General features: G+C 33.3%; 1 protein-coding gene and 1 non-coding gene across 3 annotated transcripts; one reads left to right on the top strand and one right to left on the bottom strand.

The window, feature by feature from the left end:
• Positions 1-36,664: 36,664 nt before the first annotated feature.
• On the bottom strand, positions 36,665-46,527 carry LOC108486201 (ADP-ribosylation factor GTPase-activating protein AGD3-like). Of its 2 annotated transcripts, none has more exons than XM_017790101.2 (20): positions 46,117-46,527; positions 45,418-45,832; positions 43,715-43,791; positions 42,990-43,090; positions 42,631-42,701; positions 42,226-42,288; positions 41,934-41,978; positions 41,728-41,793; positions 41,563-41,610; positions 41,367-41,462; positions 41,234-41,275; positions 40,725-40,940; positions 40,475-40,606; positions 40,136-40,360; positions 39,938-40,024; positions 39,521-39,859; positions 39,000-39,142; positions 38,798-38,891; positions 37,370-37,860; positions 36,665-37,275 (listed from the first exon to the last, which is right to left on the bottom strand). In XM_017790101.2, the coding sequence occupies exons 3-20, from the start codon at positions 43,780-43,782 to the stop codon at positions 37,161-37,163; spliced, it is 2,442 nt and encodes an 813-aa protein (XP_017645590.1). In that variant the 5' UTR covers positions 43,783-43,791; positions 45,418-45,832; positions 46,117-46,527; the 3' UTR covers positions 36,665-37,160. The 2 variants fall into 2 exon arrangements, with proteins under 2 accessions (XP_017645590.1, XP_017645588.1); XM_017790099.2 differs by having other exon boundaries at positions 44,722-45,832; positions 46,117-46,449.
• Positions 46,528-71,901: 25,374 nt separating this feature from the next.
• Positions 71,902-72,007, top strand: LOC128291094 (small nucleolar RNA R71). Its single transcript, XR_008280870.1, has one exon. It is a non-coding gene; the product is annotated as a small nucleolar RNA R71 (small nucleolar RNA).
• The last annotated feature ends 82 nt before the right edge of the window (positions 72,008-72,089 follow it).

Below are 72,089 nucleotides of genomic sequence, written 5' to 3'. Positions count from 1 at the left end.
AGTTTGTAAAGGTATGTGTTAAATGGCAGTATGCCTCTTAGGTAATCGAGGTGATTAGTGTCACTAACCAAGCTTGTGTAGTCCTTTAAAGTGATTGAAAATGCTATACACTTCACTTCATTAGAATCACTTAAAATATTCATGTGATAGCTATAGTAGAATTAGGAGATCATGCAAATCTCCACACCCATCATACAACATCTTAAGAAATTAGAACGTTTGGGGGACATGATGTTCAAATATTTCTAGGGTCAAAAGCTTATTGGTAAAATTTCTAAGTAGTCCAGACAATTCTACCCTCTTGAAATCTTTCATCTCTTTTCTCTATTATTGTATTTGTAACACCCTATACCTGACCCGATTTACCGGATCCGAATAAAAGCCATTACAATACTTACATACTTAATTTTAAAATTTCAATATGTGAAAAATCATATTGAATGTACCTCTTATTTATTTAAAATCCTTTCTAAGACAATAGGTTTGAAACAATATAGTTATCATTTTTCATAACTTTCAAAGGTAAAACAAGACCTTATGTAACACCCCTTACCCGTACCCAAGGTCAGAATAGGGTACGAGGCATTACTGGACTTAAACATACACATTTTCATAAAATTGGCCATAATCGACAATTTACGGAATAGAGATGACATGAAAACCAAGATAAAGAAGTCTAGGACAAAGAAATCCAAGATACAATATCAAAATGAAAGTCCCAGAGTAATGTTCATAAGAAAAAAAAAATGAAGGATCTCGATAATTCCTCAGAGAAAAAAAAAGTCCAGAAGAATACATCAATTCAACCCACTACAATTAAATGCGACAAGGGTAATATACCTTCCCATCTATGTATCAAATAGAACATCAATTAGAAGAAACATAATCATAACATCATGCGTATTACTTTATAAAGTCCCAATAATGAAATGTAATAGAATGCTAAAGGGAAATAGAGCAATACAGATTATATACCAGTCGGACTATCAATACTTTTGTCTATGCGCAATACAGATTATATACCAGTCGGACTATCAATACTTTTGTCTATGCATCATAATTAGAAAATATTCCCATAGAGCAAGGATTTTATCAGAAGAACAATAGCCATTGGAATAATCCCAAGAACAATTAAACATATAGAATACCTCAGAAGAAGCTGTCAAAATCTGTTCAGCCATAACTGTTACACTCAGATATCTTACCCTTCAAATATTATTCCCTCACTATTTCTGTCATCACAAATTCCGTATTATTCCTTTCACTGAAGAAAATAAGTTCAGAAGAAATTCTGATTACTACATTCTTTCAACATCGTGTCTAAATAAGTCGATTTACCAAAGTTAAGTTCTTCTCTCATTGTGATGTTCTGTAAACCGAATAATCTTTAAATCAATCTGATACCTTTCTAGTTTTGTCTTTACTTATCAACTCATTTACAAATTCTGACCATATTTATAATCATTCTACAGCTGAACTCTTTGGTTTCACACTTGTGAGCTTATCCCACAGATCTCATAAAATCCTTTATAAACACCACTCTGGTAAGAGGGTGGGGTTGTCAGGTCTCTAACTCGTCTCTTATACGCATATGCATCGAGCGCTATTTCATCATCATAGCAACAGTTTCACAAGCATAACATTCACTTCAGGCAAACTATTTTTCACATTTGTAAGACACGAGCTTCCCAATTATCTTATTTAAATAGTGCACTTATGCATGCATTCTATGGATTCTGAATAACATTACTTATCCCATTCATTCAATCAAATAAGTCATGCACATAGCATCATATGAGGGCTAAACAAGTATGGATAAGAATATCACAATCAAAACTTTCATCTCGCACTTCATCATATATGTGTCATTTCATTCATATGAACATTAAACTAGCATGGATACTCATCGCAACATGAATTCTTATTCGTACTTTTTTGAGTTTAGGCTCATCATAACTGTATTTTACCCGGATACCTTGGCATCACATTTAACATGGTCGCCGTAGCTTGGTTGGAAAATACCTCTGTCCAAACAAGATGGTTTTCATTCGCGTAGGGAGACATCACACTATCACAGATTTATGGCATGTATAGTTAGACTCTCATGCATGCTAGGTTAGTTTGAGAACTGACTAAACCATAACTCTGATACCACTAAATGTAACACTCCTTACTCATATCCGACGTCAAGATAAGGTTCGAGGCATTACTGGACTTAAACATACACATACATTTAAAACCGTGCCATAAAATTTCAACCAATTCAAAAACATTCAAACACATGCATATCGTCCCTTATACGGGCCTACGAGACCCAAAACATACATTAGGGGTGGTTCAGGATTAAACCGAAAACTTCTAAAAATGTTACAACACTTAGAGAAATTTTCCATGTTTAGAGAGCCACATAGGCATGTGACTCTCTAAACATGAAAATTTTCTCTAAGTGTTGTAAAATTTTTAGAAGTTTTTGGTTTAATCCCGAACCACCCCCGATGTATGTTTTGGGTCTCGTAGGCCCGTATAAGGGACGATATACATGTGTTTGAATGTTTTTGAGTTGGTTGAAATTTTATGGCACGATTTTGCATGTATATGTATGTTTAAGTCCGGTAATGCCTCGAACCCTGTCCCGGCGTCGGATACGGGTAAGGACTGTTACACCTTACATCAAATTTTCTGATAAAATATACATATTCGTAGTGTATATTACTATTTTTCATTTGTAAAACATGTTTCCATAAATGTTCCATTGTATGCATAATATTTCCCTCGGTTACCGCCATGGCTCATCCCTGACTTTGTCCCTCTCGGTGCTTTGGTTCAATTCACAGACCTGCATACTAAAAGACGTATGTAAGTTCAAAGGAACTTAGTGACCCTTACTCATTATTAAATTTAAACGGTGTAGTAGAATTCTTCGACTCAAGGATTTGGATTGCTTCTTAGACCTTAGTAGATACTTTTCTAGATTTTGGTTAAAGATAATCATACGCCAATCTCTACACTTATCCATCTTATACATATTTCACCTAATTGGCGGATCTCAGATTTTTCACCATGCTCCAAATCCCATTACACAATTTATTTGCAGTTGTGGTTAGATACACTTCTCAAAATAATATTCGGTTGATACTAATCTTGATGGATTCTTTTACAAGACCTAACGATTATCAGAACACCAGTTACAACATATCTTTAAATCAGTCCAAGTAGACATACTTGCTTAGAAGAATACAACATTTTAATTCAAGCAATCGAATCCTAAATAAATTTAATACAGGACCTAAGAAGTTGCAAGTTTTGTATGAACTTATACTACCCCATATTCCAACACATAAGGTTTCTGTCATAGCTGATTACTAAGGTGGATTCATCAGTTGGTTACTTTGTCAATAATCTTATTAAAAAATGCTTCATAGGTGTAATGATCCAAAATTCACAGGCACCGAAAAAAGTACATTATCGGGCCTCCGTCTTAGTAAATCGAGTTCGAAATAATTACTAGAAATATTTATGAGTCTAGCGATGTGTTTAATTAGGTTTAAATTAGGTGAATTTAGCTTAATTTAGAGTAATTAGTAAAAATGACTAAATTGAATAAAGGGTAAAGGTTCAATTATAGATCAATAGAAAATAAAAAGGACCAAACTAGCAATTTTACCAATTAGCATAGACGAGGCGGCATAAACTATAAAAAAAAAATCTAAGGCTTTTCTTAGATATTTGTTATTGATTGATTAAATTAAATTATAATATATTATTAGCAACTAAAACAAATAAAAGAAAGAAAATAAAGTAAAGAACAAAGAAAAGAAACAGAATAGGCAAACGAAAAGCAGGGGAAGGAAAGAAAGAAAGAGGAAAGAAAAGAAAAAGGGAGAATTAGGGTTTGAAGGTTTGAAAGTTTAATAGGTAAGTTAATTTAGCCCTTTTTATTTAATTTTAATGTTTTAAAAGCTTTAGAACAAAGTTTTGATGAAATTAAATTAATATTTTGAAAGTTATTAGAATTCTAAATATTGTTCATGTTGAATAAAAAAAAATGAAATAGGGGTTTAATTGAATGAAATTCAAGTTAAAATAGATATAAGGATTGAATTGCAAAGTAAGCTATAAGTTTTGTGTTTTAGGGACTAAATTGAGGAAAATTTCAGAATTAAGAAAATATGTTGAAAATTTAATAGTTAAATTTGAGTTTAAATGAAATTTGAATAGACATAAGGTGTGAATTGGTGTTATAAATTTGGTTATTAACATTTTACATCAAAACAGTTTTGGGAAGTAGCAATGGTCTGAATTTTAAAATTCACTAAAAATTGTATAAATTGAATTAGAGGATGATCAAAATATGTAATTAAAGCTTATTGAGTCTAGTTTCTTATAGTATAAATAGTGTAAGCAATGAATTGATGAATCAAGAGATATTTGAAATTTTGTAAGACTGGTTCGGGGTGATTTCGAGATGCCCTGTTTTAACTTTGGAAAATCATTATAAATTGTAAAAAAATTATTATGGAGTGTAATTTATATGTGTGAACTCCTTAATGAATCTAGTTTCAAAATAAGTAAACAAGAACCTTATTCGAGTTCTGTACAATGAGATAATTTATTTTTAGTAGAGAGAGGTCAGAACTGTCAAATGAAATAACAGGGGAGTATTTAATGAATAAACTGTACTAATTGGCTAGACCAAAAATTCTGAAAATCTTATGGTGAGAAGATATATGAGTCTAGTTTTAAGGAAAATTTATGGATATTAATTTGGAGTTTCGTAGCTCAAGATATAAATAATTTAGTAACAATGACTCAAGTAGACAGCTTTGAATGAACATATAAGTAAATAGTGGAATTATGTGTATAAAAATGGTTAAATTTGCATGTTTAGGCTCATGGATTAAATTGAATTGTGTTATATTGATGATTATAAATTATTATTATTTTCGTAGTTAACAAAGAACCCAAGACATCGGCGCACAAAGGAAAGGAGAAAGCTATCGAGGATTAAAACGAGAAATTCACGGTTTGTATTACTATAATTCAAATTACTTTTTATTAAATGCTATATATCAATTCTATATTTAATAAGTGAATTATAAGGTAAGTATTGATATTGGAGTTGAATGAGAATTGAATTGAATGGTGAATGTGTATGTATAATTGAATTGTAAATTGATTTGAATGTGAAAATTTTAATTGAAAAGTAATCTTGGAATGGAAATGAAAGTGAATTGAGAATTGAAATACCCTATTAACTAGTCGGGCTAAGTCGGATATAATTGGCATGCCATAGGATATGGAAGTGTACGGGATTTGCCGGCTTTATCGATCAAGCACTTTATGTGTCGTATCGGGCACCTCGTGTGTCGTATCGTGCACCTCGTGTGTCGCTTTTAGGCACTTTATGTGTCGATAATCGATCGTGTACTATGTACCGCTTTTAGGCACAATGTGCCGTCTTGGTGTGTTGGGTTGAATCTGTATCCGTCAAAGTCCGGATTTTGTTAATAGGGTAAATATCTAAAATGAGAAATTTAAAATAAATTGATTGATTATATTAGTGAAATATTGAAAGAAGCGAAAAAGTTGAAATTGTTCATGTAGTGATTGAAATTGTTACATGTAATATGTGATGGAAACCGAAGAATAGATAAAAATTGTATCGTTATTATTAATTAATGAAAGTTTAAGAATGAATTGATATTTGTGAAATTAGATAGTTACATGTTTGGTAATTAAAATTGTTTATTGCTATTATAATTTGAATTATGGTAATACCACTTGAGTACGGAATACTCGTGATGCGGTTGTTTCCGTAATGAGTTAATAGGAGTCTAGTACCCGACTCCAAAGAAATTTTGGGTGATGTTTTCTTTCTTAATTGAAAGTGGCATGTACTAGGTGTTGTATAAGTTATATAGATATGCTTGTAATGTTAGTTGTAAGAAAGGTATACCATATTTTGTTATTAGTTTGATAAAATGGTAAATATTATATTATATAATTTGGTATAAGTTGGAATGAAAAATGAATGAAGTTATTAGTTAATTTGGATTAATATTATGAATATTATAATAATTGTAAAATATCCATAAGTTGTCTGATATATCCAGTAATGCCTCGTAGCCCTGTTCCGGCGACGGTTTGGGGTTAGGGGGTGTTAGAATAGGTATACTCAGATCTCACGCAAGGCAGACTAACATCTCACCACTTGATCATTACAGAATTCACTTTACAGATTTCCCAAATAATACGCCATAAAGGATTTCCAGAGAATTCGCAACAAAGGCTTTCTAGAGAATACGCCGCAAAGGCTTTTCAGAGGATTTGCCACAAAGGCTTTCTAGAGTGGTGAAACATAGAATTCGCCATAAAGGCTTTCCATGAAATCCATGTTTGCTATCCCGACGGACCATCTTTGTGGATGCCATGAGGCTTCTCCCACATGGTTTTATACATTCATGCATTCTTAGCATATTATCATATGATGTCATGCCTATGGACTTTTCATAGATTTATTTCGTAATTTTCCAATCCGATTAGCATTATAGTTCCCCTATCTAGGCTACACAATAAATCTCTATTTTCATAATAATGGTTGTGAAACTAACTAAAAATTCGACTAAGGCAAGTGCACCTATCGAACAGTAGTAAAGTTATGGTGAGACTGAAAATATCGTATCCACGAGGACTAAAAGTACTAGTAATTACTATCTTTTTATTATCTAGCCTAAAAATTAAAAGATGTTTTTAAACTAAAACTAATTATCTAATTAACTAAGATTACGACAGAGATTAAAATTGGGAAATACTTTTTAGAAAACCGATGGAGAAGACAATACCCAAGGAAGAATCCACCTAGACTTCACTTATTACTTCTGAATTAGACGATTTATTCACTTGACTTAATCTGTAGAAATCCCTAGTTTATGCTAGGTTGATTAATTGAAATCTCTTTCTAATTAAAACCCCTATTTTCGTATTAACTCGATCTATGGTTTCCCTTATTAGATTTGACTCTAATCCGACAGATTTATGTCGTCCTATCTCTAGGATTGCATGCAACTCCGCTTAATTATGAACGATCTACTCTTAAACAGGGACTTTTGCTCTACTGAATAAGCACATCAAAAATCTGAATTAATATCCTGGAATATTAAAGCAAGAATTAGAACTCACAATTAAGAATAAGAACAAGTATTTATCATATAATTCAAATAGTAATAAGATTCGTCTTAGGTTTCATCTCCCTTAGGTATTTAGGGAGTTTAGTTCATAATAATGGAAAACATCTCAAAATTGGGAAAACAACAAAACATAAAGAAACCCAAAGAACTTCTAAGGAAATTGAATGGAGATATTCAGTCTTGAAGTAGATCCTGCTTCCAAGCTGATTCCGATGGCTGTCCTTGAGTATTTTCTGCCTTTCACTCTGCGTGTCTCCTTTTAATCCTTTTCTAGGGTGTTTATATAAACTTTGGAATGCTTCAAAACCCTCAAAATTAGCCTTTTCCGAGTAAAATTAGACTTGGACTCGACAAGGACACGGTTATGTGCTACGCCCGTGTGAAGGTCCTCAGGTCGTGTGAAATTCTGACTTGGTTTTTAGTGTGTGGCCTGCCCATGTGCTTCACACGGGCATGTGGGTTACTCGTATGGAAGTGCCTAAGCCGTGTGAAACACTGAATTAGGCCCATTTTGTCTATTTTTGGCGCATTTCTTGCTCTTTTTGTCTTCCTATGCTCACCTAAGTATAAAACATGAATTTGAAGGATTAGGAGTATCGAATTCAATGAAACCAAGGAAAAATCATCCATAAATATGCCAAGCATGGGGTAAAAATATGTATATATTATGGTTTATCACATAATGATCTGTCTGTCCAATTAGCAATATACCTGCCCTACCAAAGGCAACATAAATGGATCTCTTTATCACCTTTCTACATAACCCAGAATTGTTAAGTACTAAACCCATATAATAGGAAAGTATTAGGCAATGACTGCACACATGCCAACAACATCTTATATCATACAACATCATATCATACCGCACATTGTTCACCTCATTTACATATTTGTAGATATCTCTCAAAAACACAAATTCACATAATTACATGACATGCATAAGTCAAGTTTAGAAACTCACCACAGACCTACCTTAATCTTGGCCTGGAGCTTTCATTTCAACTGTTCGTCCCAACCAGTGGCAGCAATTGCTTAAAAGATCATAAGATTTCCATTAGAATCCCTATTACAGACATTTTACTAACATTTCAACTATATGCGACCCCCATACAAGGCCTTCCTGTAATACCTTTCCCTTCTATAATTGTAACATGCAAATTTGTAATGCCTACCAAAAGACAAAATTATCTACTCATTAGATGATATCTTATTCCAATCTTAACGAATAAGAAGAAGAGAACTTTGAGGTTAGAAAGAAGAACCTGAACATAAAGCAGAAAGGAAAACCATCTGAAATGGTCCCTTTTTATAAATATACTCTCAGACCCCTGATTTCCCTACCAAATTCGGGTAGGTAAAAGAAAATTTGGCAAAGGTTTAACTGATTGTTGACCAGTAATTGACTCTTGTTAAGAAATAGTCAGCCTTGATGCTTGTAATAATTTATTTAGTTTGTTAGTTATAGAGTACAAGTAATCTTTCATTCATTTTGCTACTCTGCTCTTTACTCTGATCTTTGTCTTCTATTGTTGTAGAATCCTAATAACTCCTAACTAATCCGATACGAGATCCAATTGAACAGTACTCATGAAATTGGGCCTACCATATCTTGGCAGAAACTCACATTTACGTTGTCTTAGAGACAGTTAAGTCCCCTACAACTTCCTCATACCATTGGCAAGCTCTTAGTGTTCAAACAAAACTCTGAGGCCCACTTTATAGGCTCGCACTTTATTGGGTGTAATCTTTCTTCTCCTAGAAACATCCTGTGATCGATTCTTTAGATACCGCCAACGGGCGGATGCTTTAACGTTGGTATGCGTCAATACTCTAACTCGCCATCAGGCCAATAAGGTGATGGATGATTTTACCACAGTACGTCCAACAGTCTACATACCTACCTTACTCATCTTTTTGAATTCGTCGATTTTGGGGTTATGACAACATTTCTCTTTAAAAATAGCTTTAGTTTACTATTGGCTTTAACTCCTACTATAGTCCATTGCATCACTTTGACTTTGATACCATGCTATTGTCTAAGGGTAGAATGGGCCATCTCATCTTCTTGCTCTTGGGGGGCTTGCCTCTAAGCATTTTTAGTTTCTCTCAACTCCTTAATTATCTCTATATTTATTACATTCTTCAAATCCATCCGCCTTTGTTTTTTTAACTGCTCTTGAAGAAATTTTTGTTGCTTTTTATACGTTCTTTGTCGGGAAGACAACTATTCTTCAAGTTCTTTAACCTTTTCCTGCATTTCTATAAATTTTTGAGACCTCGAATGGGGTTTCTAAAAGCTCTAATCAGGTGGAGGGGCATTAGCATGGCCTTGGATGTAATAGTTATAGTACTATTGTGGTGGGTAATACTGTTGATAAGGGTTGAACGGTGCATGTTGATGTTCTTGGATGGCTTGTATGGCACGACTAGTGTCTCTTGGGGACATTTAGTGGTTAACATGGGGGTTGCGCTTAGTGGTTGGCAGAACATTAGTATTTGGATTTGTTATTGCGATCCACATGTACCACACCAAATTGTTGACATGAAGAATCAACAAAAGGAAGTAGACTGGGACAATAATGGTAGTTCACCCAAGTTGGGCGGAAAGCCATCGTATTTGGTGGTTGAAAAGGGTGGAGAAAATAGTTGAGAGGAAGAGAGAAAAGGTACAAGGTGAAAAGAGTGATTTATTATGTTGCTATTATTTGTCTTCTTAGTGCGAAAGGAAGGCTTATATACATGAGATAGACATGTGTCACGTGTCAGTATCTTCTTTGCAAAAAAGTCACATCTTATCTTTTTACAAGATTAACCGTATGACTTAAAAATTGGTGACACGATGACTTAAAATGACTAAACAATTAATTGGCAGGAGATTTCATGCGTTATTAAGGAAGATAATCCATGATGGAAGCCCTTTGGGTTTACTATGTAGCAACACTATGCTAAAGATTCACTCAACAAAGAAGAATTTAAAGTTTTCAGAAATGATATAATAAATATAAAATTATAGAATTTAAATCTAAATTTAAAGACACCCAAAAAAAACTCAAATTATAATTAGTCTAAAATTGGTTGGTATTTGGCAAAAAGATGGAATTAATCTAAATAATTTATACCCATAAAAAATCTGAAAAAAATATGAATTTAACTGATTCGAAATTGAGCTAAGAATAGGTTTGGGAACTTTTTATCCAAAATAATTAAAAATAACTCTTGAAAGCGAAAACTGAAAAAACGGCAGCCACCAAATTAGCAGGTGTCCACACGTCTGCTTTTATTTCTTTAGTTTTAGGAATCATTAATTATGAAAGCCAAATATTTGAGAAATCTAGGTGGCCATTGGCAGCCACGTTACCAACACCATCTTATCCAAAATTTGTTAAATTTTATTTTCATCCACAGGATTCAGGTTTTTTTTTTTTTAATAAAAGTAACCCAATTTTTTATTAATTATGTAAATAACCTAATTTCAAAATGATGTATACAAATGACCCAATTTTTACAGTATTTTCTTGTATTGCTAGATACATCGGCGGCACTAAGTCCCATCATCAGCCAATGATTGCATTTAAAAAAAATTAATGGTACTGTCAGATAAATTGATGACACCAGATTGAAATATAATTATATAAAACGTTTAAGGACTTGATGAAGTAATTAAACTTTTTAGATTGGCTGAAAATGGGGCCAAATTAAATGCTTTTCATCTTTTGATCTATTAGCATGTTAGGTCTATTCCTTTTAAAATTAAATTTAAATAACACTTAAAAATATAAGAATAACAAAAGAAACCATTCTCACTTTTTTTTTAAAAAATTATATAAAATTCTTATATAAATTACCCAAATATATCCCTAAAAATTCAAAATTTTCAATTCATTCCCTAGCATGTTTAAATTTAGATGAACTTGAGGAAATTTTTGAAAGATATATTTGAATAATTTAAATAAGAATTTTATATACTTTTTAAGTTTATTGTTTTAAAAAAACTGAAGGGTTTATTTTTGTTATTATTATATTTTTAAGGGCTATATAAATTTAATTTTAAAAGGGGTCAGGTCTAACATGCAAATAGACTAAAAGTTGAAAAACATTTAATTTGGTATTGCAATCAAGCGACACCACTTTTTCGGTCAATCTAAAAAGAGTAATTGCTTCATCAAGTCCCTGAACGTTTTATATAATCACGCTTCAGCCAGTGCTGTCACTTTATCCACCGGTATGTCTGGCAGCATCGACAAGCACTTTAAAAATTAGGTCATTTACGTATATGATTTTTAAATTGAGTTATTTTCACAATTAATCAAAAAATTTGGGTTACTTTAAAAAAAAACTTTTATGAGTCTATAAATTCTTATTTTTAGAAAATAACTTTTTTATTGAGAAAAAGAGAAAAACAATTAAGGTGTGAAGAGGTTTAAATGGACTCTTTTTTTTCGAAACTGACCCTAATAATTTAATAATTACAAAAATAACTCAAGAGCAAAATAATATACGATAATGATCTGAAATTTACAATTCCCATTGGTGTCAACAGGCACACCAATGACACCACCCCTCATCATTAGCTAATCATCGACTTTAAAAAAAAAAAAATTTAGGTGTCGCCACTGTGCCTGGTGGCACCCGTATGTATTTTTCAAAAGGCTCATATTTCTCACGGGTATTCACGGTGGAAAAAAGTAAAAAATAAAAATAAAAAGCAACACCGAAATTTTTTAAAAAAAATTTTGGTCGCACTGTCGTATAAGGCGACACTGTTATCAGGTTCTAAAAAAATTGATTTTTTTTTGTACTGCCAGTGTATTAGGTAGCATCGATGACCGTTTTAAAATAAATTATTTTTATAGATAAAAAAAGTAAGCAAATCTTAAATAAAGTGAAATAGAATAAAAAGAAGACTATAAGACAAAAATAAACATATAGGAAATGAATGTAACACCCTATGCAATAAAAATAAAAAAACAAGTAAAAAAATTTAGGCCAAAAACAGAAGCTCTAATGACAGGATATAGTAAAAAGGAGTAAAAGAAACAAAATAGAAAAGAAATATATGCCTAGAAAAGTTATTTGCAAGAGTAGAGCAACAAAGTGAAAATTTTAGAATATTCATTGTTAAGAAAATATATTGAGAAAGAAAACTAGAAAACTCAAAAGTTTTTCGGCACTAGTTAACAGAACCGATAAAGTCAAGAATTAAGTAAATGGATTGATAAAAAAATGTGTTCAACGATTGCAAACATTTAATGTATTTTCAGGATTCAAAAAAGTAATAATTAATGTAATTTATTGATTTTTTTGAAAATCTAAAACTTAATTACTACAATTAAGCCTAGAAAATTTAGGAACGAAAAAGCATTAATTTCTTCAAATACACCACTTAACGTAATTAATGCAATTAATTACGTTAATTATTACTTTTTTGAATCCTGACAAGTTTTTGCCTGTCCTCCTCCCTCCTCCCTCCCCCTCTCCCTTTCTCATTTTTCACTTTCGTCTCAAAAAAGGATTTATTAGGAAAAGTTTTCAACAATCCTCTATTTCTCTCATTCAAACTTCTTTCCAGAAAACTTTTAATATTCTTATTAATCATTCATTAATAAAATTAGAAACTTTTAAAAGTTAAAAAAGCAAATATCTTCGTAACAGTTTGCTTGGCGAAGTCTCCATATTTGGTTATTGTTTGGCGTATAGATGATAAATTAAGGATAAATTTGAGTAAGTAAAGTATTGTTCTAGCTAAGTATAGTATTCTGTGTAATACTCCATTTGGTGAACTTCTAGTTTTGGCGAGTTCTAGGGTTTGACGGACTATTCTGCAACCTAGATGCTTTGGGTGAATTCATTAAATTTGTAATTGTTTAGATTTGTTTATTATTTTAGTATGGAGATTTTGTTAGTCAAGTTAAGGTCTAGTTAGAGTAGAACTAGATTACTGTAAATGATAAAACCTAAATTTTGTTAAATGCAGTTAATCACGTGAATCAAGAGAGTTAGAGGAATTATCTGATTTTTCGACTAATCCTTGTCTCCGTGCTTAAATATATAAGGACAGCGGTGGTCTTTCTGAACAACTTTACGTCTTTTTTTTTTCTTTCTTGATTTCCTTTGAAAGTCTCTAAAAAACTTAAGTTTAGAGAACTTCTTCAAAGTGAAGATTCGCAGTATCTGGCTAACATATACATTAGTACCAACTTACTCGTAATTATTGATGAACCTTAAGTTATAATTGAAGTTATTTACGTGTTTTTCGTACTACATAAATAGATGTTAAAATGGTGTGTGAGAAAGGATACATCCTAATTCCAAATTAAATGTTGTTGATTCTTGCATGCATGTTCAAATTTGACAGATTAGTGCTTTGATATGTATAAATATCTTTATTTTAGCTCAAGAAGCTAACGAGGGTCCAAGTGATAAAGGTAAAAGACCTACTTTGTAGATTGTGCTAGAATTTCTGGCGAGTTCTTTCTTACTTCCATGAGTTGTAAATTTCTTATTTATATAATAGATATAAGGTAAGTAAACCTCCTCTGTAATGGATGAAAGGTGTATATGTGGATAATGATTATCTAAAGTCGTCAATCTGAATTCAGTCTGTCTATGATATAAAGTAAGTTCCATTCTCCATGCTTAAACCACTACCATCTGCTTCTGAATGTATGATATGATCTAATATATGGTCATGGAGATAAGGAGATATGCTTGTGTAGCCTCCAGTAGGGAAGCTATATTCCAAACCGGATTGATAGATCAAAATAAAACATGTTATTCTAAATGAAAATGATATAAGGAGTTTAGGGGGAAAATGTATGTGAATGAGATTGTATGATATGCTTTTGATTCTAAATTCTAGGTACATAGTTAATATGAATATGAGTTGCCTGGGATGTGTTAAATTGGCGTACAGTATACGCCTAAGTGATAAGTAAGTTGGCATATTGAGTCTGATTCTATTCTATATACGCCACTAGGCATACTATGTTTATCATGTGTAAGTCCATCTGAAAGGTTCAGTTGTATTATAAGTATATATATATATATATATATATATATATATATATATATATAAAGTCTCTTTGGAACTCACTAAGTTTATATGAACTTACTCTGTTACCTTTTCCTTCTCAAGCTTGCTGATTGAAGGAAGACTTTGTTAGAAGAACTACGCCAGAGTGTTGCTACTATTGTGAGTTGACTATTTTGTTCTGTACCTTGCATGATTCTTGGGGATGGCATATAAATGTATTTTGGAAATGGACTATATAAAGGACTTCTATTTTGACAAAACGTTTTTTTACAAGTTTTCGATTAAGTATCAATGTCTGAATTTGAATTATTACATTCTATTTAATAAAGTTATTATATTTGAACTTATACGCCAAATGGGTTGAACATTATTTCAAACTGTTAATGATTTTATTCAAACTTCAGTAAAATCACAACTATTATATACTTATATGTATAACTTTGTTATAATTTTATAAAGCTTCCGCCAAATTGGTTTACTTAGTCCGATTTTTAGTAGTGACGCATCAAACTCGGATCCTATCATAGGGTCGAATTTGACGTGTTACAAGTTTGGTATTGGAGCCAAGGTTAAGCCGATTCTCGAAAAAACTAAAGGTTGTGTCACGCCACAACATGCACGATACGCCTCTGGCATAGTCTCTATGATTTAAACTAATCTGAATTTTCTTGTAGTGTGATAGCAATGTCTGAAGGATCTAAAGAAGTGACTAGTGAAGAAATTGAAAGTCATGCGCCCTCTATTCCAAAAGAAGCACCTGCAGCTGGTTTGGGAGCAACTAGAAATGCTTTCAAAAACATCTTATTTATGATTATGACACAAATGTTCGATCAATTTATGGGGAATACTCAAGCGCCCCAACCTCAACAACCTCAACAACCAAAACTAGAAGTGGTTCGCCCAGCACCACTTGCATCACCAGTACAAACTGTAACTCCCCCTAAAAGAGACCCTGTGAATGAAATTCATAAAAGAGGTGCTAAGGAATTTCTAGGTGACAAAGGTGATGATCCCACTATGGCTTAGCATGGTAAATGCCCAATAAACTCATTATAGCATCAGGTGGGTGGCACATTAGATATGGGAAACTCAGTGTGTGCCGCCTAATAAGATGAGTCCTAGTTGGATTCAAAGATTTTTATTAAAATATTATTTTTTCTCTCTTGTTATTTAAGTAGAATTCTTGTGATTTTTCTCTATATATAGTGAGTACGAGTGACTAGAAACACGCATCATATATATGGATACTCTGTCAAAATTTATGATTTTTTTTCAGTTACAAAATAAATTCTAAATTCATGAGTACTATAGTTAGTGTTTTTTGGTTTTGGTTTATATAGAGAAAGTAAACTTTTCCCACTAGAAAGATATAATTTTAAACAAATCTATTAGCAATCAAGGGTTTGAGGATAACGGAGAAAATTGTTTGGTTGAAAGCCAAGAAATACCAAGTCTTGCTAGTCTAGAAAAACAAGTACAAAGTTTAATAAAATTCATTGCCATAGATAACACAACAAATGTTCAGGTTTTATGAAAAAAAATTAAATTCTAGTAGGCAACAAAATTGTTTTTATAAACAAAATTTCCAATAAATGATTAGACTAATGTAAGTACTAACTTAAAAAATAGATTAAATACTACTTGTGACAAAAATAAAATAAAATACGAAAGTGAAAAATAATTATAATTTAAATACTAAGTTTTGAGTTAAACTTTAATAATATAATCAACAATAAAAATAACTTCCATTCATTCAAAAATTAGGATTTCTATTATATATATATATATATATATATATATAAAAGAACTATAAATTATAGAATTGTTGGATTTAAATATTTTCATTCATCCAACAATTCATCAATTCATCATTCAAAATTAGGATTTCTATAATATGCGTAGGTATATATATGACAACTATAAATTATAGACTTGTTGGATTTAAATATTTTCATTAATCCAACAATTGATGAAATTCACCATTGGCTTCGATTTAGTTTTATCTAATTTTGGTAATTTAAATTATGTTTTAATTTTTGTATTTTTTATAATTGAAATTTATCTTTTATTTCTATTTTTAAGAATTTAGTTACTCTATTTTTGGTTTAAAAGTTCAAGTTCAATTATTAGTACGGTTAAATTTCTTATGTTAAATTCAACTTAACTATAATATCATTTGTTTTAGGCTTTATTCATTGTTTGGCCCCTAAATTATACCCATTTTTTCATATTGGTTTCTTTTTTTTTTTGCCCCATTTTGGTACCTTAACTATTATGTTACACTTTTTAGCCCCTGTCGTTAATAATGTTAAAAAAAACAATCATAACACGCCATATGTCCCCATTAATCGTTGATGTGGACAATGATGTGTCCATTGATCATGTTGACTAGACCAAAAAATTATAATAAAATATTAAAAATATAACACCCTTAACCCGTATTTGTCGCCGAAATAAGGTTTCGGAGCATTACCAAGCAACCATAATCTGAATCATTCATTTCAAAACATTTCAAAAATCATAATATAATTCATTATTAACATGCATAACGTCCCTTTTTCAAGCCTTTGAGACTTAAAAAATCACTTTAGAAACGATTTGGGACTAGATCGGAAACATTTGAAAAATTTTGAAAAAAGTTAGAAAAATTTTAACTGCAGGGGTCACACGGCCGTGTGGGCATTCGAAGTAGGGACACACAGCCGTGTCCGTGCCCGTGCAACTCACTGACTTGGGTCACATGGCCAAGCCACACGCTCGTGTGCCAGGCCATGTAACCCTAAAAATGGTCTCGCACACCCATGTGCTAGCCGTGTGTCTCACACGGCCAAGTCACACGCCCGTGTGTCTGGCCGTGTGGACCTAAAATGTGCCTTAAACCACAAGTTTATCATTTCCTACTTGCTTGGGCATTAAGAAACTTAAAAACCATTCGTTTAATCTATTCAAAACACCATCAAATGCACTCAAAACATGCCAAAACAATCAACCTAGGTGCCTAACCAATGTACCCTTATTGGTACCACATTTATATCATCAAAACATATCATCAATGCATCATCCAAATCAAAATTTTAAACATGCCAAAATCTATCAATTTGGTCTAGCTCATATCTACTTAAAACATCAACTTATATGCACATACACATAACAAGCATTGGTTCAAAACAACATGTCAAGTTATGGCTTTAAACACAAACATACATTTATATACTCAAACCAACATTACACTTATAACTTCATTTATAATCCATCTACAAAATAACTATCAACTAGACATCCTAGGTACATGCCAACATAAAAAGATAAGTATCACCACATTTGAGATCGAGATCGTTGCTGGATGTTAAATTGACGATCAAAAGAGAAGTACCTAACCTGCGCATGGGAAAAACAAAACTATACGCTGAGTAAAACTCAGTGATATTTCAATAATCCAAACATTTAAAGACAAGAGAATACAAAATGCACAATTAAATTATAAACACATTAATGTCTAAGATCACAACTACCATATGCCAATTTTTTGAATTCATACATAATAGCATATCATTTCATACTATATTCAATTTACACTTGGTGCTATATTTCATTTGTTTAACCAATGTCCCAATTCACACACTTGCTATATACATAGCTTTTCACATATCAAGTCACATTTGTTTATACAATGGCATTATCCATTCAATATTCAATTCATGAGTACATAACTCATGTATCTCATTTATTCACAACATATCTCATTTTTTAGTTTTTCAAGTCACTATCTCATTTTCAATTCACATACAATATCATTCAATATCGATTACAAAACTTTATTATTTGATTACCCCTATTAACATAACCCAGACTCGGACGGATACATGGATCCAACCAACACACCAGTTTGGCACCTAGTGCCTCATCGAATAAATCTGAAGAAATAATTGTGCCCAGCACTATATAAATTGACACCTAGTGTCTCATCGGTTAAACCAAAGTAAATTGGCACCCAGTGCCTCATCGATTCGAAGTCAAAGAAATCCCTGAACTCTTCCTATCTTATGGCATGCCATTTATATCCAACTCAGCCCGATACAGTTAATAGGGTTCTAATTCACTTTCTAAATTCAACCAATATCCATTTATCATAATTGCACATTATCACATTTACACATATATTTATTTCAATTCAAATAATCAATACATTCATAATATATATACCAATTCAACCCATTTCAATCAACTATAATTTCAATTGAATATCAAAATGTCAAAATACTCACCTCAACCACTTATTATATGCGTTAAATCAAAATATAACAATTAGTAACTAGGTTCGGATTATAGAAATACAAACTGTGGATTCTGAGCTATTCGACATCGATTTTATCCTTCCCCTTTTTAGTCGAGGATTCTGATATGACGTTAGCTACAGAATTAAAATAATTAAAATACATCAATACAACACAATTTAATTTTACATTGAATATTTCAATTTTTACTCAACATTTGCTTAAATTCCAATTTAGTCCTTAAACTAAGACTAATTTTTATTCTTCTCATTTAATCCTATATTTTTATACTAATTTCACTCTAAGCTAAATTTAACTCTCTATTTTCAATTAAACCCCTAAATTCTAAATTCTTCACAATTTAGTCCCTATTACTCAAAATTTACAATTTGTTCTACAATTTAATCATTTTCATTTCTAACTTAAAAATCTATCAATTTAATCCCTAATACTAAAACTATTCCATAATAACAATATCTAAAATCTTAATCAATGCTAAAAATTACAACATGGGTCGGGTAATACTAAACACCGATTCCAAAAATATAAAAATTATAAGAAAATGAACTAAATTAACTAACCAATTGAATAGCCATGCATCCTTCTCCTTTCTCCTTTCTTCTTTCTTTCTTTCTTTTTCTTTTTAATTTGCATGTTCTCTTTCTTTTATTTCCCATTTTGTTTTAATATACTTTATTTTATTATAATTATAACATATATACTTGTATATTTCTTATTATAAAATATAACATATAATATATATATATATATATATAACATATATATTATTATCATTAATGCCGTCCACTTAATGGAACAAAGCATAATTACTTCTTTAGTCCCTTTAATTAATTTTTAATTTATAATTTAACTTTTATTCTATACACGATTTAGTCCTTATACTTTAGTAGCTCTTAATTCAAGCAAATTCGCTTAACTGGAACCTAATTAACTACACAACTAATAAATATTTACAAGTCCAATTTACGAGAACAAAGTCTCGAGAATGCGCTTTCTGACAACCCTGACTATAGGATCGTTACAAAAGATCATAAAAGAATATTTAAAATATATAAAAATTGAAAAAATATTAAAAATATTAAAAATGTAAAATATATTTAAAATTGTAAAAAAATAAATATTGTTAAAAATCTTTTAAAATTGTAAAAAGTTATTAAAATAAAAAAAATATTTAATTTTTAAAAAATTATTAAAATTGTAAATATTTAACAAATCAAATTCTTCTTCTTCTTCTTCTTCTTCTTTTTAATAATACAAGGAGATTTTCTATGTTGTCATCTACTTTCTTTTCTTAATTATTCATCATTACTATTTTTAGATTCGCGGTGTTGAAATAGTAATAACATATGATTTCATTAAAAAGTGTAAAAATATTTAAATTTGTGAAATGGTTGATTAAATGCCACCAATTCACAATTTTTAATCATTATTTACAATTTTTAATAATTATTTGCATTTTTAATATTTTCCCCAATTTTTATAATTTTACAAGTTTTAAATAAGGTTTTATAATTTTAATAATTTTTTACAATATTAAAATATTTTAAAAATATTTAATAATTATTACAATAATTAATTTTTTACAATTTTAAATTTTTTAATTTTTAACATTTTTTAATAATTTAAATATTTTTTACAATTTTAAATTTTTTTATAAATTTTATAATATTTTGGTTTGGTCAACGATAGTTGGCATGATCAACAACCATGCCATCGTCCACATTAATGGTCAATGGGGACACGTGGTGTGTTTTGATTGATTGCTTTTTTAACACTGTTAATGGCAGGGGCCAAATTATATTTTAAGTACCAAAATGAGACAAAAAGAATTTAGATACTAATATGAGAAATGGATATAGTTCAAGGGCCAAACAGTGAATAAAACCTTTGTTTTATAACATCGCAACTAAATTGAGTATTTTTTATATAAAAATTAAACTAATAAATTTAATAAAAAATTTTAAATGTGTTAACAATTAAATCTTAATTTTAAAATTTTAAATATATAAAAAATTTAAAAATTTGGACCATATTTTAAGTTTTTGGTAAGTCATGATTTATTATTTTAATCATCATCATTAGGTTATAGGAGCACATTGGCACTTTACAACTAACCATTATTAAACCAAAAATTAGGGCAGTAAAAAGATAATTGTTAAATAAGGATAAGATTAAGGAATAGTGTTAGGTAAACTAACACCATGGACTTAGTTAATAAAACATAGTTTACTGATAGAAAATAAATATTATCTTTCAGATGGATCACTTCAACTTGATTGATAGGCCAATTTCCATAAAGCTTCCTCCTCAAAGGAGCCAGCTCTCCTCCCACCATTTTCTATAATTGGTTGAGTCATACATTAAATTAAATTGATCTCTTAAGATATAAAGGATTTATTAGTATAATTTTGTTTAGAATTTTGTAAACAATTTTAATTCCTAATCTAATTATATCTTTAAAAATTAAAAATAAAATTCATCATAGTTAATTATAGCTGTAATTCACCCAATTCTCAATTCTTATTAAAGATTGGAGCAAATAGTGCTTGAATTATATTTAATCCCTTAGGTGTCACTAATTATAATAGACAGAGGTATAATTATAAGTAATTACACACATATTTAATTATTATTGTTTTATAAATACATCCTTAATCTTATCAAATTTAAAAGGTATAATAATTTATTTGTTCATCCGACTAAGAAAAAATCATTTAATCCCTTCATTTAAGTTTTCGTAAGTTTTAGTCCTTAAACTTATGTTGTTTGTCAAATCAACCCCAAAAGAATGGAAAAGTTAGCATTTGTTAACTTTACCTATATAACATATACGTGGATTGCCATATGGATGTCACGTCTACAATTAATTAATTTTTAAAATTAAAAAAATAAAAATTATTAAAGAAGTATAATTTTTAAAAAATTTAATCAATTGATAATGTGACATATGCATGGCAATCTACGTGTATGCCACGTCAATAAAGTTAATAAATATTTATTTTTCATCTATTTTAGATTTGATTTGACAAACAATGTAAGTTTAATGGTTAAAAAATAAAAAAATAAAATAAAAAGCTAAAATAATTTTTTATAAAATTGAAGGGTAAAAAATGATTATATCAATCTAAAAATAGTATTTATTTTAACATATTAAATGAGCCACTTTAATAAAAGTAAAATGGAAATAGCTGAAGTTTCAATGCAATATACATCAAATAAAAGCTTTGATAATATTAAAATATATAATCTTATCTCTAACAATGGAGAGATTTGTTTTCATCCCACCAAATCTAAAGTCACAACTTGCCAAGCAGCGAGTTAAAGAGGCTGAGGTAACAATCTCAAGTGCATGTAAGACCCAACTCATTCATTCTGAAAAAGGGGGAAAAAAAGATTTTAAGTAATAATTAAAGCATCCAATCATGGGCTTAAATTAAATTGATTGGGTAGTGACAAGTGAGCACTGAAGCAATGAAGAGGAGGGGAAGGTTCCCATCCATGGTGACAGATGACACGCTGGGATGGACCCTCAGCAACCAAAGCAAAGACAAGCCAACAATCATCATAAATCATGTAATTCAATTTGGACTCTTGAGATTCTTAAAACTTTTACACGTACTAGTAGCGAGACGTGTTGGCTGTTGAAGCATTGCCTTTTTCCATGATGCTGCTTTATTATTATGATGTACTTTTTGGTCCCACTCCAACCAAAAATGACTGCCATCATTCTTTGCAAAGTGCACCAATCAAATATAGATCCTTGGACTGTAGGTGTCACTATCACAACTGGGTCATCCCATGCACTTGCAGGTGAGGTGAGGTGACCATATAGCTTACCCTTCTTCCTTTCTAATTGCAGTTCAAGAAATATTGTGTGCTAATGCTATACAGTCTCCTGTTACACATCCACGCGTGAGGCTGCACCCAACCCCACCCCACGGCAATTGCCTGCTGCCTCTCTTTTTCCTGTTTTCTTAATTTCAGCCGCAATATTGAATCCACAGCTTGATGCCATTACAGATTTTGTGACTCAGGATGGAAAAAAAAAAAAAGCAAAAATGAAGATTGAAGGAAAAGGCCACAAGCTTGGATTGCTAATTATTCCTCTGAGAGAACACTATCTACAGAATATCTGATGCTGAAGCTGAACTTTCAGCCACAGTATCAGGATCATCTAAGACTCAGCTTGATTTGCATAGTCCAATGTACCACGTTATGGATATAAAGTAATCCCTTGCACTCTCTCCTTAAAGATATGAAACTAACCTCATTTTGTTTCGTATGCAAAAAGCTTTGGCACCCATGTTAACATCAGCAATAGCCTAATATGCTTGGAAACTGCTAGTATATATAAATGAATTAAAAACCATGTATTTGATACTTAATGAATTAAAAATTTTCAGTTTTTAAATCTTAACTCAATTAGTATCAATAATATTTTCAGTATAGGAAGATGTACATTCTAGCATGCTAAAGCACATTTATTCTCCTATTTAAGAGTTGAGAAGGGGTTATGGATAATTCAAGCATATTAATTTTACTTAAGTCACACTTCAAGAAAGTCCAATTCAATTTGTGATATGCTTTGGATTTTTTTAAAAGATTTACAACCGTCCAATAGAATTAATTCTTACAAACATTGAACTAAATAATTAACTCACTCCAATTAATTAACTAACCAGAATAAATATGAATAAAAATAAAAAATTATATAGGATGTGACTCAAACTATGATTTTAAAGTTTGTAAGACTTCTAACATTGCAATTGAACCAAAATCCCATTAAACCAAGGACCTCAACTTTACCAACAAAGGTAGATTGGAACTTAGAAACCAAGCTTTTCATGATAGGCCTCAATCTATTAACCAAAACTTTGGAAATAATTTTATAAATGGTATTAATAGAAATTCAGTCTTAAATTATGAGTAAATGGATGTCAATAACAATAAAAATAATCAAGTTTCAACTCAATTTGGTATTAATGATTATTTTTCAAATACTGGGTTGAATTGTCGATTTTTTAAAGTTGAGCTTAAAAATTGAATTTTAATTCAAATTATTGGCTCACATCTCAAGTTTAGTTGTTATATTTTGAGCCCAATTAACTTGGTCTAAATTACTAGAGGTAAATATTTTTTTTATACAATACTTAAATTTGTACATAATCTTATGTTTTCCTGCACTGACAACAATATCTCATTGATAGTTATTTCGAATCAAATAACCCGTTAAATTTGGAATTAAGTCTGATTAATTTCAGATCATTTGAACCTTATTAAAATTAGCCCAATTACATAGATGAATATTTGAATATCCATTTATTGGGTCTGGTCACATTTGCTAAGCCCATTTGATTCAAATTCATTAAAATGCTTAAAGCCCAATTTCTTCTTTGGAATTCAGATCAGGATTAAGGTTTTAAGGTCATTTATTATGAGTCATCTTGTATCTCATTAAATAAGTTACATTTTTATTTTTAATAAAAATTTTCATCTTTAAATCTTATTATTTAAAATTTGTTATGAATAATGTTGGAAGTAAAAATACCGACCACCAAATCTATGAAGAGACGGAAGCCGTGCTTAAGAGAGAGCCTTTGCTTCAAGGATCAAGAAGGTACCTTATACACCCATTGACGCAAATCTTAAGCCTATGATAGAAGCATGACACTTACGGTACGTTTGGTTCACTGTAATAGAATAGGGTTGTAATTGAATAGAGTTGTAATCAGTAATTCAATTGTTTGGTTGAATGGAATTGAATAGAGCTGTAATAGAATTCTTGTGTTTAGTTGAATGGAATAGATGTTGTAATAGTATAAGGAAAAAGACTTAAATGACCAAAGTACCCTTAGCGTAATTTTTGTAGATAGATGATTATTGTTATTAAATTTTAATAAGATTATTGTCCAATATATTTTAATAAAAATAAAATAAATAATTTAATCATATTTTAGCATAATTATTATTAAATACAATTTAATAAAATAATATATAATTTAATAATATTCTTAATATAATTATTAATAATATTTAATAATAGTTTTAATATAAAATTATTATTAAAAATATTTCAATGCCTAATATATTTGCTTTAATCTAGCTTCTCACCTGTTCTCTTAGGTCACAATCATCAATATAAAATGAGTTTAACATACGATATGATAATCCTCTAATGACATTTTATTTTAATAGTCAATTTTAATAGAAAGCATATTTTTATATTTTATTTTATCTTTTTAATAACATGATAACAACAATTAATTATAAGGTATACTCTTTAATAAATTAATTATTTATAGCAATCTTTTGGTGAAATAAAACCTTCAAATTTTACATAAAAATTACTAAATTTTAGTAACATTAGTTCTTTTCATATGTGAAATAACAAAATAAAAACTCATAGTCTTTTGTTATTCAAAAACCATAGTCCTTAATTTTATGTTATTCAAAAACTCATAGTTCTTTATGTTATTCAAAAACATGAAGAAAACTCGATATAAATACAGAAGGAGCTGAGATCCGCAATCCCTTTGTCTCAAAAGCCATTCCTCATTTTATGTTAATAAAAAACTCATAGTTCTTTATGTTATTCTCGTATAAGAAATAGCAAATTCTCTCCATAGCATTGGCTTTTCTTAGAAAGTCAAACTCATATTCGATCTTGACAACACAAAGGATAAATAATTAACGATAATCAGAAGAAAAAAGAAATCCAAATCCAAGTGGAACGATACTCTCAATTTACATAAATTTGAAAAATACATAAAAGAAGGATAAATGTGTTTTGCAAGGAACATCAGTGTGAATACAAATACCTTCTTTTCCATTTTCTTGGTAACGGAAAACAAATTAAATTTGACATTATTCTTCTGAATGTATAGTGCAAATGTTTGCAAGTTACGGATGTCGGTCATCATAAGATCCCGGATTCCCGGATGTTGCACCTGCCATAAACTTGAATGGTCAAAATCACATAGACATGTGAGGTTTTAAAATTATTTTCAAGGGGACTTACCTTAACAACAACATGGATCTTTTCACCTTTTAATCCTGCTTGATGAACCTAATTCACATACGAACATATGTTAAGGTATATCCACTCGATTCTTGTAAGCAGTATCCACATCTGTGCCTTAACTTCGTTCCCATTTATATCTAACTTCTGAGTTTGAATCTCTACTCCTATGGTTGACTTTGAATTTGGGTAGAACTTATTCCTAGCAAATCTTGCAAGTAAGTTCGATATCCCAACAGCTGAATCACTAACTAGTACAATCTTGAAAAGATAATCTTCAGTTTTTTCTTCCTTTGAAACAAAAGCCATTTTCCAACCTTCCTACGAGTGTTACTCTATATAACCATATCAACAGTGGAAAGCACTCGAAATTAAGTTTCTTCTCTGGTACTCGAAGTTATCACCTAAGAAACACCAACCTTGTATCATGTTCAAGAACAGAAACGGGTTTACCGAAGAAAAGAATAAAGGCACGCTGGAAAAGGAAGCTAAAATAGGAATAAAGAGTACAAATGTGTCATTCAGCAATTGCTTACATGAAAATACCTTTCTTGTGAAGCAAATATTAGGTCAATTGAATAAAAAAGGAATAAACTCTACTCTCTACTCCGCTTTCACCCTCCTGCAACATAGACAAATCTATCCTGAGTGCCCTACGCGTGTAGTACTAATCACCTTCCTAATGAATATGTACGTTACGATTCCTGCAGTAACAAGAGGAGGGCCCTCATATAAAACCAACCAAAGTACTAATCGTTACAGTACAGGTAAAACAATTGTCTGTCTCCGGCTAAAATATTCAAGATAAGTAAAATATTTATCAAAATTTGAAATGTAAACAATTAAGTGAAACAAGTAATATGCAATTCATTAAAGTCTTTTAATTACATAGTTCCTTAGAAAGCAAGGAACAGTACCTTGATCTCTCCATCTTACTAAAACCTTGCCTCGCACCTGAAATCCCACTTAAGCTCCTTCTACTGCTTAGATTTTAGAAGCTCAAAACAAGGACATATGATAAATGCCAGATCATCACAACTCACCCAACGACCGTGACAGATTAATAGCTCACCTAAGATTCCTAATCCTATGTTTAGTCCTTGCCCTTAACCAGTAAAACATCACATCATTTTTGTATAAACTTTAAAAGTTAACAGATATAAGTGTCATTAGATAACAAAAAACTAGAGGCCAGATTTGGAAGCAAAGAACTGATAATTGATAAGATCTTTTGAACAACAATTATATAGCTATGAAATCAATCATAAGCAACAAATCACCTAAAAGGGCAAAATAAGATGCTTGATTGTATAATAATATGCATCAACTATGCACTAGACCTTATAAGATAACATGTGATAGTTCAATCTTTTGAATATTACCACTGGACCATGGCACTGAAACAACATAGAACTTCATATATAAACAAGCCCCTGTGTTTTCACTTCTAAATGTAAAAATTCTTTTAAAAAGTTATTTTTTGTCTTATTCTTTGTTTTAACCATTAGAGATGCTAAAAAACTCAGTCTTTAAAAGGTTTCATATTTTTTCAATAAGAATCTTTTAAAGAGTTAAATTTAAGGATTGAAAACTTTTACTGCTATGTCAACAGCTGATAAAAATTCACTGAAACACAGAAACTCTGATTGTATGAGCTAGAGAACTTTTACCAGGAAATAAACTATAGATCCAAGTAAATCAATTTCAACATTCAAAGAGAAAAAAAAATGCTCTTGATCATAAAGTAGAGTATCTGCATCTTGCAAAGAGAGATCAAATTATAGCATACTAGACTCAGTTTTGCATCAAAGAGACATCAGTAGAAACTAAATCACCTAGCAAACTGCCCTTTTATTTTATATTTTGCAATTGACTAAAAGGCTAGAACCAAGTTCATATATGGAACAGCCAGTTAACTCTTTCCATAAAAGAAGAAAAAAAAAAAATTAACTAAGTCTAGAATATCCACATGAATTAGAGCAAGAAAAATCGATTTACACATTATGCCTTCACCTTAATTGCTGCTCTTACCTAAACAAGAAATTCAATAGGTCAAAAACACACTTGCATATGCATACTTGATTTACCAATAATTAAAGTTGGTTTCAATAGGGTACAATCCATGAGTGACCACTGCGGGCTTTCCAGCAACATTACACTGCAGCCTTTTGAAATAAGAACACCTGCAAGGAAAAATGAAGTTAATTAGCAGCAAAGCTTTAACAAATTTCCATGAACGCACAAACCCAAAACAAACAAAAAAAAAAGATAAAATGAAATTTAAACTTACCAAAACAAAAGAAACCCCAAATCAAGAGAAAAATCCAAAGGGAAATCACTGATGAATTGATAGAGCAATTAGCGATAGAAAAATATTGTAGTCTTTGTAGATACAATCCCATCTTGAAATTGAAATCCCTTGCTATCTACAAAAAGAAAAAAAAAATCATGATGTTCATCTACCAAAAATCAAGGAAGAGGAAAAGAAAGAAGAAATTACAGCGTATTGGTGAAATACATGTTAGTTTCAAGAGCCTTGAGAGAATCCTTGAACGATTTCCTCATCTCCCCTATCTCTGTTTTCTTTTTTTTTTTCTTGATGAAATTACAGATTAATAGCTCATCCTTGAACGAGGAGATAGGGATGGGCTGTGGTGGCTTTAGGTGTTTACTGAGGGAGAGTTGTGAAAGGCAAGAATGGGAGGTTATGTTTTTTTCTTTATTCTGTGCAGGCTCTGTATTGCTATTCTTTGGTTCTGGTGGGAAATGGCTATTACGGGAGAAGATGGAATGGGGGATGAATGGGAATTCATTGAATGAAGGATTCAGTGAACCAAACTAAGGAATACCTATTTATCACTGAATCAGTCAGGAACCGTTTAGTTATTCATGCGAACCAAACATACAGTTAATATCTCTTAAAGAGTAGACAAAAAAAAATCTGATGGAGAATAGACAAAAAACTTAGAGAACATGTCATCGCTTTAATGCCGACTCTCCAAGTACGAGACTTGAACCATATTGTTGCCATTGCAGCTTTCACTAATAGGCTGAGAGATCAAAACTTCACCAAGTCTCTCTCGAGAAGATCCCTAAAGTCTTCTCCGACATGTTAGCCTGAGTTAAAATATATGGCAATTCTAAAGAAATGATGGTTGCCAAATATCATATCATGGATTGCAAAAGAAGGAAAGAAACTAGGGATTATCTCAAGCAAAAGTTGCCCCCGTCAGACTGAAAAAGGAGGCGATTTCCCACCCACAAGTATGAACACTATACCTCTCTCAATAGGCCCAAAAAAAGATATCTTGATGACGACAAAAGGACTTTCTCAGACCTTCTCTGCAGATCTCCTCCTCACCACCGACAAGTCCAAAGATGAAAGGATACCTCTCAGTATTGCCTTTTCTACAAGGACCACGACCACGATGCTGAAGTGTGTGTCCACCTCAAAAATAAAATTGAGAAACTCGTCAAAAATGAGTACCGCAAAAAGTTTTTAGCTCAGCACCCTAAAGAAATAGGACAAAGAAAAAGCCAAAGGGAAGAGCAAGTTGAAAAAGGGCCACGAGAAGAACGCCAATCGAAAGAACCAAACCATGAGGACTCCCTAACAGACGAAAGACTCCTAAACATGGTAACCCATATGATAACAGGAGGGAGTTCCTTCGAATTACCAACGCTGCGAGAAGAAAAAGACATGCCAAGGTTCACTTTAGCATGATCTCTTAAAAAAACCTAGGTCATGGAAAGATGAACCCATCTCTTCTGGATCGGAAGATCTGGAATGATTGCAAAAGCCCTACGACGACGCCATCATCATTTTCGCTGCTGTCTATAACCATGAGATAAAAAGGATACTCTTTGACATCGGAAGTGCCAATGACATCCTCTACTGTGATGCTATATGGAAAAAGGGGATAACGAATGGCCAACTCGAGGCATTCCATGTCTAACTCATATGTTCCCCAATGAAGAAGTTCGAAGGTATTATCATTCTGTCTTTACACTTGGACATCTCACTATCAATTATCACTACAATGGTCTAATTCTGGTGCTCAAGGTTCCCTAAGCATACAACATTCTACTTGGTCGACCCAACCAAAATGCCCGAAGAGCTGTCAACTTCTCTTACATCTCAAAATCAAATTTCCAACTCCATTCGGGATAAGAGAAGTCAGGGGAGACCTAGAGCCCACACGACAATGCTTTAGCATCACTATGAAGATGAAAAACTAGTCTTATGCTACCCTGTAGAACTCTCAAAGTTCCACCTGCATAAAACTTCGGAGTATCAAAACCTTTCTTTCTACTTTTGAAACCTTGAAACATACAAGGGGAAACTTACTATGTTCCAAACTTTGCAAAAAAAAAAAAACTCCCTTAAGAAAAACCTGATTCTGCCTTATTGGAAGTCATCAAAACTCCCAATGAAAACAACCCGCTAAAGTCTGTAAGGTCTCGCTCAAGGGTAAATATACTCTGAAGACTATGGAGAAAACCAAAAGAAAATATAGATTCTATAGGTAATAGTATAAATATTTCAAAAGAAGAATAATTTTATATTGTTTACAAACTAAAGCTTCTAAATAAGTAAAAATAAATTAAGTTATAGTCATTTTACAAAAATTTTAAAAATGAATGAGAGTTTAGATGTAAAACAACACACCCTAATACTTATAAAAAACATAGGAAGAAAAATAGAAAATATAGATTAATTAAATGGAAACCAGGAAATAAAAGATATATTAGTAATAAGAAAAGAAAAATATGTTAGAAGAAAAACTTTTAAAAACCTAAAAACAAATATGTAAATGTTTTATATGTGATGAAAAAGGTCATATAGCATCAAATTGTCCTAATAAATGAAAAGTGCTAAAAATGATTAAAAGTCTTGAAGAACAAGATTTAGAAATCATATGAAGAGGAATAAATCTTGAAGAAATATTATATGAATTAATATAAGAAATAGATTATGATTCAGATAATGAAGAATATATATTTATGTTTAATGTAGGAAGTAGTTCTAAAAACAATTAGAAGAAATTCTTAAGTCCGAGCAATAAGATATAAAATTAGGAAATTTAATCGGAGAAAAAAAGGCTTTTCGATGAAATGATAGAAAAATAAATAAAATTATATTTCTAAAGAAGAAATATATAAAATATCTAAGTTTAAAATATGGAGTCAAAGACATATAGAGAAAATTAGTGGCAATACAATCACTAAAGATACTAGAGGTGGATTAACGAAATTTCATTATTTACTAAAGATAAAATTAAGAGGATTAAAAAAATACCCTCAAGTCGATAAAAACATTTAGGTATAATTATGATAACAATTAGAGCTTTATTTAGAAAAGGTCATGATATACCTATAATAGCGTTTTACTAGATAAAAGATTTGAAAATCCAATAAAAGCACTTATTGGAGGAATTTAGTCTAATTTACATACTGGTGTAATAGGTTTTAAAGTTAAACTAAACTATTTTATATCTATTACAGATCCTCTAATAGAAGAATGTTTATGTTTAAGAATTCGCACAAAAATTTCGAAATTAACGATTTAGTAGAAGATCTAGTAATAAATTAGACTTCTATATATGAATATACCAATCTGACGTAAGTAGAAATTAAGGAGATTAATAATAAAATAATTGAGTTATTTGAACCTAATAAATTTACTACGAAATTCAACCAAAATTATTATATTTAAAAGATTCAACCAAAATTATTATATTTAAAAATTTATCAATATCAAGAGATTGGTGATAGATAGAATAAGTGGTGCTAGTACTTCAAAACCTGTAAGTACTATAGAATATATGTCATTAGGAGATAGATTATATTTTAAAAATAATGCTATAACCAATCCAAATGATAATTTGGTATTACCTTCAAATACTCAAACAGAGAAAGATGAAGATAATATAAATACAAGTTCAACACCAATAGGAATGAAAACAGTTCAAATACCTATTTTTCCTACTGAACCTAGTAGAAATTCTAGAAATACTAGAATAGAAGATATACAATCTTCTACAATTATTCAACAAATGAAAATGGGAAAAATGATATTATTACATTCTCAAATTTTCAACCTAGGAAATATTATATATATATAGAAATAACATTTCCATTTAGAGAATATAAAACATATTCTTTACATGCTTTATTAGTTACTAGAGCTACCACCAGTAGCTGTAGAGAAAATGTCATTCCTATAGAAAAATGGGAATTAATGAAAAATTCAATTAGAGCCATAGGAATAGATGGTAAAGAAACCATAATTCAATTTAAGGCTAGAAATATACCAATTTACATAAATAATGTAAGATTTGTAATCCCTAAAATATTGTATTTTCCTGAAATGTATGGAGGCATATTATTAGGAAATAATTTTATATATCATCATTTACCATTTTCTATTGATAAAAACTTAGTAATATTGTCGAGAGAAAACTTCAGAGAAATACCTTTAATAGAAAATCATAAATTTGTGTGTGATAAAGGATTTACACCAATAAGAAAAGAACAAATTAAACAACTAGAAACAAGTAATTGGTTGTTTAAAATTTTAGAAGATAATTTTAGTAAAGAACCATTAAAATTATGGCAAAATAGTCCGAGATATTGTGAAATAAAATTAGAAAATCCTAATAAAATTATTAGAGTTAAACCTATGATCTGTACTAAACAAGATATAGATGAATTTGATACACAAATCAAAGAATTATTAAAAAAAGGATTAATAGAAAAAACTAATAGCCCACATTCTAGTCCAGCCTTTATGGTAAGAAATCATGCTGAAATAAAAAGGGAAAAAGCTAGGATGATAATTAATTATAAAAGACTAAGCCAAAATATTATTTTTGATGGATATTTTATCCTAAGAAAAGATGTTTTAATTAATCAGGCTAAATAAGCAAAATATTTTAGTAAATTTAATTGTAAATCAGAATTTTAGCAAGTAATGCTAACAAAAGAATCTAAGCCTTTAACAGCCTTTAGTGCACCTAATGGTTATTATCAATAGAGAGTAATGCCATTTGGGTTATGTAATGCACCTCAGATATTCCAAAGATGGATGGATTCTATATTTAATAAATATAAAAATTTTGTGTAGTTATATAGATGATATCTTAATATTTTCAGATACACTAGAAAAATAGAAAACATTTAAATGTTATTTCTCAAGAATTCATAAAATGAGGAATTATTTTGAGTCCTAAGAATATAGAATTAAAAAAACATAAATAGGATTTTTAGGATTAAATTTATCAGAGATGATCTTAAACTACAAGATTATATTATAATAATAATAAAAGAATTTCCTGAAAATATTGAAGATAAAAACAACTTAACAATTTTAGGAATAGTCAATTATGGAAGAAAAATTTTTCCTAACTTATCTCAAAAATTGGCAAACTATATGAAAAGTTAAAAAGGATAAACCTTTTAAAAGATTCGAAATTATAAAAATCTAAAATTAGAAATAAATTATACTTCAAAGGTTTATTTACCTAAACAAGGTGATAAATTAATTTTAAAAACAGATGCATCACAAAATTATTGGGGATGTATTTTAAAAGCTAAAATATTAAATAATGAATAATTAGTATGTGGATATAGTTCAGGAAAATTTAAACCAAATGAAATTAATTATGTTATATATGAAAAAGAATTATTAGCAATAAGGAAAGGAATAAAAACTTTTCTTATATATTTAGCACCTGAAAAATTTATCATAAAAACCAATAATCAAGCGGTTAAACAATTCTTTACTAACAAAAGTTTGGAAACAGTACCTAGAAGAATTAGATGGTATAATGAATTATGTACTTTCAATTTTGAAGTTCTATATGTAAAAGGCACTGATAATATCATTGCTGACTATCTTAGCAGGCCTTATGGATAGAGGTAAAAAAACCTTTAGAACAAGTTGGAGAATGGACCACAGTTCATAAAAAGCCCAACAAAGGGAAATCAATAACTCCTAATCAAGGATTTATTAAGCTATCTCCACAACCATCATTCTATTCTAACCAAGGATATTATATTCCCTATCCAATGGTAAGACCACCAGTTGGATCTCAATTATTTTCTACACCAAGTATGGTAAGTCAATACCCTTGGTCCTAAGATCCAAATTCGACATTTCAAACCAGTTATGCTGAAATGATCAAAGGAGCAGAAAATTTGTTGAAACAACAAATTCCAAAAATAAAAGATTTTTACAATCCAAGATTACTAAGTGAAATTTATAAATTTATCAATGAAATCTGGAAAACCCATATTTTAGAACAAATAGCAAATTTTAGAAGAGCTCTTACAAATTTTTCACAATTCTTAGATAAAAAGACAACTAAAGAAAATAAAGCTCATGAATTATTATTAAAATCAATTTTATATAGAGATTGGAAATAGCTTGAAATAGAATATATGAATATTAAGGAGATAAACAATCTTCTTGATATATTTTAATATTTTATTCATAAAGGAACAAATAGTCCTCTTATAAATAAAGTATTTAGAATATGTTTATATAATAAAGCTAGAAAAATTTTACCAATAGAAATTTTTGCAAAAATAAATAAAATTGTTTGTAATCAACAAACTCAATTTCAAAAGACTTTTTCGAATATTTTTACAAGCATATGTTTTTATGAATGAATTAGGAGAAGAAACTCCTACTATAAAGTTTAGATTTGATCATGAACTATTTGATATAAGTAGTATTGAATAGGGCTTTGTTAAAAAATAGTTGTTCAAAACTTTTCTTTTAATTTGCTAAAAGATTTTCCTGTAATTATTAAGACTATATATCGATTTTTATTATTATTTCTATATAAAATAAGTAGTCTTATTGGTATTGCTGAAAAAGAAAGATTTTATCAGCCATATCAAATATGAATTATTCAAAGAATGATTGGAAGCCCCAAGTTATCAGCTGTCATAGAAAACAAAGAACACTTGACAAAAAACATTGACAAGTGTTATAATAACTTTACTTATTATCAGATCCAAACAAGAATTGATTTGATAACAACAGCTCAGCATGTACTTCAACATCAGACTTATAAACTCTGGACTGATGGAAGAAGGATAGTGGCTGGCGACATTGGAAATATCCAGAAAAATAGAGACGAAGAATCTTTAAAGCTATTAAAAAAGATAGCTGATATAGAGATTGATGATTATCCATCGCACATAATCTATGAAATCAGAAACACGTGGGAGACTTGGAATTCATCAAGACTGTCACCAGAATCATTACATTTAGATGAAATAAAGACCTAGAATTTCGATAACATCCAAGAAGGATAAAGACAAAATAGCTAGCCACATGGAAGAAATTCAAGGCAGAAGGTAACTTGCAAAGCAAGGCATCTATGTACAAACAAAAAGATGATAAATGCAAAGATGATAAATGCAAGGATACGTGGAAGCCACAATAAATTTTGCTAGGATATGTGGAAGCTACAATAAATTGATCCTTATCAGAAACACTGTTCGGGATTGAAGAAAAAATTAAATATAGTTTAGGAATTTTGCTATAAATAGCCATGTATGAAGCCTAAATAAAGCATCGAGAAATAGTTTAGTTCTCTTCTATTTTTACTTTGAGTATTCTCTCTTTGTAAACATTCTCTCTTTGTAATAATCATCCTATTTTTATTATATCTAGAAGGTTAAAGGCCAATAGATGATGACTAATTACCCTCTCAAATGTACATAGGAAGAAATTTTTTGGGGAGCTGAAAAGAAATTTTAATTTTTAACAGTTAATATCTTTATAATTTTTAAAGAATTAAATTAAATTTTTTATGATTTTAAGGTGTCAAAATATAATTTTATCTTTATTAATTTAAAATTTTAAAATTTTCTAAATAACTTAAATAACAATTTTTTTATTTTAAGGGGGCGGGGCGTCTGCCTCCTCTAAATTTACCTTTGGTCTCAGCATCATCATATCTTTTTCTTGCAACACATCTTTAGTGTTTAGTATTGTTTTTAAGAAGCACTTTTGGAATAAAAAATACTTTACAAAAATATTGACAAGTTGCTTTTTGAGAAAAATTTTACTTCACCTAAGCCCAAAATTACGTCCCGTTGAAAAGCTATGTGAGGAGTACAACTAAGGTTCTATGTTTTCTACGTTCACCAAGCTATGCGTAAGCCGAAGTGGCAATGTCAAGTGAGGAACAAAAGTGTCCATCGAAAAGGATGTTGGATGATTCTATATATCGAGGCTTCCTTGATGATTATAGTTCAGGCACAATAAAATCAAAACTAACGTGCACCAAGAGAGGAGGCGAGATACATCTTTCTCTCATCTCTCTCTTTTCTTCTCATTTAGAAATAAAATGAGAAATAAAGGAGAGAAAGATGTTGACCAGAGAAAAAAAGTTTGATTAAATTCTTTCATATTCGACTGGTACACACACATGTATAAAAACAAGCAAGTAAGCGGGTTCATTTGTAATTTTTAGAGATGAAATAACCAAACTACACATCTGTACAATTGTTAGGTCAGCTAACAAACAACTTAGCCATAAAACTAGCGGATAATTAAACTCAGCAGCTCCCAACATAGCTTTCTTGTTGGCTCTCATCTCCCGCTTATGCTTTAACTAGCTCGGTTTCCATCTTCCTATTAGCTACCAACTCTTTAGCTTCTCCCTTGGATTGCCTTCATTTCCTTCCTCTTTACTTGTTTCATGATAGCTTTGGTTACCCTTTAAATCGATTTTGCTTCATTTCCTTCCTGTTTCATGATAGCTTCCTCCATACTATTTTCTTTTGCTTTGTATTCATCTGATTCTTGAATTTAGTTTCAATTTTTAAATTGTTATTTAGTATAATATCACGCTAAGAAGTGAGGAGAATGAACAGAAGAAAATAGTTAAAAGATGGATCAGATGAATACAAAGCAGATGGGATAAACTCCATTGTCTCCAACAAAAGCGTACAATAGTAACTAACAAATGTCTGAAGAAATATAAAAATTGAACTATTGTAGTCATTCGTGATTTCTTTAAAAGAAATACCGTTTTATCACCGGCTAAACCGTAAGACTAATCCAAATGAGAAATAAAAAAATAAAAAATAAACGAGGACATAAAATATGTTTAAGTGCAACCACGAAAAATATTTATTTATAGGCACCAGAAAAAAGCACCAATACTATAATATATAAATTAAATGTACAGGAACACACCAACTACTCTAAAATCTAACATCAACTCAACAGCTACATCCAACTAATAAATAACACAACACCACATTGCTTTATTACTTTAGCCTTTACCCTTTACCCTTTAGCCAGCCCCTCCTCTCCCCTCTCCTCTGAAGCAAGGCTGTCAGCTGATGGGCCATTTTACTTGCTTTTAAAACCATCTTTGTCCTCTAGGGTACTAATTTTCACATAGCCTAGCGCTAGCACAACCTCCCACTTGTTTTTTGTTTAGTACCCCTCTAAATATAGGGGACATCCATTTCAACTACAACCGGCTCTAATTTTTAGATATTGTTATAATTACACCAAAAAAACCAACACGAATGCATTTTCAAATTTCACACTTCAGGTACAGCTCAAACTCCAATTTATTTTCTTTTCACCCTAGTTACCCGTTTGAGTCTGATAATAAAGCAAGGACCTCACTGTCATCAAAATCTGATTCCACTGCTAGCTCAACAGGGGTTTTATTTTCCCTATTTAACACCTGCGGATCTGCTCCCCTGCAGAAAACCAACACGTTAATAAACTCGACATGTTAATGACCGTGAAAACTAATCAAATATTACAATATTTTAGAAAGAATCTGCCAGTAACCTGGTAAGGAGTAATTTAGCAACCGCAGCCTTGCCCTTGAGAATACATCGATGAAGTGGTGCTTGACCTCTTGAATCCATTACATTTATATTTGCCCCATATTGTAATAGAAGTTCAATCATGCCAATGTCACCCGTTTCACAGGCAAGGTGAAGTAGGGTACAACCATCCAAATTGTCTGTGGTTTGCCCTTCACTGGTACCCACCAAGTTGAAAGAGCTAGCAGAGGATCTGTCTGATGAATCCCCTGTAATGTAACTGGAGCTGTTGTTACAGACATTTGTATGTTCTTGCAGAAGCATCACTTTGGCAAGGGTTAATGAAGACCCAGAAGATTGTTCATACACTGCATTTAAATCTACTTCACAATTAACAATATAACGGTATACAGCCTTCTTATCATTGACACGAACACCCTCCCAAATCTGTTGTGCAACTGATTGAGGATGTTGCTCATCTTTCGGCTTGCAAACAAAAAGCTTTTCTGCATACTGAGATCATAAAGAAAACAGAAAATTCTTTCAATTGTTTACACACATCAAATAATTAGAAATTGTTAAAACAAAAAGTATATGTTTTATCTTCAAGCCTGAGAATATTCTAGGTTTTCATGAATCACCAAATTAAGTGCACAGCGTGAAGGATGTATCGACTGGAGTTAAGAGGAAGAAGATTGTCTAAGCTTCCACTATTATCCACAAGGTTACCTTATGCCTAACTTAAAGGCTTAAAAGGAAGGAAGTACAGACAATTACAAGAAGATATCTTTACATTTTTTGACAGCTTAAAACAAACAAATTCTACCAAACCAGCTCTCTTATTAAATTAAGCTGAAACGGCCACAAGTAACTATTCACATTGCTCAAGTTCTAGAATTAATATTTGTTCAGCAGACCATCCAAATTTAATTTTTATCTAATGTTTGTGTTCTAAGCAGTGTCTAACTGCAGGAGCTAGAACCCTTAGATTGCCTACGGTGCAAGGTTGTCTGAGTAAAGCAAGGTCAAATATGTATATGAAACAGTCCAATTTACTCTATAAAACATGCAGAAGTCTGTCCCCCCCCCCTTTTCTGCCGGTCATTATGCACGATTTCCGTGTAATCTCATGTTCTTTGTTGAGAACTCAAACATTCAAAAAAGTAGAGTCTGATATTGTCCCATTCTTCTACTATGAAAAGGTAAAATTTAAAGAAAATAAATAAAAGTTAGGAATATTAAATAGATTTTCAATCAGACATTCCCTTTGCACCTACTACCTCACCAAAAAGCATGCCTTGAACGTGTCTCACCCGTAATTGAAGTACAGTTATCCAACATTCGAGGAAAATGCAATAATGCATAGACAAGAACATCTATTATATTAACTCATAAGCAACTACAGGAAATAGTAAAGAAAATGTAAAGACTACAGTCAAAGGAAATTAACCTTTGCATGAATGAACTTCTCCTTTACAGATATAGAATCAGAATGACAAGGTTTTCCCATAAGCAGCAGCTGCGGTTTATCAGACTTGGAAAAGCTTCATCACCAATAATAAGCATTAGTAACAAATAGCTAGAGAACTATGTTGGTTTTTATTATTACTACATATACTGTATTTTAATCATAAGAAAAACAGATTCTTTACCTTGGGGTAAGATCAACGTGGAAAGCATTTCTGGAGTGCAACAATTCCTCCCAAACTGAGTTAGCAAAGGTATTGCCCAGAGATTGAAACAAACTTATAACAGATGGGTCCCATACTTTTACATCAAGAGTAAGCGACCTAACCTGAAATATGAACAAACAAAAACATAAGAGCTACACAAAGGACAAAGCAACATCACTGAAAATTACTCAGGATGCTTTTATCCAGCTAAAAGAATTCACCATGGCAGGAAAACGGTATACTGCACAGTAACCAAAAAAATACAAATTCCAACACGAGACTAATTATTCTCTTTATTATCAAATTCCTGTAATACAATCAATAGCAGATATAACTTTTCATTCTGTTTGTATTACCATGTTCATTACCGAGAACCATTCATCTTTAGAAATAAAAAAATTCAAGAAAAAAGAGCAATTGATCAATAAAATATTTCTTTAGAGAGACGCAGGTTCTCATATGGATGCATAAAAATGTCATATATAATCTATTCACTTCACCTTTGATATATGAACACCAAGATTACGGTGAACACCAGAACACTCGATACAAAGAAGAACACCCAGATTCAAAGATGCCCAATCAGGTTCAGGAGCACCACAATCTGCACATTTGTCATTCCCACACACTCTTCGCAGTACATCAATAGGCTTTTCATTTTTTAGACAGGACCTCTGATGTTGTGAGGCTCTTGATTGGCGTTCGTTATGTGCACTAACAAGGTTTCTCTCACAGGCATACTCTTCAACAGCAGTGTGATCAAAATCAGAACTTTCAAATGAACTACTCTCACTGGCAGATCGATGATGACCACTTCCCATGGGACTAGCAGAGAGACACTGAAAATTTATAAGAATTCAACAGTCAATAAGTTGATAAGGAAGCAACGAGAAAAATTGTGCTACATAAATAATTACCCTTTCAGGAGCCTGAGAACTAAGCAAAGAAGCAATAACACCAGTTATCTTTTCAATCCAATCCATTTGATCCAGTGCACTCTCTGCCTGCTCTGACAAGCACAAAAAAAGCATTATTGCAGTCAATTTCCAAATAATAGCCCTAGTCCTACACAAGTTAACACCTAATGAGAAACACAGTCTACACCTAGGTCATACCTGCAAGGTGTAATTCTTTGTAGGAGAAATTATCCTAAAACAAAACCTCAAATCTGACTGGTCAGCATCAACTTTAATTGTTGACGTAAGCAGATTCACTGTGTGATGGGCAACAGATTTTTCATCATGAACGCCACCATGATAATGAGAAGAAAGCCATCGGCCCAATAATCCAGATCCAAGTTCAGAGCTATTTCTCTGACCAGAAAGCTGACTGCCAGACCCCTGTTCACCAAGAAAGATCAAGAAGAGCAGAAGAGAGCTTTCATCACAAAATGCACTTCAAGCACCCTACTTTCAATATTTTTCAAAAAAGCAGGAGAGGAGGAAGAATCTTACAGATGATTTGCTGCACTGCTTGCGGTAATAATACAACATTCCACGGCTATCAAGGACAAAAAATCTTCTTTTCCAGTCTCCTCTCAAGCTTGATGAACGTTTTGACAGATAGCCTTGTCGAATGGTTTGAACCTGTAGGAATATTCAGAGTTTCAGATGCAGATATACAGTACATAGATGCAAAAGCATCAGGAGGACTAATAAAATCTAACAAACAGAAATCTGGGATAACTTAAAATCTTCTTTAAACCTTTCCCTTCGCAGCAGACTGCATTACTGCCTCTATCATTTTATGTGAACTTCTACCTATTGCTTGTATACCATCTCCATTAGGAGATCCATTAGAACCATTAGAAGACAATCTGCTCTCTCTGTCAACCTGCCGTTTGTACTCTTGCATTCTTTCATTTAAAGCTGCCTGGTCATATTTGGATCTTTCCCTTGATTGCCGTGCATAGGTCATGACCTGCAGGACTTGTATTTCAACAATTAGCACATATATAGGCATAGACATAGGAATCATCAATGACAAGATAAAAATTTTCTTTTTGCTTTGGTTAGATTCAAAGCCATACCAACTATTAACCATGCATCTTATAACATGCTATGACTAATCTCTCAAATAACTGATACCATATTCAGCATAGGGATAAAATTTTTCTTTTTCCTTTGAGTAAAACAATTGGATGAAGAAAATACAGCTCAATCAGAGATGTATAGAATTATGTTTTGGTCTGAAGGAAATTTAAAATAACAAACCTGATTAATATATGGCTCCATTTGATGCAATAATTCATAGCCCTATAAACAGAAAAACTTCATCATGACCAATGCATTCGCCAGTTGATAGAAACAATGTGAAAGAAATTGAGAAGTCCTGTGACAAGATAACCTGTTTGAAGTATCGAAGATGTGCATCCATAGTCCCACTAACAGCTTCCAGAAACTCAAATCGCTTTTTAGCTTCAACATTTGAAAGAGCAGTTACCTGTAATTGTAAAAACAATAGTGTGATCACATATATTGAACCACATTCGAATTGTCACAGCAACATCAGTTCAGAAATCATCTGCTAGCAATTCACTCACTAGATTAAAGCGAGCCTGCTCAAATGTTGACCTCGCATTATGAAGTTCCTAGAATAACTCCAACCATGTCAGAATATGTAGGAAATATTCATCAACATGAAATCTATGTAGGAAAGAAAGTCATGTACATGAAATTATAAACCATCAAGCCATTTTGCAAGATACCTCTTCCAAAACATTGGCAATATTACTCTTTGTGCTTTTCCTGAGTGAAAGAAACTTTTCACGAGCCTGCAAGATTATTCAATCCGGTACAATATAACTATAAATTTGATTTTATGCCAGCTCAAGACTATAATATCATATTCAAGCAATGTAACTAAGCAAGAAAACAAACTACAGTGGAAAAATGAATTTAACTTCTGAAGCACCTGGTCATAAACGAGACTAGCCTTGTCAAAGCGTTTACGTGCTTCCTGCACTCAGATAAGTTCTTTTAAAACAAAAGGATAAACAAATAAAACAGATAAAACTAAAAAATATACACAAATTATTAAAAGGTCAATGAATCCATAGCAGAGCAATAAACAAACAACCTATGTTTCTCTTAAGAAGACTAATTTACATAGCAATAGTTGATAAGGTTGCCCAGCTTTTAGCTAGTTCCAAATCTTCCCTACTTTGTAGGGCAACTTAAATCTCATTTGCAATAAAGGTGGTTACCTTGACGTCAAGTAAATCCCTATTGACAAACTGCATTAATTTTTCATTTAGCTCGGTTTCAACCTGGAGAGAAAAGAAAGTAGTTCAGAAATAATATTATCGTATGTCAATATAGTTGTAACATTTGCATTCTCACAATTTTTAAAAGAAATATTTAAATGTGGACATCAGGACAGGTTTTAAAGATTTAATGCATTAAAGTCTTAAATAGACATGAAGAAAACAAGCAAAGTTTTTTTACTACTGAAATATCAGAAAGATAATCATTTTCTTTCAGTAAGTATTCTTACAGCAGCAGTTGGAGAATGTCAAAGAACTGAATTTATCCAATATCAGTTATCTTAGGTCTTCATTGCTCCATAATAAATTTGATATTCATGCTCAAAAAATATTTCAGAACTTTACCTGTGACCGAAGAACTTCCTTGTATGTTCCAATTTCTCTCAATGCTATGGTAAACTTGGTCATAACTGGTCCTAAAGAGGGGAAAAAAGGTTCAATTACTGCTATGGTGCCATACCAAAACATAATATACACAACATGTCGGATACGGGAAAATTTTTGAGAAAGCAGAAAGTAAGAAAAGGCATTTCGATGTCTTATAGAGATCAAACCAACAATTATTACAATAGGAAGAACACGAAAGCAAAACTAATGAAGCCACTGAAACTTAAGACTGCCTGATCTCTTCAGGTGCAAATCTATCACCAATATTCAAGCAAGTACAATAAACAACTTTGGCACAAAATTAGAACAATACATACCACCAAAAGCAACACTAATAGGGTCATTATGTCCTCCACCAAACATTTCAAGGGCACTTGCAAAAGCTATGTCCCCATCATATCCCTCCCCAAGTCCTTCACTGCAATCAAAGAAAAATAATATGCAAATAAATATTTCCCCAACTCATGGCTCCAATAGCATGCAGTAGCAACCCCCTCCCTCTTAAGAGGAAGAAACCAAAAAAGGAAAGAAAAAGTCTATTCCAGTTGAGAGCTACAATTATATGACTGCTTTTACAGTAATAGTCAGGAAATTTACGAGTATCAGTATCCTGGTGTAAAACCACAAGCATGGAACCATGGTCAAGTACCAAAGAAAAGTAACTAACGGATACATAAATATTGAAGTTTTTGTGTTATAATGCAAGGTTGCATTCAGTTTTTTTTGTCATATGTTTGACCTACAGGTAAGAAAGAATGTTGAAAACATAAGAAACTTCCATAAACTGGCAGAAAGTTGAGAACAAATATAGGCAATGACTATTAATACATAGTAACAGAAACCCTTTATGTTCGAGAGGCATAAAGCAACAATCAACAAATACTTTGCCCAGTATAAAGACATATTGGACTATTTCTTTATTTATTTTAGAACTCAAGTTTGGCCATGTCACATTCTCATATACTTCTTTCGTTCAGTAAAAAGGGATATTGTTTTGATTAAAACAATCAGATTCATAGATCATTTGAAGATATAGACGTACGTGTATTTTCGGCATCCTTTGAAAAACCTTAAGCTTCTCTCACGTAACAACTCGGCGCTTTCCTCCATGCATTGTATCTGTCTCACCAAATAAAATTTATAAATTATCTATACATGGTCCATAAATAACTAAACAGATATACTATCTCATAAAGCTCTAGCATTAGAGTCCATCAGACAAATAGTAAGGTTACTATGCGTAGAACACAAAATTATGATACTCAAGTATTAAGAACTTTTCAAATCCATGAGAAAATACAGTTACAATATAATTGTAAAAGTAAAGAATGTCTTTAAGCAAAAAGAGATACTCCATCCCACTATAATCAGCATGTACAAAATACAAATGTGGATGTAAAGGTTAGCGCTTGACAAAGATACTCATGAGATAAAAAGTTCACTAAAATTCTCCAACGTGATTCCATTCTTATCTCACCCTATTCATAAAGAGAACTTAATCCCATCAAATTAAGAAAACATAAGAGATCATATGAAAATCAGTGCCCTATAGTTTCAATTTTCAGATAATACATCTTATCGCAAACCAGGAGAGATCAAGGATCACTTTTTACACAATCTTTTAAACCCACCAATCATGGATACTGATAGTCAAGCTAGATATCGAACTAGGCACATGCTCCAACTCTATTTAGAATAAAATAAATCTCCCCAAATCTACAAAACATTTTTTATGCCAAAATATACAACCATTAATTATACAAAAACTACCGCTGATCTAGCCAAATTCTTTGAAGCAGCCATTAGAAAGATAAAATTAATGGGGAAAATATTCCCCTTTTATTTTGTTTCTTTTGCCTTATTTTCTCCGACAACCAAAGGGGAACAAAGCACTGAAGGTTACAAAAACGGCAATCAAAATAAGCAACCTGAAATAATTCAGCTAAATATGTAAACAATTTTGGAGGGTGGAGGGGGGGGGGGAGTATGTAAATCTACAATGTCCTCGACTTCGTTCCAGCTAAGTAAAGAACGTCGAGAGAGAGAAACCTGCTTGCGAAACATGGGAGAGTCATCGAGCTTAGCGAAATGCATTGTGGAGGCCACGATTCTTTCTTCTCTTCACGATAAAATCTTAATTAACATTACATCAATGCTCGATCCTTCGTAGAATAAGACTAAACCCCTGAGATCTCCCCTTCACTCTGATTCAAACCCTCCCAAAAAGTAAAGACGAGGTGACTTGACAACAGTCGGCTTCCAGAGCAAGAAATTCAGCTCCATCAACTCGATTCACATGGATTTCACGGCATTTAATTTAACAGAAAGTTTTTTTTTTTTAATCTTGTTTACAGTTCTTTTTTTCGCTTTATGTGTAATACTATTTGCTTTGAGGTTTCAATTTAACACAACGAAAGGTAAAAAATATATATATAACCGAAAGAAGATAAATAAAATAAAACCCTAGAAAAGAGAAAGTGGAGGAGGAAGGAAGGGACAAGAAAACATAAGATTTTGATTAGAGGAAGTGGAGGTTGTTTTTAAGGGTGAGAGCCTTGGGAATTGAGAGAGTGAGTGAGTGAGGAAGAAACTAAAACAAAAAGGAAAAAGAAAAAGAAATTAATTAGTCCATTTTCCATACATTAAACCTAAAAAATGTCCATAACATGCGTGAAGGTGAGACACAAAGACAACTTAGATAAAAGCGAAAACACACAGACATAATTAGCCCTTCCCTTCCCTTACTTTTTTTTCCTTTTAATCTACGATTTCGTTTGGTGGAGCCAAAATTTTTAACAGCGTGCTGTGGATACCAAAACCTACGTCGTCGTTTCGAGGATGTTCTTGAAAACGGCGTTACGACTGTGTGTTTCTGACAGGAGCTACCTTCCTTACCCCTCCCTCATTCAGAGAGAAAAAAAAGGGAAAAGAGAAAGGTGAAGAGTGCAAGTGGAGAAGCGTGTAATGAAATATCTACTTTTTGAAGTTTGAATTGGTGGGAGATTGGAAAATAACGCGCCATGAGCGAGTGGTAGTAGATCATAGAAACTGAAAGATGCTTCTGTCTCGCTAACTCAGCAATCGAGGAAGCGGGACCCAAACTAGAACTACTCTCTTTCCTCTTCCATTTTGATTTTCTTGCTCCGGTCGGTCCCGTCACCTGCCAAATTTTAATTATCATTCTTTTTGGATAATTGAACGCAATCTGCATAGATTACATTTCCATCCATTGTATTCATATATGTTCCAAATCTTAATTAATCATAATAATTTTTTATAAATTCGAATATTTATTCTTTCTAAATGTAAATTTCTCTGAGACTTGGTGGTGATCAAAATATCTAGCATATATATTATGAATCGGTGGAAAGAGAGGAGGGCGAAGGGTGGGGACCTGAAAATTAAAATTGTAATGGAAAGGCAACCAAGAAATTTCAGCCTTACTTGAGCACAGTTACTCAACTCATCACCGCCCCCAAAATATCTGCAACAATTGAACATGACATTTGTTGTGGGCATTTTTGTTCTGGGCAGTCGAGATGATAGATCCTCTCCTCTGCTCTTTGAGACAGTATTTCTTGGGACCTAAATTTGCTTTTCGTCCATCATATGTTAAGTTCTATATTTCGGGATAGCATTTCTCGAGCTTTGTTAGTGGGATATGAGAACATGTTTGATTGGGATTTTTTCCTTTTTGGTATGACAGTCATTTTATTCGAGCTAAAAAGATGGAGGCTCTTGATTGCTTTGCCGACTATTTTACCTATTTTCATGGATTCTTATAAAAGGTGATGGTCATGCTTGCTAGAATGTAGCAACGAGCTACTTTATCAAATTTCTTTCAACGTTTTCTAGTCTCGGCTTCAGTGATCGGAGAACAATTATTATCAATAACTGTTTTAGTTTGTTACAGTTCATGATAATCATGAAATTCCTGTTGTATTCCTTATTTTCATTCAGTTTGTTCTTTGTCACAGCTCATAACAATTATGAAGTTCCTATTCTATCCCTTAGTTATTTTCATTCAGTTTGTTGTTACTAAGTATGTTTAGTAAGTGAATAAGTATCATTTTCAAATTAAAAATAAAATATTCATTAATTAATATTTTTGTATTAAACAAATATTTGAAAAGCCTTTTGCAATATTTAATATGCATTAAGATGATGCATACGTTTAAATTAAATCTTGAAAATATTTGTAAGTCGTTGCAACGATAATTCCTACAAACATTGAATTAAGTCACATTGGGGTAATATTAATCAACTAGTAAGAACATGAATTTCCATCTAATTAATACGTGAACCTAATTTCTTAAGTATTCACACGTACTAATAATTGCTTCGCATTTGGCCATCATTCTAACTTTAGTAGATCTTTGTGGGAAGTTACTTAATTAGAATGATGTTTAGTGTATAACCATTAAATCAACACCCATCACATCATGTACCAAAAATGAGTCGTCTTGGGACAATCTCAGCGAGTAACATGTATGATTAGTTGTAATATCCCTAAACCGAGTCTAATAGTTTTGAGTATATTTTTCGAGTTCCTAGCGTGAAACTAGGAATTTATGGGGCTTCTAGTAATTTTTAATTTAATTTAGAAGGTTAATTTCATCTAAAATCAATTAAACAATAAGCTGAAAAAATAAAAATATTTTTGGAAAATTAATTTTAAAGTAATTGAATAATTATTAGTGAAAATAATTATTTGGATCGAAAAATATTTTAAATAATTTTTATTGGGGTTAATTTAAGTTAAATTTAAATATTAATTAAATTAGATTAAATTGTAAAATAAGGAAATTTTGGAGTACTTATTTGGCAAATAAACCTTAAAATTTGAAATTTTTTAGGGAAATAATCAATTGGCAAAGTAAGGGAAATGTGGGAGTAGCAATTAGGCAAATTCCCCAAATTTTAAATTTTTGGTGAGTTGTTTCAGTTTTAAGCACAATGCATCTAACCTGCTTTTCACACCATTTACATAAAATTAGAAAGTTATAAAATTAGTTTTCTTTGCATGGTTTTAAAGATCTATTATCAAATAATAGATCCAGCCAATTTTCTTTTCAAAATACACTCTCAATTCATCCGAAATTATTTTCAAAAGTAGCTAAGAATATTCTAAAATTTCTCAAGTTTCTTAAATCAAGATTTTCAATCAACGAATCTAGAGCGAATCAAAGGTAATCTTCAATCCTAAACTTGTTTTTATGAAGATTAAAAATATTTTTACATGATTTGAGAGTCAATTAAATGATTTTTATCAATGTCATCTTCTTCTAAAAACACATGGTTCTTTAATAGTGGATCTTGAATTTTGAGAGGAAATTCGTCAATCAATGGATGTTTCAACTCAAAATGGATCTATTAAAAGGTTTTTGGTATTATTTATCAAGATTAAACATGATTTTTGAGGTAATTTGAAGAAATGTTAATTTCATCATCTTCATGAACCGATTTTCTGAATTTTTGTGAAATTGATTTAAATGTGAAATTGATGCTTAGTATATGTGTATTTGGTCTAGTATTGATGTTTGTAAGTGATTAGGAGGGCTAGAGAGATCAATTTTGTGAGGAATCCAGTTTTTGACTTGATGTTACAAATCCAATAAGGTACCTTTGTAAGAGAATTTTAATTAGTATAGTTAATTAAAAATTGTGTTTATTATATCATTGGAAAGGTGGTAATGTCTACTTTACCTCTGTTGAAGCTCCGAATCTTGAAGAGGACCGAGATAACTGGAATTGAAGCTTGGAATTGCTTAGTTGATCACTTGTTGTGATAGAATAAAATCGTGTAGTAAGTGTTTCTAAGGGTGATTTGGTAAATTGACCCTCAGTTATGTTTAATTAGTAGCTTAATTAATGATTTCAATTAATTAATTATGGTTGCATGGCTGATTTTGCACTATTGGTATTAAATATGCAAAAATTGAATTTGTATTGAAAAAAATTAGTAAGTAAGCTTTTGGGTGGTGTTGTGCTATTTAATTAGATTAATTTTAAGGATGATTTAAAGCATGTGTACTAAAATTTTTTATCATAATATGTTGGTATTACAATTGGTAATTGAATATGGGAAATTGGCAAATGAATTGCTTGATTTAATTGGATGCTAAATGGTTATGTTACAAGTTACACATAAGCATCTTGTCACATTAAATTGAGCACAATAATAACTGATTTATATGTTATGTTTGACTGAATATATTGGCAACATGCATGGTGGATCCATTGGATATAGTTGACATGCCATAATATTTGTGGGTATTCAACTTTATTTGTGACATTGTGAGCATATGGCTCTAGGTGGACTGATTTGTTTGGAGTAGATAAGGGAGTGTTCAGCATGAGTCTCCACTCAATGAGTTATTTGAGGTGCTATAAGGGAACATGTGCTTCAGCCCACTCAACTCGGTGGACTATATTCTATATTTGTAGGAGTTCGGAGATCCGTTTATCCTATGTATGATCACCTGATTAAGCCATGAGAAGTGTATGCCAATACATTTATGTATGATTGTTGCTATATCAATCGATGATTGAAAGCCATGAATGATAAACATGTTAATTTGCATTTTTTGTGTTTAATTTGGATTATTGTTGAATTGAACCCTGCTAATCAAGTGCTTTTTATGATCTAATCTTGTCAGGGATGCAATCGGTCGAAAACAAGCCAAAAAAGGCCAAATTGAAAGACAATTATTAAATTAAATTCGGGCCAAGTCAAAAAGATGGAGAAAACAAAGGAATTATCAGATTTTGTTGACTTTGTAAAAAGCCAAAAATAGGAAGATATTATTTTTATTTTTATTTATTTTATTTTATTAAATTAGTTAGGTTATTTTTAGTAAACCCCATGTATATAAATAAGGGTATTTTGTTCTTTGAAAATCATCCCTTATTTTGTATTCCTACTTCTATTTGGAATTGAAATACTTTCCTTTTTCTCTTTCAAATTGGCGTGAATCATTCTGCCATTTTTCATATGGTTTTGCTTTCTTTTATAAAATTGGGCTAATTACCTTCCAGGTACTTTTCCTTTCCAATTCTCCAAAGTCTTCCATTATCCCCAATCACCTTCCACAACATACAAAGTATGATTAAATTCATGCTTAACTGAATTTCATCTTAGCTTTAGGTCGGTGTTCTTTCCGGTCGGGAATGTAACATTCCGAAATAAGGCCTAAACGGAACAGTGGTTGCGAAACCACAAATTGAGGGTAAAAAAAAATATATATTTTATTATTATTTTGAGGTTCATGGTATGATTACATGATTGTGTGAAAATTTCGTGATAAAATTCTATGCATAAAGTGCTTAAATTGAGGTTAGGGACTAAATCAAATAATTTGCAAAACTTACATTCTAGAAGTTTTTAGTATGAAATTATTTTGGAATATTAATTAGGAGATCTTAAATGGTAATTTGACCAATTTTAAGTTCATGGACAAAATTAGGAAATGGAAGGAATTTTTGAAAGTTTAGTAAGGAGGGGCATTTTGGTCATTTGGTTATTAACATTAATAAAAAGGTAAAAAAGATGATAAAATTGTATCATCTTCTTCAAGTTACCAGCAGAACCTTACCTCTCTCCATAGCTGGGGTTTCTTCAACTTTCAAGCTTCATAGTAAGTGATTCCAAGCCCGCTTTTAATGATCTTTACGTTTTGAAGTCCGTTAGCTCGATAAAGCTTATGCTAGCAATAATTTAAGTTAGGAATCAAATTTGGAAAAATACCCATAGGTGAAATTTGTGTATTTTGATGTTTTATGATGGAATATGAGGTTTTAAATTATGTTAGACAACTTGTGCTACTTGGTTTTAAGTGAAAACGAGTAAAAAGGCTTAATCGGTAAGAATACCTAATAGTCATAAGTACATGTTAGTGTGTGAATTTGATGTTGCCATAGAAGGGAAAAATGATCAGCATGTCATAAAACATAAGAAAATAGGATGAAGTTTAATTTACGAGCCTTGGGGCAAAAGTGCAAATATGTAAAAGTTTAGGGGCAAAAATGTAATTTTTCCAAAGTTTGAGTAAAGGGTTGTTTTGATAAATGTTGATATTAAATAAGCTAAATTTGCTATTATAGATCAAGAAGAGCGAAATTCGAGAGTAGATCGGGAAAAGAAAAGTAAAGGACTAAATTGTAAAGTTTAGTCACATTTTGTATCGAGGTAAGTTTACATAAATAAATGCAATATTCTTTTATTTTATATTATTATTGTCAATTTCAGCATTTATATATTTATGTTATGAAAATATTTAAAGTTGAATTTAAGGTGAAGTGACGGAGGAAAAGTGTTAGAAAGCCGGTTGAACCCTAGGAATGTTAGGATATTAGGGTTGACAGACGAACGAAATGAGCCATGTAAGTCCATATTAGAAATATGGCTTTGGAGACAGGATTGAGCCATGTAAGTCCATATTATATATGGCATTGGAGCAGGAATAATTCATGTAAGTCCATGTCAAAGACATGGCATTGGCGAGATATTGATAGCGAGAGCGACCCTAGTATCCTTAGTATTCCGAGTGGTTCAACGGGTCAGGATACGAGTTAAATTACAGTGAATTAACAGCAAAGGAAAAGTAGATTATACTTATGAAAAGGAAAGGTCGGTAAGAAAGAAGGTAAGGGAATAAAGAAGAAGATAGAAATTGAGAAGTAAAGAAATTTATGATGTTAGATGATATTATGCATAATTATCCATTATGTTGAATGTTGTGATTTATTTGCTTGTAAGCTTACTAAGCCTAGTGCTTAATCTCTTTATTTTCTTCTTCTTATAGTACTTATCTAGCCACTCGGGGATCGAAGGAAGCGTCGGAGGCCGATCACACTATCAAAGAAATAACTCGGTATAATTAGGCGTTTTGTTTTGTGTATGGCATGTATAGAAACTTAGCCACTTTTGGTATAATATGAACAATGAATGATGTGTAAATACTTGCTAGTGATTAGCTAATAAAATGGCCGATGATATGCATGTTTATTAATATGTATGATTGAATGGTGATTATCACATGAAAATTATGAAAAATGTGAAAGTAACCTAAAAAGCAGATTCAAGTAACAAGAATGACGTAACTTTGAAAAATCACTAAAATTGTATAAACATAGTTTGAAGATGAATAATATATGAAATTAAATCTTATTATGTCTATTTTCTTATGGAATAAGAAAAATAGGTAAAGGTATTATATTTCATGATATATCTGAGTTTTAGTGAAACAGGTCGAGGCGATTTCTGGAACCCTGTTTCAACTTTGGAAATTCACCATAAATTGTACAAAACTAATTAGAAGGTATACTTTTTATGGTTATAATCCTTGTTGAGTCTAGTTTTAATAGAAACAAACAGCTTAGTGATATGAATTTTGTACAGGAAGAAACATGGTTCGTAGTAACAAGAGGTTAGTGCAGTCGAGTTTTGAAACAGGGAAACTTTAACTAATAAACTGTACTAATTGGCCAAGTCAAAATCTATGAAAAAATTAGTAGATATATATATGAGTCTAGTTTCAGGAAAAATTTACGGATCTTAATTTCGAGTTTGAACTCAAGATATGAATTTTAGGCGACTCTGACGCAGAATGGTAGCACATTCGAAATGCTTAAATAAACAATTTAAACCTATTTAAGGGATAGAATAAGTTTAGTAATGCCTCGTGCTCGATTAAAGCAACAGTCTCGGGTAAGGAGTGTTACATTTATTGGTATCGAGCAGGTTTAGTCGGTTCTCGGAGCAGTTAGTGTGAGAAAAATTCTAGCTATACATGCCATACTTGTATTTTGATAGTGTGACGACTCTTGGCGATTTTTTTAAATATTTTGTTTTATAGTAATGGATCCGGGCGAGCCGTGATGATGATGTAGAAAGTAATGCTGCTTCCACGAAGGGCAGCGCCATCGAGAATAGGCTAGTAATAGTTGATCGGGGAGGAGTGACTCGAAGCTCTCTTAGAGCTTTGAATGATTTGTTTGCCGAGTTCGTTCGTGCGAATCCGGCGATTAGACCTCCACCCCTCATGATTCTCGGGCTACCCATGTAGCTCAAGCTTCCCAAATCACAATGCAGTGGTAAGAGAAAAACCACCAGTTGATAGAATCGAAACAAGAGGCGAAGAGTTCGAGCAACAAAAGATGATGATGCGAAAGAGCGCGAATTTTGGTTAGAAAATACTATCGAGTCTTTGACGAATTATCTTGTACACAGGAATGTATGAAATGTGTAGTATCACTTCTTAGAGACTCGACCTACTACTTGGTGGAAGACACTTGTATCGGTTGTACCGAGAGAGAGGTCACTTGGGATTTCTTTCGGGAAGAATTTCGTAAAAAGTACATCGATCGAGAGGTTTATTTACCGTAAAAGAAAGGAATTCTGGAATTGAAACAAGGCAATATGATGGTGACCGATTATGAGCGTGAATTTGTCGAGGCTCGATAAATATGCTCAAGAATGTGTGTCCACGAGGCTATCCTGTAAAAGGTTTGAGGATGGGTTAAATGATGATATCCATTGTCGGTGGGTGTCCTAGAAATAAAAGAGTTCGTTATTTTAGTTGAGAGAGCCTATAAGGCGAGGAGCTATTAAAAGAAAAGGCAAAGTTGAGACAGAGACACAAGATACAAAGAAGAGACAGATGAGCGGATCATTTGGGCTACATCCAAGAGGCCTAGAGAGTTTTCTACGGATCTAGCTTTTCGACGGGCAATCTAGTCGAAATAGAGGTAGCAGATTTAAGAATCAGAAGGCTCGGACCACCTCGACTACGAGTGTAGGTAATGTCGATAGGGTAGATCGAGGTGTCCACGGTGTGGTAGACTTCATTATGGTCCTTGTCGGGCGAGGCAAAAATGTTTGCTATAAATGTGGTGCTCCAGATCATTTTGTACGAGAATGTCCGAAGTGGCTAGCCGAGAGGTAACACAGAGTGCTAGATCAGGAAATGCTCCTACTAGAGGCGGATCACCGAGGCAAGCGGGAGTAGGAGCAAATAATGAGGTACCTCTAGAGATTCTACTGTGAGACCGGATGTTAGAGCCCTGCAATGACTTATGCTATTCGTGCACGCCAAGAGGCATCCTCCCGATGTGATTACGGTACATTTTCTCTACATGATATTAATGTCATTGCTCGATTGATCCGGGTTCAACTCATTCTTATGTTTGTATGAAATTGATGCCTAGTATAAGTATGCCTATAGTATCTCTGAATTTGTGATTAAAGTATCGAATCCATTAGGCAAGCATGTATTAGTAGATAAGGTATGTAGAAATTGTCCTTTAATGATTAGAGGCTCTTGTTTTCCTACCGATCTCATGCTATTGCCATTTGATGAGTTTGATGTGATTCTTGGTATGGATTGGTTGACTACACATGATGTGATAGTGAATTGTGGAAAGAAATTCATTGAGTTGAAGTGTGAAAATGGTGAAATTCTTGGGTTAATTCGGAAGAGTCGATAGTTCATTTCCTATAATTTACATTATGCTGTTCGAAAATACTTGAGAAAAGGGTATGAAGCTTATCTTGCTTTTGTGTTGAACACTAAAGATCCGAATTGAAAATTGAATCGATTACACGTGGTATGTGAGTTTCCGATGTGTTTAGGAAGAACTACTAGGTTTGCCTCTGTTAGAAGTTGAGTTTGGTATTGAGTTGATTCCGGTACCACGCCCATTTCTATTGCTCCTTATAGAATGGCTCTATTGGAATTGAAAGAATTGAAAGCTCGATTCAGAGAATTAACAGATAAAGGCTTTGTAAGACCCAGAGTTCACCATGGGGTGCACCAGTGCTATTTGTGAAAAAAAAGACGGATCGATGAGATTGTGCATAGATTATCGGCAACTTAACAAGGTAACATAAAGAACAAGTATCCATTGCCTAGAATTGATGATTTTTTGATCAATTGAAGGAGCTCTGTGTTTTCAAAGATAGATTTGAGATCCGGATACTATCGATTGCGAGTTAAAGAGTCGATGTCTGAAGATCGCTTTCGGACTAGGTATGGTCATTATGAGTTCCTTGTGATGCCATTTGGCTTGACTAATGCTCCTGCCATTTTATGGACTTAATGAATCGAATTTTAGACCATACTTAGATAAGTTTGTAGTTGTGTTCATTGATGATATTTTGATTTATTCTCATGATGAGACCGAGCATGCGAGCATTTGAGAACGCTTTACAAATTCGAGAGATAATCGGTTGTATGCCAAGTTCAAAAAAAGTGAGTTCAGTTACGAGAAGTTGGTTTTCTTGTACATATTGTCTCGGTGAAGGTATTAAGGTTGATCTGAGTAAGATTTCAACCATTGTTGATTGGAAGCCTCCTAGAAATGTATCGAAGTTAGAAGTTTTCTTGGTCTTGCGGATATTATAGGCGATTTGTGGAGGATTTTCCATGATAGCTACCCCGCTGATTGAGACCTGCTACGGAAGGATGTTAAGTTTGAATGGATGAGAAGTGCCAACAAAGTTTTGACAAGTTAAAGGCATTGTTGACGGAAGCTCCTATCTTAGTACAGTAGGAACCGGGTAAAGAATTTGTGATTCTGATGATGCATCCTTGAATGGGCTCGGTTGTGTACTCATGCGGGAAGGAAAGGTAATTGCTTATGCCTCTAGACAATTGAAGCCACATGAGAAAAATTATCCCACACATGATTTAGAGCTATTTGCTATTGTGTTTGCATTGAAGATTTGGAGACATTATTTGTATGGTGAAAGGTGCTGGGATATTTACCGATCATAAAAGCTTGAAATACTTGATGACTCAAAAGATTTGAATTTGAGGCAAAGAAGATGGTTGGAATTGCTTAAAGATTATGAGTTAGTGATTGATTATCACCCGTAAGGCAAATGTAGTTCTTGGCGCTTTAAGCGAAACTTTTATTTACATTGCGAGCTTTGAATACCAATTTAGCCATGTCGGATGATGGTTCTATTTTAGCTGAATTTAGAGCTAAACCGGTATTTCTTGAAGAGATTTGTGAAGCTCGAAAAGATGATAATGAGTTACAAGCTAAAAGAGTTCAATGTGAGTCGGGCATAGAATCGATTTGGATTGGTTCGATGGTTGTTTGATGTTTAGAGACAGAATTTGTGTACCAAAGAATGATGAGCTTATTCGAAAGATTTTACAGGAAGCACATAGTAGTTCTTTATCTATTTATCCAGGCAGTACAAAAATGTATAATGATTTGAAGAAATTGTATTGGTGGGTAGGAATGAAAAGAGATATTTCAGAGTTTGTTTCTAGATGCTTGATTTGTCAACAGGTAAAGGCCGAACATCGGTACCCTCGGGATTATTGCAACTGTGCTAGTTAGGAATGGAAATGGGACAGAGTTACTATGGATTTTGTGACAGGATTGCCGTTAACACTGAAAAGAAAGATGCAATATAGGTTGTGATTGATAAGCTAACTAAGTCGGCTCATTTTATCCCAATCCGTATGGATTATTCACTTGACAAGTTGGCCGAGTTATACATTTCGAGAGATAGTTAGACTACATGGAGTGCCATTATCGATCATTTCGACGGAGATCCAAGATTTACTTCACGGTTACGGAAGAAGTTACAAGAGGCTTTAGGTGCGAAGTTGAGTTTTAGTCTGACTTTTCATCCTCGGTGATGGTCATCGAGAGAGTTATTCAGTACTTGAAGATATGCTTAGATGTTGTGTATTAGAATTTCAAGGTAGTTGGGAAAAATACTTACCATTGGTAGAGTTTGCCTACAATAATAGTTATCGATCAAGTTTGAAGATGGCACCTTATGAAGCTTTGTATGGGCGTAAATGCCGCACACCTTTATATTGGACGAGCTTAAAGAAAGCCGATTCTGGGGTTGATCTAGTTAAAGAAACGGAAGAAAAGTGAAAGTTATCAAAATTGTTTAAAAGCGACTTGACGAGTGTAAGTCGTATGCGATTTAAAAGAAAAGAGATCGAATATCAAGTTGGTGACAAAGTTTTTTGAAAGTATCCCGTGGAAGAAAGTTCTCGATTTGGCAAGAAAGGCAAACTAAGTCCACGTTTTATTGGACCGTTTGAAGTGATTGAGAGAGTCGGACCATTAGCATATCGGTTAGCTTTACCGATTGAGTTAGAAGATTCATAATGTATTTCATGTGTCTATGCTACGTCGTTATCGTTCAGATCCGTCACATGTGATTTCTCAAACAGAGGTTGAGATTGACCGACATGACTTACGGTGAAGAACCCAGTAAAGATTCTAGCTCGAGAGGTAAAGCAATTAAGGAACAAAAGTATTGTACTTGTGAAAGTACTATGGAATAGACATGGGGTAGACGAGGCTACATGGGAACCCGAAGAGGCTATGCGAAAATAGTACCCATATCTCTTCACGGTAAGATTTTGGGACGAAAATCCCTAAAGGGGAGAAATGTAACATTAGAAATAGGGCCTAAGCGGAGCAGTGGTTGCGAAACCACAAATTGAGGGTAAAAAAAAATATATATTTTATTATTATTTTGAGGTTCATGGTATGATTACATGATTGTGTGAAAATTTCGTGATAAAATTCTATGCATAAAGTGCTTAAATTGAGGTTAGGGACTAAATCGAATAATTTGCAAAACTTGCATTCTAGAAGTTTTAGTATGAAATTATTTTGGAATATTAATTAGGAGATCTTAAATGGTAATTTGACCAATTTTAAGTTCATGGACAAAATTAGGACATGGAAGGAATTTTTGAAAGTTTAGTAAGGAGGGCATTTTGGTCATTTGGTTATTAACATTAATAAAAGGTAAAAAGATGATAAAATTGTATCATCTTCTTCAAGTTACCAGCAGAACCTTACCTCTCTCCATAGCTGGGGTTTCTTCAACTTTCAAGCTTCATAGTAAGTGATTCCAAGCCCGTTTTAATGATCTTTACGTTTTTGAAGTCCCTATTCGATAAAGCTTATGCCGACAATAATTTAAGTTAGGAATCAAATTTGGAAAAATACCCATAGGTGAAATTTGTGTATTTTGATGTTTTATGATGGAATATGAGGTTTTAAATTATGTTAGACAACTTGTGCTACTTGGTTTTAAGTGAAAGCGAGTAAAAAGGCTTAATCGGTAAAAATACCTAATAGTCATAAGTACATGTTAGTGTGTGAATTTGATGTTGCCATAGAAGGAAAAATGATCAGCATGTCATAAAACATAAGAAAATAGGATGAAGTTTAATTTACGAGCCTTGGGGCAAAAGTGCAAATATGTAAAAGTTTAGGGGCAAAATGTAATTTTTCCAAAGTTTGAGTAAAGGGTTGTTTTGATAAATGTTGATATTAAATAAGCTAAATTTGCTATTATAGATCAAGAAGAGCGAAATTCGAGAGTAGATCGGGAAAAGAAAAAGTAAAGGACTAAATTGTAAAGTTTAGTCACATTTTGTATCAAGTAAGTTCTGATGAAATAAATGCAATATTCTTTTATTTTACATTATTATTGTCAATTTCCAGCATTTATATATTTATGTTATGAAAATATTTAAAGTCGAATTTAAGGTGAAGTGACAGAGGAAAAGTGTTAGAAAGCCGGTTGAACCACAGGAATGTTAGGATATTAGGGTTGACGAGACGAACGAAATGAGCCATGTAAGTCCATATTAGAAATATGGCTTTGGAGACAGGATTGAGCCATGTAATTCCATATTATATATGGCATTGGAGCAGAATAATTCATGTAAGTCCATGTCAAAGACATGGCATTGGCGAGATATTAATAGATAGGAGCGACCCTAGTATCCTTAGTATTCCGAGTGGTTCAACGGGTCATGATCTGAGTTAAATTACAGTGAATTAACAGCAAAGGAAAAGTAGATTATACTTATGAAAAGGAAAGGTCGTAAGAAAGAAGGTAAGGGAATAAAGAAGAAGATAGAAATTGAGAAGTAAAGAAATTTATTATGTTAGATGATATTATGCATAATTATCCATTATGTTGAATGTTGTGATTTATTTGCTTGTAAGCTTACTAAGCCTAGTGCTTAATCTCTTTATTTTCTTCTTCTTATAGTACTTATCTAGCCACTCGGGGATCGAAGGAAACGCTCGGAGGCCGATCACACTATCAAAGAAATAACTTCGGTATAATTAGGCGTTTTGTTTTGTGTATGGCATGTATAGAAACTTAGCCACTTTTGGTATAATATGAACAATGAATGATGTGTAAATACTTGCTAGTGATTAGCTAATAAAAATGGCCGATGATATGCATGTTTATTAATATGTATGATTGAATGGTGATTATCACATGAAAATTATGAAAAATGTGAAAGTAACCTAAAAAGCAGATTCAAGTAACAAAGAATGACGTAACTTTGAAAAATCACTAAAAATTGTATAAACATAGTTTGAAGATGAATAATATATGAAATTAAAGCTTATTATGTATATTTTCTTATGGAATAAGAAAAATAGGTAAAGGTATTATATTTCATGATATATCTGAGTTTTAGTGAAACAGGTCGAGCCATTTCGGAACCCCTGTTTCAAATTTGGAAATTCACCATAAATTGTACAAAACTAATTAGAAGGTATACTTTATATGGTTATAATCCTTGTTGAGTCTAGTTTTAAGAGAAACAAACGGATTAGTGATATGAATTTTGTACAGGAAGAAACATGGTTTGTAGTAACAAGAGGTTAGTGCAGTCAAGTTTTGAAACAGGGGAAACTTTAACTAATAAACTGTACTAATTGGCCAAGTCAAAAATCTATGAAAACAATTAGTAGATAGATATATAAGTCTAGTTTCAGGAAAAATTTACGGATCTTAATTTTGAGTTTCGAAACTCAAGATATGAATTTTTAGGTGACTACGACGCAGAATGGCAGCACATTCCGAAATGCTTAAATAAACAATATAAACCTATTTAAGGGATAGAATAAGTTTAGTAATGCCTCGTGCTCGATTCTGGCAACAGTCTCGGGTAAGGAGTGTTACAGGGAATCATAAGATACAAATTCGTGTTAAAAATTCGTTCCATCGGTATTCATTTTTTTCCTAAGTATCGGGATAGACCAATCATCCCTTAAAGTTAAATTCGATTTCAAGTCAAAGTGCACATTGGGTTGGAGTCGTGTTTGCTGACAGTTGGAGAAATGAGTCGGCCGTGCTATATTCGGTTCTCCAAGAACAAATCAAGGAAGAAGTGATCAGATTTAAACAACCCACGCAGTTGAGGTCGTTAATTCAAGTTGGGTTCTTCAGAACGCAAGGCTACTGGAATCTTCAATCGAGAACACGTGTATCTCGATTAGATAATCGGTAAGGATTGGTTTGCAGGTCGTACCAGAATCAGCTACTAGAGGAGGAATTGATGGTTAGAACGTTCTTAACTGCTATAACCAGCTTATCGTTTGGAGGAGAAGATTAATTTTCGAGGATCGATTCTTGATGCGAAATTTACCGAGTCTAAGGCTAAGGCTCATTTTATCTGTTGCAAAATTCTGAATTTATTTTCTAATTTATTTAATTATTTATTTATGCTGTTCCAATTATCCAGTTTCTAAACATTTCAAAAATCCTCGATTTACTTTTATTTCTAATTTTTGCAGGTACAATGGGAGTTGTGGGCATGACTATTGCTACAACCTTCGATACGACAAACAATCTGATCATAAGCTATACACGGAAGTTGATTATAGCATCCAATCCTTGTGGACTCGACCCTACTGCAACCCTACTGCCACTCTTACTACTGATTAGAGTTATTTTGTAGGAATTATATTTGGTGGTTTCGACCTCATCAAATTTTGGTGCCGTTTCCGGGGATTTGATATATTTTTCTAATTTTTATTTGTTTAGCTTATGACCAGATCAGAACCGGGAACTCTAGAGTTTGAACTAGAAATTGAGAAATTGGTCAGACAAATGCGAAGAGAAGCCATACGACATGGTAAACGGCCAAATCCCAGATTCAAAACCATATCATACACCGAAGAGATTTGCTCTTTTGACGAACCAAACGAGATGGTTGAACAGACGATACGCCAACTCACTGCGGCACTAGATGAACAACAACCTTTATGTATAACCTATCCGGCAGGAGGAACGCCGTTCGAGTTAAAATTTGGTTTGATTCATTTACTACCCACCTTCCGTGGACTACAGAATGAAAACCCGCAGAGTTCCATATGGTGTGCACAAGCATGTAGCTTCAGGGAGTAACTGAAGACCAAATTAAACTTCGTTCTTTTTCTTTCTCACTAGCCTACTCTGCTAGAGAGTGGCTATTTTATTTACATTCAAGATCTGTCAACACATGGTCTTACATGTCTCGTTTGTTTCTGGACAAGTTCTTCCCTGCAGCTCGAGCAGAAGAACTAAGGAGGGATATTGTGGGAATCCGTCAAAAAGATACTGAATCGCTCTATGATTACTGGGAGCAATACAAAAAGTTGTGTGCAAGCTGCCCACAACATGAACTGACTGAATAGTCACTCTTACAATATTTCTATGAAAGATTACTCCCGCTGGAAATGAAGATAATAAATGCTGCAAGTGGGGGGGAACTCGTTAATATGACGCCTCAAAGAGTGAGAGAGTTGATTTCAACCATGGCTGCTAACTCTCAACAATTCTGACCGGCCACAGAACCTACTAGACGAGTTCATGGGTTAAATCCTCTATCTCTAGAAGATAAAATTGACAAGTCGACTAACATTCTTCAAACTTTGCTTATAGATAAGACAAGCCAGCACGTTTGTGCGGAATTTACGCTAAGCCAGACCATCCAACAGACTCATGTCAGATTTTACATGAGGATTCGACAGAGTAAGAGAATGCTGTCGGGATCTTTCCAGGACCGCCCTAAAGACGGTATGACCCCTACTCGAACTCGTATAATGTGGGGTAGAAAGATCACCCGAATCTCAGTTATGGGATGAATTCGCGGTTCAATCAACCATTTCAACAAAGGCCGCCGTAGAATCAATAGATACCACCCCCACAGTCATCTTTGGAAGCCATAGTGGAAAGGTTAGCCAACAGTACTGAGAAATTTCAACAAAAAACTGACATGCATTTGCAGGAGTTGGACAAGCAAGTGAGCAAACTCGTGCTCATGGTTAGCCGTTTGGAGTCCCAAGGTAAGCTGCCATCCCAAACTGAGCCAAATCCTCGACACAATGCAAGCATTATGGCACTAAGGAGTGGGAAAGTTTTGGAACCCACACTTGACACGAGTCGCGGCCATGACACTAGTCAAGATAGGGAGAAACTTGACGCAGAGGCTCCAGTAGGGTCGGCACCACAAAATTCATTTGCAGTACCACTTTCATTTCCAAGAAGACTTACCCAATGCAAGAAAGAGCGAGACGAGAAGGAGATCCTTGACACCTTTCGAAAGGTGGAAATCAACATACCTCTTCTCGATGCAATTAAGTAGATCCCACGATACGTAAAATTCCTAAAAGAGTTATGCACGAGAAAAAGGAAACTTCTGGGAAATGAAAAGGTAAGTATCAGACAAAATGTCTCCACTGTACTACAACGAAAAATACTGTCTAAATGCAATGACTAAGGTATGTTTTTCATATCTTGTAAAATAGGCAGTGTTGGTATTAAAAAAGCAATGTGTGACTTAGGCCCATCAATTAATGTTATGCCTTTGTCAATTTATAAACTACTTCACACGGGTCTTTTAAAGGAAACATGTGTGATTATCCAGCTTGCAAATAGATCTGTGGTGCATCTAAAGGGAGTATTAGAGGACATTCTTGTCAAGGTAAACGAGCTAATATTTCCTGCAGACTTCTACATTATCGACATGGAGGATGATAATTTAGCCAATTCATCTGACATAGCCAATTCATCTGACATACTTCTTGAGAGGCCATTTTTTAGTACTGCTCAAACAAAGATTGATATACGAAGTGGTATACTCATTATGAAGTTCGATGGGGAGGTGGTGAAATTCAATATCTATGAGGCCATAAATCGTCCTAGCCTGATTTCTAACGTTTCTAACATTGATATAATTGATCCCTTAACTGAATTATGTTTAGAATATCATGACGAGGATGAATTACAAACTGTTCTATGCAAAAGTCTAGACTTTGATGCCATTAAGGAACTGTAGGAATGGATAAACTTTGAAGATTCAGTTCACGAAACAGTGGCTCATATGGAGGTGCCACAACAATGGAAAAACCTAGGTAAATTTCTTGAATTAACTCCTTCATAGACTAAGCTCGTACTATCCGTTTTACAAGCCCCAGAGTTGGAACTCAAACCCCTTCCAGGCCACTTGAAGTATGCTTTTCTCGGTAGTAATAATCTCGAGTAAACTCTCGAGGATAGAAGAGGAAAACTTGGTGGAGTTCTTAGGGACTATAAAGAGGTAATTGGATGGATGATAGTTGACATTAAAGGGTTGAGCCCCTCGACTTGCATGTACAAAATTCAGGTTGTCGATAACGCTATTCCCAAAAGGGAGGCTCAAAGGCATCTCAACCCGCCTATGATGGAAGTGGTGAGAAAAAAGGTCCAAAAGCTACTTGATGCAGGGATAATCTATCCCATATCTGACAGTAATTGGGTTAGCCCAGTCCATGTAGTACAGAAAAAGACCGACATAACCGTAATTGAAAATTCAGTGGGTGAGATGGTTCCCAGTCAAGTCCAAAACAGGTGGAGAGTCTGTATCGATTACAAGAAGTTGAATTCCTTAACTCGGAAAAATCACTTTCCACTTCCTTTTATTGACCAGATGTTAGAAAGTTTAGTTGGAAAGTCTCATTATTGTTGTTTGGATGGTTACTCAGGTTTTTTCCAGATCTCAGTGGCACTGGAGGATCAAGAAAAGATGACGTTTACGTGCCCATTTGGCATGTTCGCTTACAGACGAATGTCGTTTGGACTTTGCAACGCATCAGCTACATTTCAGAGGTGCATGGCAAGTATATTTTCTGACTACGTCGAGAAAATAATTGAGGTATTCATGGAGAACTGTACTGTGTATAGTGAGTCCTTCGAGGTATGTTTGAAAAATCTTGCAAAAATTTTGGAAAGATGCTTAGAATTTAATCTTGTTTTAAATTATGAGAAATGCCATTTTATGGTAGATAAAGGATTAGTTCTAGGTCATATCATCTCTGCTAAGGGAATCTCTATCGATAAAGTAAAAATTGACACTATTAACTCATTACCATACCCCACAACTGTGAGGGAGATCCGTTCTTTCCTTGGTCATGCAGGTTTCTATAGGAGGTTCATTAAGGACTTTTCAAAAATTGCGCAACCGCTTTGCAATCTCTTACAAAAGGACAAGGAATTCGAGTTCGACCAATCATGCAGAGATGCATTTGACACGCTCAAACATAAGCTCGTTTCAGTACCTATTGTTCAACCAAAAGATTGGAATTATCCGTTCGAAATAATGTACGGAGCCAATGACCGTAGCATAGGAGCAATTTTTGGATAAAGAATCGAGAAAGAACTGCACGTCATCTCCTATGCTTCAAAAACTTTGGATGTTGTCCAAAGCAATTATTCTACCACTAAAAAAGAGTTCTTAGCTGTAGTCTTTGCCTTAGAAAAATTTTGTTCGTATTTATTAGGAACTAAGATTGTCATTTTTTCTGATCATGCAGCTCTTAAATATCTAATTGGGAAAAAGGAAGCAAAGCCGAGACTTATAAGGTGGATACTACTTTTACAAGAGTTCGATCTCGAGATAAAGGATAAAAAAGGACGTGAAAATTTGGTAGCTGATCATCTGAGCCGAATTCTTCCCTCGAATGATGTAACACCACTTCAAAATAATTTTCCGGATGAAAGCTTGCTTGCTGCTCAAACGATTTTTCCTTGGTATGCAGACATAGTGAATTACCTTGCTACAAGTATAGTCTCTTCTAGCTTATCGTAATCTGAAAAAGATAAGATCAAACATGAGTCGCAATATTACATTTGGGACGACCCCTACCTTTGAAAATACTGTTCCGACCAGGTAATCCGACGATGCATCGCAGAGACTGAGATAAAGTCAGTTCTATCTTTTTGTCATTCTTATGCATGTGGTGGACATTTTGGCCCTAAACGAACTGCACATAAAGTGCTTGAATGTGGACTCTATTGGCCACATATTTTTTGAGATGCGTATTTGTTCGCAAAATATGTGAAAAGTGCCAAAAGTTAAGAAACCTGAGCCGAAAAAATGAAATGCCACTAACCCCGGTACATGTGTGTGAAATATTTGTGAAACGTGATATTCGCGACAGGTTTTAAATATTTATAATTAATCGTTCTTGAAACTAACTATTATCATGATGAAGGCAAGTGTACCTATCGAACAGTAGTATAGCTTTAGCAAGACCAGATTGTTGAACCCAAAGGAAGCAATAGTACTAGTAATTACTTTCTTTTTATTATCTAGCCTAAAAATTAAGGGATTTGTTTATCTAAATTAACTAAACTAAGAGTATATAGAGAGAAATTGGGGAAAAGCTTTTGGGAAAATTTGATTGATTAAGACAATACCCAAGGAAAAATCCACCTAGACTTCACTTGTTATTTGACTCTAAATCAGACGATTTATTATTTAACTTGTTTCGTAGAAATCCCTAAGTTATATTATTATCTCTCTCAAGACTAATAACGTCTAACCCTAGGTTGATTAATTGAAATCTCTTTCTAATTAACACCTAGTGTTGCATTAACTCGATCTATGGATCCCCTTATTAGGTTTCACCCTAATCTGGCAAAATCTTATCACCCTATCTCTAGGCGTGTAATAAACTCCGCTTAATTATGACAAATTTACTCTTAGACAAGGTCCATTCCTCCTCTGAATAAGAGAATTAACTTGAATCAATATCCTGGAATATTAAAACAAGAATTAAGAACAAGTCAAATATTTATCATACAATTCAGATAATAATAACAAGATCCGTCTTAGGTTTTATTCCCCTTAGGTATTTAGGGGGTTTAGTTCATAATTATAGAAGGAAACATCTTAAAATAATAATGAATACAAAGCATAAAGAAAACCCAAAACCCCTGAATGGAAATTGAAAGGATATTTCAGTCTTGATGATGAATCCGGCTTCTGAGATGGACCAATCGGCTTCCCTTGAGTAATTCCTTGCCTCCTCCTCTGCATCCCCTTCCTAAGTGCCTCCTCAGGTATTTAAATAGGCTTTAGAATGCCTAAGAGCCCTCAAAATTGGCCTTTTTCGAATAGGGTTATACTTGGGCTCAGCAGGGACACGCCCGTGTATGATTACTCCAGCCCATGGTTAAGGCTGTTGAATAGGCACAGGCATGTAGTCTACCCGTGTAAGTCGTGTTTCGATTATGCCAAAAGGACATGACTGTGGGACACGCCCGTGTGAGGAAGCCCAGGTCATGTTGATTTCCCATGTGGGTCCATTTTATTTGTTTTCGGCCTGTTTCTCGCTCTTTTTACTCTCCTATGCCCACTTAAGTATAAAACATGAAATTAAAGAATTAGGAGTATTGAATTCACCAAATCTAAGGAGAAACCATCCATAAATGTGCTAAGCATGAGATAAAAACATGTATAAATTACGGTTTACCAAATACCCCCACACTTAAGTATTTGCTTGTCCTCAAGCAAAATCATCAACTCACAATCAAAATAAATTCTTCTCAATTTATAACCCCTATCAATAATATATCAAAATAATCCATAAGTATTCATACATTGAAAATTCAACTAAAAGTACATCAAAGTTTCAAACATTCCAAGTTGAGTATTTTATCACGAAAACATAGGTGTCTCCCCTTATCTAAGTGATTACCTTTGATCAAAATATCACAGAGTTTAACATCCTCACTAAAGATTCACTCAAATCACTCAAGGTGTTTAATGACATCAGTTAATGCACTCATTAGTTTTATGAAAAGTTATTACCATAGGCTTGCTTGAAAATCAAATCTCCACCACTATAAATTGAGCAGATACATCAATCAAAAAGGTCTTTTAGAAGGTTGTAATGTGGCTTTGGTTAGGGGGTGTGGTCACAAGCTGAAAGAAAAGGTTAGAATTGAGATTGCATTGAAAAATTAACTAGCTAGAAAAATGACTAGTCATCAGTTGAATACAAGTGAGCTTATTCTCAGAATATGGAATTACTACTAATATATGTTGAAGTATTTTTTTTAGAACAAGTCAAATACATAGAGGAGAAAAACATAGCTAAGCAATTAGTTCAAATCAAATCTCGACAAAAATAGGGATCAAATTAGGGGATTTCAACAATAATGGGTTGCGGGTTAATATTGAGGGTAAATCAATTAATGGTTTGCTAGGCTCAAAAGGGTTTACTGAGGGTTAATTATGAAGGTAGACTTTTGTGGAGTGAGTGGGTTAAACCTAAGTGCCTTTATCATCTTGACATATCAAATCAAATGGTGTGGTCTTGACATGCATAATCAAGCAAGTTCTAGAATAACAAATCAATACTGACGCACTCATAGTAAAAGTGAGCATGAAAGAAATAAAATATGCTCTAAGAGCTCAAGATCTCACAAAAATTATGGCTTTTTGATGTTTAAACTTGTGAATTTCAACTCACGATAATACCTAAACTTAGGGAAACAACCTAAAAGTTTTTTTTTTAATTCTTCAAAAATCAACTTATCATGCTTGATTCCCTAATGTCTTAAAGTTTAAACAATCAATGCATAATTGCCTATGTTTTAATTCAAGACATATCAATAAAAATAATAAATTAATTAAAATTCATTCTAATAGTGATATGAGTAATTCACGTGAGAATAAGACAAAATTCATGGATTTCTAATGATGATATAAAAGACCCCCACACTTAAGATGTACATTGCCATCAATGTACAAAGATAGATATATTGAAAAAGATAGATATATAATCATAAGATAGGGAGAGAAGTGAAACTTCCTGAATGATGAATGAACTCTTTGAATTGGAGTTATGAAGAATAATCGGCCAAAGTAATGATGAGGGTGGAGGAGGATACTCTGGTGGTGGTAGAGGTTCATTAGTCCATAAGTCCTGCACCAAAAAAATATTATATCTAGTGGTAGCTATGGTCGTGGTCGAGCAGGACATGGTTGTCGTGGAGAACCTTTGCCAGTGGAGTTTTTAGTTCCTATGTGATGATGAGCTTTGGAGCTCTTTATAACTATGATAAAATCAGAAACTTTTTAGGGAATACAATGAAGTATAATTACTCTTAATGAAATAGCTGAAACTATAAATTATTCAACAAAAATTATAAAAACTAAAATTAAAATAATACTAAAGGAAAATGAAATAAAAAGTACTTAAATAAGATAAATAATACTAAAGGACATCGTCATCGCCGGGTGGTTCGCGAGGTGGTGGCGGCGATGAGATGTGGAAATGCTGACAAATATGATGTAGAGTCGCATCAATGTGATCAAAGCACTGAAAATATTGCTGCTCAAATTGTGTAAGGCGCTCAGAGATGTCAGAATATGAAGCCGCTGCATGAACTGGATGATGGATAGGTAGTGGCTGAGACGGTAGGTCCTCATGACTTGGGGGGACATCGTCAGTAATGTCCTCTGGATCCTCCTCCTCGGTGGACTAGATGAGGCGGTACTGAAGAGGGTAGGTGCCACTTCGTTTCTCGATCATCCTCATACTTAGGATGCTCGAGATGCCCTGTGGGGACATCTGGCCTATGAGAGAAAGGGAGGATAATTGTGCTGCTGTGTTGAGGAGCTTGAAGTGCCGAGCCAGTCGAGTCACATAAGGCCCGATAGAGATGACCCCTCTCCTATGTCACTCCGTTTGATGGCGGATGGCGAGGGTGATGAAGTAAGCAAGGTCGAGGACGTGCCCATTCGCCATGCTCCATAAGAAATAGGCGTCGTGGGTGGTGACGATGCCAGTGCTCTCTCGTCTCCCTGTCAGAGTGTGAGCCAAGATGGCATGTAGATACCTCAAGGATGGAGGGAGAGCCGATGCCTTGGAGTGGTTAGGATCATAGGTGACCAAGGCAGGGATGAAATCCCCCCAGCATTTTGAGGGGGAGTAGTGGATGTGGCGATGGAGGGTGTCGAGTTCATTGTCATCCATGAACTCCTCCGTGTATAGCCCTAGTGCAATCCCAAACTCGGGTACGCTCAACTAGCGTACTAGACCACCAAGGCGAAACTGGATCGTTCCAGGATGGTCGAAGTTGGTCATGACAGTCTGAAGATAGAATGTCGAGCAGATTTCCAATGTAAACTCGAGATACGTCGGCTCAACGATTTCAAAGAAGAGCCTCCATGGGTCAGTATTCAGGAGGGCTCGGACCGCGTCAGCTAAATAAATCTGTTCTAGTGTGGCCCAGTCAATGCAGCGACCCATACCTAGGGGTCGGGCCTGTAATATCTGATATAATTCCTCTTGAGGTCCCAAAGGAACCTGGAGGAAAAGGTGCCTAATCTCCGTGGTAGGACCCGAGGATGACGCTGCTCCTTTCTTTTTCTTCGAGGCAAAAATAGCGGTTTTCTTACCACGTGAGGATGACATTGTACGCAAAAGGGAGAAGCTTGAGTAGTCAAAAATAGTGCTTTAGACGGCGTACGGGCGTGGGAATGTAGGGCGTATAGAGTTGCAGCGGCTAGGGTTAGGGGTTTTTGGGAGGGAGATGATGAATAATGAGGGGTTTATATAGATTTTAGGGCACACGGTCGTGAGGCACCCCCGTGTGCCCTAATTTTTGCCCTTGTGTTTCGTGAAATTTAAAATTAGGTATGTCTGACATTCGCTCCATGCCAATGTTCCTTGGGCGTATGGGTGCACACGGCCGTGTCGCACAACCATGTCTTGCTTCGTTCGCTTCTTCCACGCCCGTGTATGATAGTCCACGCCCGTGTTCTTTTTGACAATGTTGACCACGGGTGAATGACACGGGTGTGTCGCATGCCCGTGTTAAATTCTCAGTTTTAAGGCACGGGCGTGTCTCACGCCTGTATTGTTTCAGAAATTTCACCCACCGCCATGTCGCACGGTCGTGGCAACTTATCGCATCCCGTGTTGGAGAAAAACTTTTTCCCTATTTTCACACGGTCGTAGAAACGCCCGTGTGCCTAGCCGTGTGGATGGGAAAACCCTGTGTTTCAGGACTCAGTTAGTAGGTTAAATGTGAAAAACTAGAATTTAAATAAATCATTATTGTTAATACTCGGGTTGCCTTCCGAGAAGCACTTATTTATAGTCTTAAGCTGGACTTACCTCTCTAGTGTGTGATCATGGTGGCTTCAGGAATTTACACTCCTCATCCTTGCTATCAACTTCATCAATATAAGGTGTAAGACAAGTATTGTTTGCCTTAAAAGTGCCGAATTTGGGATGAATTACCTCAACTGTACCATATGGGAAAATATTGAGTACCGTGAGAGGAATTTTTTCATTAGGTTCAGAAGTGGCAATGCGAGGGTCTGCAGCTTTTAGTAGTACTTTGTCTCCAACCTTAAGTTGATTTGGTGCGTCATTGAGTTCGTCATAGCGTGGTTTTGGTTTATCGTGTGTCCTCGGTCTATGTGTCTGCCATTTATCCAGTTCCTCGATTTGTAGCCTTCATTCTTCATGGATAGGTCTTTTGTTGTTGTTTGAACACAGCTCATTTGCGTTTTTCGAAATTGTTTCCTGCAAGAGGGTTTCACCACATGGTCAGTACTAGTGGAATGATTTATACAACCACCTTCGATTTTTGATGTGTTACTTGAATTACAAGCTTGAAGGGTGATTTTTCGTCTCCCACACGAAGTGTGAGTTCACCTGTACTAATATCAATAATGGTTCTAGCAGTCGCTAAAAAGGGTCGTCCTAAAATCAAATGTGCGTTACTATCCTCTTCCATGTCTAGAATAACAAAGTCTATTGGGTATATAAATTTATCGATCTTAACAAGAACAACTTTAATGATACCCCTAGGAAATCTAATGGTTTTATCAGCCAATTGAATGCTCATCCTAGTTTGTTTGGGCTTCCCAAGACCTAGCTGTTTAAACATTTTATAAGGCATAACATTAATGCTTGCCCCTAAGCCAGCCAATGCATTATGAACATCTAAACTACCAATTAAACAAGGAATCGTAAAACTCCCTGGATCTTTCAATTTGTTGGGTAGCTTCTTCTGTAATATGGCTGGGCAAACTACATTCAACTCCACATGCGACGCCTCATCCAACTTTCATTTATTTGTTAAAAGCTCTTTTAAAAATTTGACTGCGTTTGGCATCTGCGAAAGAGCTTCAATAAACGGTAAGTTAATATGTAACTTTTTTATAATTTAAGGAATTTACCCAATTGTTCTTCTGTGCGGTCTTTCCTTGTCGCGTTTGGGTATGACACATTGGGTTTGTACTCTATACTTACTGGTTTCTGATCATTACGAGCCACCTCACCTTTATCTTGACTTACCACAATGCCTTGCCTCAGTTCTGGTGCAGGCTCAACTAACCCTTCCTTGTCATGAGTAATAATCGCATTGAGTTGTTCCCTTGGGTTAGACTCCGTGTTACTCGGTAAACTACCTTGTGGTCGTTTAGAAATCAATTTGGCGAGTTGGCCTATCTAAGTTTTGAGCCCTTGGATCGATGCTAGTTAATTTTTAAGTGCTGTCTCGGTATTCTAAAAACGAGTTTCTGACACTTAAATGAATTTTGTTAGCATCTCCTCAAGGTTTGATTTTTTCTTATGTTGGTAGGGTGGTTGTTGGAAGCCTGGAGGTGGTGGTGGTCGCTGATTTCTTTGGCCTCCCCATTAGAAATTTGAGTGGTTCCTCCAATTTGCATTGTAAGTATTACTATAAGGATTATTTTGAGATCGAGGATTATTATCCATATAATTTAACTGCTCGTTCTCTATGTTGTGGCCATAGGGTGGGTAATCCGAATTGCTTGATCCACCTCCATTGCTTCGCACTGCATTACTGGGTTAACCTGTGAAGAACTAAGAAAACCGTCAATTTTCTTATTCAAGAGTTCTACCTGATTAGAGAGCATGGTGACCGAATCGACGTTATAAACGCCGGCTACTTTTGTTGGCTTTGTCCTCATAACTTGCCACTGATAATTATTCAGTGACATCTCTTCTATAAATTCATAAGCATCTTCAAGTGTCTTATTATTGAGAGTTCCGCCAGCGGTTGTATCGGTCATCTATCGAGTCAAAGGATTCAGGACATTATGAAACGTTTGAACCTGTAGCCAAAGTGGTAACCCATGGTGAGGGCATCTTCTCAAGAGGTCCTTGTATCTCTCCTATGCATCGTAGAGTGTTTCTAAATCCATCTGCACAAAAAAAGAGATATCATTGTGTAATTTGGCTACTTTAGCCGGCGGAAAATATTTTAGTAAAAACTTTTCGGTCATTTGTTCCCAAGTAGTGATTGACCCTCATGGTAA

Source organism: Gossypium arboreum, chromosome 3, assembly GCF_025698485.1.
Source record: "Gossypium arboreum isolate Shixiya-1 chromosome 3, ASM2569848v2, whole genome shotgun sequence".
NCBI classification, from domain to species: domain Eukaryota; kingdom Viridiplantae; phylum Streptophyta; class Magnoliopsida; order Malvales; family Malvaceae; genus Gossypium; species Gossypium arboreum.
Note: the sequence above shows the minus strand (reverse complement) of the source record. Positions and strands in the feature narration are given on the sequence as shown.

Bases quoted from the DNA above. Each gene is read 5' to 3' on its own strand.
- LOC108486201 (XM_017790099.2), bottom strand. From the start codon at position 44,766: ATGCATTTCGCTAAGCTCGATGACTCTCCCATGTTTCGCAAGCAG. The intron at 41,979-42,225 runs GTAACCACCTTT...ATCTGAGTGCAG, and splicing joins GGGATTTACTTGACGTCAAG to GAAGCACGTAAACGCTTTGA. The intron at 40,607-40,724 runs GTTTAAAGAAGA...ATATTCCTACAG, and splicing joins AGTCTGCTGCGAAGGGAAAG to GTTCAAACCATTCGACAAGG.